Below are 72,089 nucleotides of genomic sequence, written 5' to 3' on the forward strand. Positions count from 1 at the left end.
ACTCCGAAAATCGAACTAATCGATCGCGCGGTACGCGCTCAAATTCGAAAAATAGAGTTTCTTAGCGTTTTAATTTATTTTTCCTCACGTATATGATTAAAATTTTTACTCTAATCGTAACAGACTATTTTTAGGATTTTAACACTGATCGGGTGGTCACCGACGTTCGTTTTGTATTTTAAACGTTATGCGATAAGCGTTAGTTTTATCGTTGCCAACATAATTTCTACACACATCTAACTTTACCAACACATCAAATATCATACATTAGCTTCACTTTCAGTCACAATTAGTCATATTACATGTCTACTACTCAGATCACGATTGTCTGGTACGGCTTGAGAGGCCGGGTGTCACAATTATGGATGTTGTTCGACGTGGGAAAGGTGGTGTTTTTTTGTGTACAGTTACGGTGGTAAAGGTATGACCTTTATGTGAAAAACGTTAGTTGCTTCCATTAGATGCAATGGACATATTGTTATTAATGTGGCTTCAAGTGGGATTGCATCATTGTTGTTGTCACGAGGCCGTACTGCCCATTCACGATTTCATATTCTGATTAATCTTAATGAAGATTTAGTTTTCCATATTAAGCCTAATACTGAAATCGCTAATCTTCTAAAGGAAGCCATGTTGATTATTTGGGATGAAGCACCGATGGTACACAAACATGAATTTAAGGCTCTTGACCGTACATTGAAGGATGTTTTGAGTGTTGGTGATTCACGAAATTGTGAACTTCCATTTGGTGGAAAGGCTATTTTCTTTGGTGGTAACTTTAGACAAATCCTACCGGTTGTACAAAATGTAAGCATGCAAGACATCGTACACGCCTCTTTATGTTCATCCTACATGTGACACCTGTGTCACTTCAACCATCAAACAAATACCAAACCAATGAAATATTGTATTTCATACTTGGGATTTGTATAAACATGTGTATCATTTGCACATATCAACTCTTGTTCGATTTCGGGCTTTAGATCGCTTTCTAGAGGGTTATAAGCACACTGATGCGTAAATATAACCAGTTTAATGCAACAAACACTCCGGAATAGTGACATAGGCTTAACATACCTTAAATAACCTTTACATAACTTAGAAATAAGTTTTGGAAGGTTTGGTATGCCGAAATTAAGTTAATTCGCTTACAGGGACTAAAATTGACAAACTACGATAGTATGCCGATTTGAACTGTAACGAACATTCCGGAACATGCCCATAAGTTAAACACACCCTAAATATCCTTTACATAGCTTAGAAATAGGCTTTGAGGAGTTCGGTGTGCTAAAATAAACTTTTGGGTCATTCAGGGACTAAAAGCGTCAAAAAGTGCATAAGTTTGCATTTTCGCACATATCTTACGTTCTGAGTACATCCGGACATCCAAAAATTTATGTAAGCATCCTTATATTATGCCTTTGTTTTTGGCATGAGAAAAATCCATTCGTCGCGCAATTTGGACCGTTTTTGCGTTCGTTACGACTTCCGTCGTAATTAACCGAACAACGCAATCATACGGCCAAACGAACCGAGATCCGGAATATTTTTTAGCACATTTTAAGTTCCCTATACTTTAACTTCATTTTAGAGCTTTGAAATGGGGTTAACGGGGCTTAAACGTGTCAAAAATGAGCCGAAATGCAAGTTTTGCAAGTTCAGGGGCTAAATTGTCATTTTTGAAAGTTGCTGGTCTGCAGGTCCCTTACAGACCGTATGGACATGTGCTTACGGTCCGTAAGCACTCCCCAGATCAGCAGAATTTCAGAAACATTGAATCTGGCCTGTTCCAGCTATTTTGATGGTTTTAATCCCTTGTTTTCAATACCATTTGATGGTTTTCATGTTCCCATTGTATTCTAATACCTTGGGCCCAAGTGTAAGGTTGAGATTCAAGCTCGATTTTCGAGGAACGATCCTAACGGTTGTGGATTTCCTATAAATACCCACTTGCTTTCACTTGGTTTCCCCACATTTGATTTGATTCTTGCTCTCTAAGTGGAAGTAATTGCTTCCTACCTGAGAGTGAATCGGGTCAAAGCTTGCGGGGACCATTTGTAAGTATTCCTTCGTTCTTTTCGTTCGTCTCTATCGTTAAAGTCAAACTGTGTTTGACTTTCTGCTTTGACCAGTTTATGGTCAACGCGAAGTTCGTTTGAACTTCCTAACGTGAGCGTAATCACGATGGTTATAGTCCCTAGTGACTATACCTACTGATTACCACGTTATCTAGGCTCAATGACGAGTCGTAGTTTCGGCCCAAATGCGTTTTCTCGCGTATTTTGTAACCAAACTACTCTAGGGTATTAAAACCGCTTGTTTCAATACCAAACCTGTTTTCTAACTTTACTAAACATGTTCTAGCATTTTTAGCTCGTCGCTTTTAGATTTGTGCTTGTTTAGGGTCGTAAAGGTAAGCGATCTAATCACTCGCTTATACTTTCGAACCCGACCCATTTGGTCGATCATTAGGATCCGACCAAACACTTTAGGAGACCATAGTTGTATAAGGAATAACCTTCCGAGGTTATACCTTATGGTCACGTCGTTTAAGTAGTTGTATGATAAGTAGTTCTTATGCCTTAGGTAAATTACCAAAATGCCCTTTTTGCACCAAAATTTATTTAAAGCATATGTAACCTAAATTTTGACATCTAAACTAATTAGGTAACTATATTAGACATGTTAAGGCATATTTTACTTGTCATAGGACTAGTTAAGCGGTCCGAACGCGTTTTACGCGAACGACGCGTTAAAGTAGCATAAGCTACCTAAACGGGTCGTAATGGGTCGTAAGCACTTAGGTTAGGTTTCATTCAACTATGTGGGCTTTGATTAACCATATCATATGAGTTCCAATACTCATTTGGTTTACGAAACCTCATACTATCCAATCCCCCGATTTAGGTCCGGTTATTTATGTAGTTATCTATATAGGGTGCCGTTTGATTTCCGTGATCCCTCTAGCTTTGCTTGGTTGTTGTTCAAGACTTCTAAGCACCCTCAGGTGAGTACATAGTCCCCTCTTTTACTGTTTTCCAAACATTTTGGGGTGAAACACATGTGCCTACTTGTTACTTTCATGCTTTTCATGTTTTCATATCATATACTTGCTATTTTCATTAGTACACTATTAGTACACGATTTCATTATGTTTTGCTATGTATGTTTACTTAACATGCTAGCACATTGTTTTACATCACATTTCTTTTGCTATGTATGTTTACTTAACATGCTAGCACATTGTTTGACATCACATTTCTTTTGCTATGTATGTTTACTTAACATGCTAGCACATTGTTTTATATCACATTTCTTTTGCTATGTATGTTTACTTAACATGCTAGCACATTGTTTTCACTACTTTTTCTGCTATGTATGTTTACTGAGCATGCTAGCACATTGATTTACATGACTTTTCTACTTTGTATGTTTACTTAGCATACTTAGTACATTTGATTTACATTTACCTTTTTCATGCTATGTATGTTCATTTAGTCCATACTTAGTACATTCACATCACATCACATGCTTACATTCGGTAAAACATTTGGTTTGTTTAAACGGTTCTTTTACTACATTCATTAACATTAGCTACGCCGCTCTGTAGTAAGTAATGGTACCATAGGACTTGACAAATCCCGTTCCTGACATCCTAGGTTTGTTTGGGTGTAAGGAATGACTAAATCCGTGAACATTTTCACTTTGATAACCTTTACTCTAAGGTTATCCTGCTGTCTCAAGGCTTGAATGTATTGCGTTTAACATACCGCATAAGTGTTTATATCAGTATAGCATGCACATAACATAACATTGATTTAAACTGAGTTTTACTTCAATACTTTGTTTTGTGCATTTTCACCTATGGTTTAGTTGATACATATTTCACTTGCCATACATGACTTTTTGTTTACACATTTCATGAATACATTTGACATAGACATTTTTGACATGGTTTTTACTATGACATTTGACAAATGGTTTAGACATAGGCAATTTACATTGATGGTTTGTTTGGGTAAGTGATTTGAGTAACGAGACGTGTGTAATGTGATACAAGCATGGTGGATACGCCGCTGGTACTTCCTATATATAAGTGCTTGTATTATATTACATGTCGTAGCGTTATTTAAATCATTCAATTTGGACTTATACATTTTATACAAATAACATATTTTTCACAAGACATTGTTTTACAAAACAGTTTGATTTATACAAATTCATTTTACTGGGTTATTCATTTAACCTTACATTATTCTTTTAAATATACATATCTATCATCGCTTTTCAAATGATTTATAAAACAAAACATTTTACAAGGATCATGACTGACTTTTGTTAAACAACTTTTTCTAAACTTATAAGTCATGAATCCTAAATCAATAAAACCTATGTACTCGCCGGCATTTTTATGCTGATGTATTTTCACATGTGTTTCAGGTACTATATTTGATGATAATTTTGACGCATGCTCACATAGGATTGGACGAGGCCTTAGTGACATTAAAAGATGCAAGACTAGTTAAATTTTGTATTACTTCTTTGTTTGTTAAGACATTGTAACTCTTAAATCAATAAAACAGCGTTTCAATTTCCCATGTGTTATGAAACAATGATTCTGTTGCAACACTCCCCGATGATTCCGCCATGTTTTGTTGTTTTACGTGGTCGGGGTGTGACAGAAAAGTTGGTATCAGAGCTCATGGTTATAGGGAATTAGGTTATTAGTAATGCTTTGACCTAGTCTATAACCTTCCTAGGACCTTAACACGAGTTTACTTGCGTTTAGTCATAAAACAATACCGTCACTTATCCTTAGGTGACAACCAGAACAAGAACATAAATTTGATCCGCTTTGAAAACTAATCATCTGTTCTAGGATGATTGATTACTAGGTATTGAACCCTTTGTTATAAGGTTTTGAACCCTTCCAGTTTGACTCATATTTGGCTTAGTGCCTTTCGAGTTTTCAAAATCCCGTCAAAGTTTGGGTCTAAATGATGTGAACACGTGCAAACTGGAAGAGTGAATGCATGTACTCTGAGTTTTCTGTCTAAGGCTAGAGTGTTCTTACAAATCCGCAGTATCGGACCAGTCACTCTTACCTGGGAACTCTTGGGGTGAGTGTTCACTTATAGGCGAGCATGTCTTCAGCGATACATTATTATGACCCGCTTGCTTTGATTTGTCACTGTCTCATTTGTTTGCCTTAGGTAACAAACAAGTGATCGCAATTCGTACGCATTGCCTTTCTGTTTTGTTTATCCGATAAAATTTCATTTGTTTCTTCCTATATCTTTCATTTTCTTCTAGAATGTCTCTTTACCTCAGCAACGGTCAAATGACCGAGAAAACAGCCAAATTTGCCTAGCAAATAGGAGAGGTAATCCTGAAGTCTGTGGATTTAGGTATCGCCATGTCTCGTCTCAAAAATGGAGCCACTCAAGAGTCACCGCGGGAAGCAGAAGTCGAGCTTGCACCAAAATCAAAGAAGCGTAAAGCTTCAAGGAAACCCGTTGCTGTCACATCAAATCAAACGATACCTAGCCAAGTGGCGACACCACTAGCTAAGAAGCCCTACAACGGAACTGCACCGATATGCAACAAATGTAACGCACACCACTTAGCTCACCTACAGTGTCGTTTGTGTGCATCATGTGGGCGACTCGGTCACCTGGCAAATGCTTGTCGATTTACCCCAAAGCAAGGTGGTCCAAACCAACCTCAAGTAAATCCTGCACAAGCTCGTTCTTGCTACATCTGTGGCGAAATGGGCCATTTCCGAAGAGATTGCCCGAAGATTGTCAATGCAAATGCAACCCTTGGATGAGCATTTGACTGAGCAAAAGATATTGCTGTCTTATGCGTTTGTTTCTTCTGTTTTCTTGTATTGTGAAACAATCTGCCTTGTTCATAAATAAAAGTCGTTGTTCGCATTTCTAATATACAAATGTAGTTACATATGTGTATGGCATTTCCCTATGATATCTACATCAAGGAGCTATGCTCTTTACAAACTACTCTTGTGATTCTCCCTTTCAAGTGATCGCTCATGATTTCCTCAAAAATTTTAAGTACTCGTCCCATTCTAGGAGACGAAGTACATAAGATAATGTGACATTATGAGTAATCATGCTCTTGCACATCTGTGCCTTTGAATCCCTGGTTAGATAACTAAGGGTATTTTCAATTCTCATACTCGTTATGTTCTGACTTTTTTTCAACATGCATAACATAAGTTTTCAAAACAACCTTCATGACTTCAAAAACATTTTATATAGTTCAAAACCATTTTTTTAATATAGTGTATTTACTTAACATATCATATGCATAATTTCGAAAACATTGTCTATATTTTCAAAAACAACTTCCATGATTTCAAAAACATTGTCTATGTTTTCAAAAAAAAAACAACCTTCATGATTTCAAAATGTTATTAAGACAGTATAATTACTTATATCAAGTGCATGATTTCAAAAGCATCATTCATGTTTTCAAAAACCTTATACATAATTTCAAAATTCATCCCGCATAATTTTTAAACATTTTTATAAATCTACCTACCTAATACACCTACTTTATGATTTCAGAAGTATTATATATAAGGTTTCAAAAACATTGCACACATTTTTTTAGAACCCCATGCATAGTTTTCAAAAATATTTTTCCTCATACATTGACTTAACCTTCAAATTCCGCCTCATATGTCGCCTTGGCATATCTAGCATCTCAACTTCATCAGCATTTTTACTTCATGTTTTGACTTAAGCACACCCGGTGCAAGATTTCAAAACATCTTCAATTCCCAAAATCCATATGGATCCTTTATCTTCACGATTAGATCCTTGTGGATTATTGTCATTCAAATCAGGATCCTTAATTGGATTCCTTGTGTACCTTAATTTGAACATTTCGGTTCCTTACAATCGAAATCGAATTGCCTATTTAAGATCTTTCTATCTTCATAGTTAGATTCTTGATAATGTTTAAAGCACCAATCAAAATCCACTGATTGGATACCTGGTGTGCTTTAAATACATGTGCTCTGTTAGCAGAACAAATTAACAAAATCATGACAAGTTTAAAAATCAAGATAAACAATTTTGTGGTTATGTGACTATGTGTTTATGCATTTTGCGTTTTCTTTTATGCATATTTTGTGTTTTATACTCTGGATATTCGTTATCCAAATCCTCGTAGAACCTTTCATATCTTCATATGAGGGATTCGTAGTAGGATATTCATAGGGTACTACCTTAAATCCTGAATGGGCTTCTACGTAATCGTTAAGACCCTTGGATTATATAGTACCATTCCATAGTTCAAAGAGACCCCTTTTAGTGGTCTAGTCAAAAGATTGATTCAGAATCTGGTTAAGAATGACATATGGTGATATAGCTGAACAGACTCTTGGTAGTCTATTTAAATCATTCGTTGATTTAATTAAAGGACCCCAGTATGGTCTAATCACAATCATCACCGGCTCGTTCAGTGTTTCCTTCACCTACACATTATAAGATGCACTACGTGACTATGCAAGTAATTACATAATTATGGATGCATACATAATTATGAAGTTCAGTGCACGGAAACCGCGGTAAGACTTATTATGTAAGAACCAATAGTGGCAACCATAACAAAATGTGAATAATGTAATAGAGGTACGGTGGACGCACCAATAACACTTTATATACTTGTATATAAGTGACCCTCTCACATTGCAAGCATGATGTTATTTAAAGTTACTAGAAGTTCAGGACTCTACCCAGTGCTGTTCGATCTTTTCAACTTCATGTTTCAAGCTCTCGCAAGTTTCCTCTAAATAAATTTCGGGACGAAATTTCCTGAAGTAGGGGAGACTGTGACACCTGTGTCACTTCAACCATCAAACAAATACCAAACCAATGAAATATTTTATTTCATACTTGGGATTTGTAGAAACATGTGTATCATTTGCACATATCAACTCTTGTTCGATTTCGGGCTTTAGATCGCTTTCTGGAGGGTTATAAGCACACTGATGCGTAAATATAACCAGTTTAATGCAACAAACACTCCGGAATAGTGACATAGGCTTAACATACCTTAAATAACCTTTACATAACTTAGAAATAAGTTTTGGAAGGTTTGGTATGCCGAAATTAAGTTAATTCGCTTACAGGGACTAAAATTGACAAACTACGAAAGTATGCCGATTTGAACTGTAACGAACATTCCGGAACATGCCCATAAGTTAAACACACCCTAAATATCCTTTACATAGCTTAGAAATAGGCTTTGAGGGGTTCGGTGTGCTAAAATAAACTTTTGGGTCATTCAGGGACTAAAAGCGTCAAAAAGTGCATAAGTTTGCATTTTCGCACATATCTTACGTTCTGAATACATCCGGACATCCAAAAATTTATGTAAGCATCCTTAAATTATGACTTTGTGTTTGGCATGAGAAAAATCCATTCGTCGCGCAATTTGGACCGTTTTTGCGTTCGTTACGACTTCCGTCGTAATTAACCGAACAACGCAATCATACGGTCAAACGAACCGACATCCGGAATATTTTTGAGCACATTTTAAGTTCCCTATACTTTAACTTCATTTTAGAGCTTTGAAATGGGGTTCACGGGGCTTAAACGTGTCAAAAATGAGCCGAAATGCAAGTTTTGCAAGTTCAGGGGCTAAATTGTCATTTTTGAAAGTTGATGGTCTGCAGGTCCCTTACGGACCGTATGGACATGTGCTTACGGTCCATAAGCAGTCCCCAGATCAGCAGAATTTCAGAAACATTGAATCTGGCCTGTTCTAGCTATTTTGATGGTTTTAATCCCTTGTTTTCAATACCATTTGATGGTTTTCATGTTCCCATTGTATTCTAATACCTTGGGCCCAAGTGTAAGGTTGAGATTCAAGCTCGATTTTCGAGGAACGATCCTAACGGTTGTGGATTTCCTATAAATACCCACTTGCTTTCACTTGGTTTCCCCACATTTGATCTGATTCTTGCTCTCTAAGTGGAAGTAATTGCTTCCTACCTGAGAGTGAATCGGGTCAAAGCTTGCGGGGACCATTTGTAAGTATTCCTTCGTCTCTATCGTTAAAGTCAAACTGTGTTTGACTTTCTGCTTTGACCAGTTTATGGTCAACGCGAAGTTCGTTTGAACTTCCTAACGTGAGCGTAATCACGATGGTTATAGTCCCTAGTGACTATACCTACTGATTACCACGTTATCTAGGCTCAGTGACTAGTCGTAGTTTCGGCCAAAATGCGTTTTCTTGCGTATTTTGTAACCAAACTACTCTAGGGTATTAAAACCGTTTGTTTTAATACCAAACCTGTTTTCTAACTTTACTAAACATGTTCTAGCATGTTTAGCTCGTCGCTTTTAGATTTGTGCTTGTTTAGGGTCGTAAAGGTAAGCGATCTAATCAATCGCTTATACTTTCGAACCCGACCCATTTGGTCGATCATTAGGATCCGACCAAACACTTTAGGAGACCATAGTTGTATAAGGAATAACCTTCCGAGGTTATACCTTATGGTCACGTCATTTAAGTAGTTGTATGATAAGTAGTTCTTATGCCTTAGGTAAATTACCAAAATGCCCTTTTTGCACCAAAATTTATTTAAAGCATATTTAACCTAAATTTTGACATCTAAACTAATTAGGTAACTATATTAGACATGTTAAGGCATATTTTACTTGTCATAGGACTAGTTAAGCGGTCCGAACGCGTTTTACGCGAACGACGCGTTAAAGTAGCATAAGCTACCTAAACGGGTCGTAATGGGTCGTAAGCACTTAGGTTAGGTTTCATTCTAGTATGTGGGCTTTGATTAACCATATCATATGAGTTCCAATACTCATTTGGTTTACAAAACCTCATACTATCCAATCCCTCGATTTAGGTCCGGTTATTTATGTAGTTATCTATATAGGGTGCCGTTTGATTTCCGTGATCCCTCTAGCTTTGCTTGGTTGTTGTTCAAGACTTCTAAGCACCCTCAGGTGAGTACATAGTCCCCTCTTTTACTGTTTTCCAAACATTTTGGGGTGAAACACATGTGCCTACTTGTTACTTTCATGCTTTTCATGTTTTCATATCATATACTTGCTATTTTCATTAGTACACTATTAGTACACGATTTCATTATGTTTTGCTATGTATGTTTACTTAACATGCTAGCACATTGTTTTACATCACATTTCTTTTGCTATGTATGTTTACTTAACATGCTAGCACATTGTTTTACATCACATTTCTTTTGCTATGTATGTTTACTTAACATGCTAGCACATTGTTTTACATCACATTTCTTTTGCTATGTATGTTTACTTAACATGCTAGCACATTGTTTTCACTACTTTTTCTGCTATGTATGTTTACTGAGCATGCTAGCACATTGATTTACATAACTTTTCTACTTTGTATGTTTACTTAGCATACTTAGTACATTTGATTTACATTTACCTTTTTCATGCTATGTATGTTCATTTAGTCCATACTTAGTACATTCACATCACATCACATGCTTACATTCGGTAAAACATTTGGTTTGTTTAAACGGTTCTTTTACTACATTCATTAACATTAGCTACGCCGCTCGGTAGTAAGTAATGGTACCATAGGACTTGACAAATCCCGTTCCTAACATCCTAGGTTTGTTTGGGTGTAAGGAATGACTGAATCCGTGAACATTTTCACTTTGATAACCTTTACTCTAAGGTAATCCTGCTGTCTCAAGGCTTGAATGTATTGCTTTTAACATACCGCATAAGTGTTTATATCAGTATAGCATGCACATAACATAACATTGATTTAAACTGAGTTTTACTTCAATACTTTGTTTTGTGCATTTTCACCTATGGTTTAGTTGATACATATTTCACTTGCCATACATGACTTTTTGTTTACACATTTCATGATTACATTTGACATAGAAATTTTTGACATGGTTTTTACTATGACATTTGACAAATGGTTTAGACATAGGCAATTTACATTGATGGTTTGTTTGGGTAAGTGATTTCAGTAACGAGACGTGTGTAATGTGATACAAGCATGGTGGATACGCCGCTGGTACTTCCTATATATAAGTGCTTGTATTATATTACATGTCGTAGCGTTATTTAAATCATTCAATTTGGACTTATACATTTTATACAAATAACATATTTTTTACAAGACATTGTTTTACAAAACAGTTTGATTTATACAAATTCATTTTACTGGGTTATTCATTTAACCTTACATTATTCTTTTAAATATACATATCTATCATCGCTTTTCAAATGATTTATAAAACAAAACATTTTACAAGGATCATGACTGACTTTTGTTAAACAACTTTTTCTAAACTTATAAGTCATGAATCCTAAATCAATAAAACCTATGTACTCGCCGGCATTTTTATGCTGATGTATTTTCACATGTGTTTCAGGTACTATATTTGATGATAATTTTGACGCATGCTCACATAGGATTGGACGAGGCCTTAGTGACATTAAAAGATGCAAGACTAGTTAAATTTTGTATTACTTCTTTGTTTGTTAAGACATTGTAACTCTTAAATCAATAAAACAGCATTTCAATTTCCCATGTGTTATGAAACAATGATTCTGTTACAACACTCCCCGATGATTCCGCCATGTTTTGTTGTTTTACGTGGTCGGGGTGTGACACTACATTTGGTCGACTTGCAAGGTTTTAAAGTTGACAAGGAACATGCACTTATCTGCTGGAGCCAGCAGTGCAAACATCGAGGAGATAAACGAATTTGCTAAATGGCTTCTTGAAATTGGCGAAGGCAATGTTGGTGATGGTAGCGATGGCGAGTTAACTATAGAGATACCAAACAGATCTTTTAATAACGGATTCATCTGATCCAATTCAAATTTTGATTGACTTTGTATATCCTTCAATTCTTGACCGTTTTAAAGATCGTGACTACTTTTCTGAGAGAGCCATACTCGCACGTAAGAATGAAGTTGTTCATGGTATCAATGATCGTTTGCTTGCATTGTTTCCTGTTGAAGAAGTAGAGTATCTTAGCTCCGATATTATATGCCCAACTTAGAAAATTAATGATCCATTACACCAAGATTTATATAATCCTGAGGTGTTAAATAGTGTCAATGTTTCAGGATTACCAAATCATAGATTGGTATTAAAGTTGGGTGTTCTAGTGATGCTTTTGAGGAATATTGATCAACAAAACGGTTTATGTAATGGTACGCGTCTTCAAATTACACGTCTTGGTAGACATGTTATCGAGGATGAAATATTATCGGGAGGTAATGTTGGTTCAAGAACTTACATTCCACGAATTAGCCTGATACTCTCGGACAAGAAAATACCCTTCAAGTTTCAACGAAGGCAGTTTCCAATAACCGTATGCTTCGCGATTACTATTAACAAAAGTCAAGGACAATCTCTATCAAGAGTCGGTCTATCCTTGAGAGACCCGTGTTTTCACATGGTCAGTTGTATGTTGCACTGTCGAGAGTAAAGACTAAAGATGGCGTCAAGCTTTTAATATTTGACAAGGATGGGAGGCCGACAAATAAAACTACAAACATTGTTTACAAAGAAATCTTTGGGAATTTGTAGTTTAACATTTCGAGTTCTTTTAGAACTTCAAAGTTTTTTAGCGTTCTTTATATTACCTTCATTGGATTTGCGATTTTGTTTTGTTATAATTTCATTTGAACTTCATGGATTTGTAGTGTTTTTTGTATTTATCCTGACTTTCTTTATTGTTTATAAATATTAAGATGTTTGGTAATACTTATTTTGATAAGTAATATTTCACATATTTAAAAGATTCATATAATTATGGAAATGCATTGTGTGAAGTTAATTATAATATTGTATATGATTTTTTATAAAATAGTAGTAAAAATATATATTCTAAATATATGTGACCATGCTTAATTCATGGGAAAACAACATATAAACAATATTAATTTTTTTAACAATGATTCATGATACATAAAATAATAAAAATGTTATCAAAAAATAAGAACTAATCAATTTATGGCTACTCTTAAATACATTTAAAATCCAAGTTGTATAATTTAATTTCTTTATAAATAACACGATTTATGTTTGATTATAAACTTGTATGAGTATGTTTGGTAATACTGATTTTGATAAGTAATATTTCACATATTTAAAAGATTCATATAATTATGGAAATGCATTGTGTGAAGTTAATAATATTGTATATGATTTTTTATAAAATAGTAGTAAAAGTATATATTCTAAATATATGTGACCATGCTTAATTCATGGGAAAACAACATATAAACAATATTAATTTTTTTTAAAAAGATTCATGATACATAAAATAATACAAATGTTATCAAAAAATAAGAACTAATCAATTTATGGCTACTCTTAAATACATTTAAAATCCAAGTTGTATAATTTAATTTCTTTATAAATAACACGATTTATGTTTGATTATAAACTTGTATGAGTATTTTTGGAAACTGTTTTTTATTAACAATATTATGGAAAGTATTAAATAGATAGTCAATTTATATTTATTTAGCTAATAAAACTGTTTCTAAATATACAATATAATCAATTTATAGAAAGTATTAAGTACATTTAATAACAAATTTGTAAATTATTTTTCTGTTAATAAACAATCGAAAAAAACAATCCAAAAAATATTTTATAATTTATAAATATACGTATAATACATAATTTTGTGAATAAAGGTATTGTTATAAACCAGACATTTTAGGCCCAACCCATTACTTATGGGCTTTAGGGTTTATGGTTATGTTTATCTCTATATATTGTAATGTTGAATATTGTGAAGGATTGAATTCAGTTTATCTCTTTTTCCCTTTGGTTTTTATCACGTTATCAGGCACGTAGACTCTAACCAACTGAGATTACCGGCAATCTGAAATCATCCACAAGTCGCTATCATTCAAAACATTCTCCAGTTCATCAAATCCGGGTACACTATCAATATCTCGTACTTTATTGAATATATATTTTTTTATTATTGCGAACAACATTCAAAATACTTATTCTCCTATCAATATCTCGTACTGATCTGAGGAGAATATATTATGAACAAATACACTATCAATATCTCGTGTACTTTAGAACAACTAGGATTTTCTTTTGATTTGTATATACAGAGATGTATATTATGAACCGATACAACAACTAATGAATCGATATACAATAAAATTAGATTTTTTCCTCTCAAACACACGACGGTTCCTACTGTCATACATAACAATCATACCCGAAAATTTTTTTTCCCGGCGATTGTCCTTAACCGCCAATCACAATCCGGCCCGGCACATTCACCGGCAGCGACGATGCGGTTTCTCCGATCTCCGGCTGCCTAACCTTCGCTGGCCGGCCTTGCCATCGCCGATGGCCCGAAACTCACTGTTTTGAAGACTAGAGCGTCAATCGCCGCCACGGACGGCGGCCAGAAGGTTAATTGTGCATCAGCGGTTGACGGTTTTGAGAGGTTAGGTTGAGTTGCGAGTTTTGAAGAGGATACTGTGGATTTATTCAGCATTGTTTTGGAGGTTTTTGATTGATTTTATGATCGGTGTGAAGGTTTTCCGGTGACTGTGAAGGTAGGTTTTCTATTCCGGCCGGGTGATGTTTATAAATAAAGCACATGGATCACTCCAGTTAAAACATCTTTTTTCTTCTCTCTCTTAATTGCACATAAAATGGCATACAGCTGTAATATAGTATGTTAATGATATATTATATAACATATGATATTACATAAATATGATTTGTATTTAATATGATGAAAGGATATGGAGTACAGCTTTTGACGAAAGTTTTAATATATTTCAATATATTCATATTTTAATCAAATTAGATTTAATGTGACGAACTTGCACAGTTGGATACCACATCCCAAAGCATTCATATCAAAATTAACAAAATAAATAAATAAATAAAACGCTTTAATATATACTTTAATAATTTTGATTCACAAAAGTTTCATATATTTTATTATATATTCAATAACTTATCAAAACTTGAATTCGCCGCACTTGACATCTAGGGTAACAACTACCTCCCCATGGACTTTTTATGCTAAAATTCATTTGACGGCAAATAATTTGGGGGAGACAATTATTGATGGTAATCAAACTTCACCTCAAGATAAAGCGAACGCTATGATATTCCTCCGCCATCATCTTCACGAAGATCTAAAGCGGGAATATCTAACTGTTGAGGACCCCCTTGAATTATGGACAAACATCAAAGAACGTTTTGACCACCAGAAGTTGGTCTTACTCCCCAAAGCCCCCTATTAAGGCTTCATTTACGACTACAGGATTTTAAGACTGTCAGTGAATAGAATTCTGCCTTGTTCCGCATTATCTCTGAAATTATGTGGTGAAAAAATAACCGATGAAGACATGCTTGAAAAAAAACTTTCTCAACGTTCCATGCCTCAAACATGCTCCTGTCGCAGCAATACCAGGAACGTAAATTTACTAAATATTCTGAATTGATATCATGTCTTCTAGTCGCGGAGCAAAACAACAAGCTCCTACTACAAAATCATCAATCGCGACCCGCCAGTGCAAGCCCATTCCCTGAAGCGAATGTGGCAAATTATCAAAGCGGACGAGGTAGAGGCAGAGACTGCGGCCCTAGCAGAGGTCGTGGTCGTGGTCGAGGACGAGGATATACATGGCATCGAGAGTCCCAGAACACTAAAAATAGTGGTGGTGAATCGAGTCGACATAATACGGGGCGACCTTCAAAAGGGAAAAATAGCGGGAACCAAAACAACATTTGTTATAAATGTGGGATGCCAAATCATTGGTCCCGCACATGTCGCACTCCTAAACACCTCATTGAGGCATCTCAACGCATAATGAGAAAAAAAGGAAAGAATACAGAAACTAATCTGATTGAGGATAATGTACCTTTTATGCTTTACTTTTCATCCTGTGACCTTTGTATTTTGAAATTCTTGCAATGTTTCATTTTACTTCTTTGCATTAACTTTTATTTATTTTTATTTCCTGAAGAAATATGTATACTAGCTCCATTAAAGCTATTATTGGTGATGAATGTCTAGTAGATAGAGGTAGTACTAACACTATTCTCAAAGATATGAAATTTTTCTCTGAGTTGTCTCCGGCAGAAACACCGATTAGTACTATATCTGGCGTTAGTAACCTTATCGAAGGCTCCGGTAGAGCACACATAACATTAACTTCGGGTACCAAATTAACTATTGATAATGCATTATATTCTAGTAAATCCAGAAGAAATTTACGTAGCTTTAAAGATATTCGAAAAAACGGTTACCACCTAAAAACAATATCTGAAAATAAAATTGAATATCTTCATATTACTTCAAACAAAAATGTCCAAGAAACAATTGTTGAACAATTAGAAGCCTTATCCTCTGGATTATGTTGTACTAATATCAATCCTATCGAATCATACATGGTGAGTAACCAAAAGCTATTAGATAAAGACACATTCAATATATGGCATGACCGTCTAGGTCACCCTGGTAGCATAACGATGAGACGAATAATCAAAAGTGCAACTGGGCACCCTCTCAAAAACTTAAAAGTTTTGCTACCACAAGACTTATCATGTGCAGCATGCTCTCTGGGCAAACTTATAACTCGGCCCTCACAAACTAAATTGATACATGAAACCCCATCATTTTTAGAAAGAATCCAAGGGGATATTTGGGGGCCTATTCATCCTCCGTGTGGACCATTCCGCTATTTCTTGGTCTTAATAGACGCATCCTCAAGGTGGCCACATGTGAGCCTTTTAGCTACTTGAAATGTAGCATTTGCCCGACTTTTAGCTCAAATCCTACAATTGAGAGCCAATTTCCCTGATAATTAAATTAAAAACATCTGAATGGATAATGCGGGAGAGTTCACATCTCAAGCTTTTAATGACTATTGTATGTCAATTGGGATCAATGTTTAACATTCAGTACATCATGTTCACACACAAAACGGTTTAGCTGAATCTCTGATTAAACGATTACAAATAATCGCTAGACCACTCTTAATGAGATGTAAACTACCATCTTCTGCATGGGGTCATGCTATTTTGCATGCCGCTGCACTGATTAGATTGAGACCAACTGCTGATCATGAATACTCCCCATTGCAACTGGTCTCCGGACGAGAACCAAGTTTGTCCCACCTTAGAATTATTGGTTCTGCGGTATACGTACCAATACCGCCACCACAACATACTACAATGGGACCCCAAAGAAGACTGGGTATCTATATTGGTTTTAGCTCCCCGTCCATAATTAAATATATAGAACCAATGATGGGAGACATGTTTACAGCACGTTATGTTGACTGTCGTTTTGATGAAACAATGTTCCCAGTCTTAGGGGGAGACAAGGACAAAGAAAGACTGGTAACACAAGAAATAACGTGGAATGCATCATCGCTATCAAATCTCGACCCCCAAAGTTGTGACAACTCGTCCTTTACCGACCCTTGTATTACGTGTAACTGTTGATGAACTTATGTGATGCTATTAACTGATTGAATGTTACGTGATTACTTGTGTTTACGAATACGTTACTTGAACCGAATGCCTAACCGAACACAAGCCCATTCGGGCCACACACTAGACTCGAAACCTCGGCCCAAGTGAGGTTTCGGCCCACACTCCTTATGCGTACATGATACATATACCATTAGGGTTAGTTTTTCACAAGCTTTGCAAACAAGAACTCACGCATACAAACTCTCTCTCCCCCTCGTTGCTTGGAAACCGACGGCACAAGAACCAACTTCTCATTCGGATCACACTCCTTTACTTGTAATCGGTTAGTATGATTGATTATGTTCTTGTACGATGTATGTGGTTTAGTTTGTGTTCTTGCAAATCGTTTGTTCACCATATGATTGTAATCGGATGAGTTATGTTATCGAGCTAAACTAATTAAGTGACATAGGTTATCATAACCAATCTGCTTGTATGTAAATCGGCTCCTACGTATGTTCACACAAACCGGATTGTATGATAGAAGCCTAACAGTGATTTGTGATGTTGATTGTAAATCGGTTGCATGTATGTGTTAATCGGTTAGGATGCATGATAGGGTTGCAAGATTTAAAACCAACCGATTGCTATGTGTTTGATTATGAACCGATTGTGTATTCTTGATACTGTTATGCATTTGTTTAAAGATGAACATGTTGAATATGATATAGAAATCTGCTAATTACTAGGTTTGATCTGAATTGTGAAACTGCTTAGTTGTTTGCATAAATTACGGAATGATTGTTGCGTATGATTATGGAAACCAGTTACACACACGGTTGCGACTCGGTATCACTGATTGCGAGTCGGCACCCCCACTCGAGACCACACAACGACATCAGTCGGAACCATGGTTGCGAGTCCCGTTGCGACTCGTAACCGGACCATGATGAGCCGAAATCACCATTGCGACTCGCAACCCCCTGTTGCGACTCGTAAACTCCTGCTGTGACTCGTAACTCTCGGTTGCGACTCGAGACCTGACTCGAGACCACCTAGTCTCGAAGGATATGCATCTGTCGAGATCTCCCTTGTTGCGACTCGAGATCTCTAGTCTCGAGTCGAGACCATGCACGTGCACATAATTGGACTTGCACACTGACACGAGCCCAACTAATTGGGCCGGATAATTGGACTTGTTTACATCTCTGCTAGTTGGACTGCTTATCTGGTTGGACTGATATGTTGTTATGGGCTATTATTGTCATTGGGCCGGGTTATGATTGGGCCGAACACTTAGATTGTTTATCGGATTGCTGATACGTGTACGTGTTTGCCATGATTATACGTGATTCAATATACGTGCTATATACGAACCTGACTTATGTGATAACCCTGTTAGGACGTGGTTGACCACTGTTAGTTCAAGAACTCTCTCTCTTTGTGTATCTGCCGAGCAACCCAAGGTGAGTTCACACAGCCAAGGCATGGGGTTCCCAGGGTGGGAATGGGGTTGAATGAAATATACGTACATACTTAGTTAACGGAACTTAATGATATGAGTCCTCAGGGTGAGGATGGTGAATGATAAGATACGGCTAGACTAGTATACCTACTTGAACAGATCTTCGCACACACGCCAAGGGTTGGCTGCGATAATTATAACTGATCTTCGCACACATGCCTCGGGAAGGCTGCGAACTATACATATTAGAACTTCGCACACATGCCAGGGTGGCCAGCGATACAAATATACATAGTCTAGGATATTTGGGAGTATTAACCCAAATCTTCGCATACATGCCGAAAGGGCCCGCGATACGAACCAATACTATACGCGAACAATGAACGAACTAATACGATGCATGATTAGATGAACGAACGCAATGCTTGCTATACTATTCTATTACTGAACTTACTTTCTGTGAACTCGCTCAACTAGTTGTTGACTCTCTGCTGCATGCCTTGCAGGACCTTAGGTACATTATGGAGCTTGCACAGGGAGGAGCAGGTCGTTGTGGGCAAAGGATCGTGAATGCTATTTCAACACTTATGATGATTCATACATTAATATCTATGTTTGGGTTACTTAAATGCTTCCGCTATACTTAACTATATTACACGTTCAATATGATTGGTGGTTAAGATCCTGGTCAGTCACGCTCCCAAGCGGTGGTACTCCGCATGTGGATTTTGGGGGTGTGACAGATTGGTATCAGAGCCATTGGTTATAGAGAACTTGGTTTTAATATGGGAAAACGTTTTTATTAAAACCGGACTATAACCAGAACAGTGCTCTCAACGATCCACAACGACGCCTCGCTCCACGTGCAAGACTCGACATCCTAGGTAATAAGGTTTATGTTTATTGCCTGTTTGCTAGAACTGCTTAGAACCTTGCTCGCATTACGCTTAGATACACATGACTTTGTTACATGAGAACACCTACGTGCTTACACTTTTCTGTCATCGCCCTACTCGCGAACTACTCTCGCTTACATTACTTTTACTATGAAGATCATGTCTGTACGAATTAACATGACTCAAGCCCAGCTAGAGGCTCTCGTTCAAGCTCAAGTTGCTGCGGCACTTGCAGCTGCTCAAGCAGGTCAACCAGCGCAGCAAGTTTGCACCTTTAAGAACTTCATGGACTGTCGTCCAAGTACTTTCGGCGGCACAGAGGGGGCAGTGGGACTCCTCCACTGGTTTGAGAAGCTAGAGTCAGTCTTCGAAATGTGTGAATGCCCTGAGGCTCGCAGGGTGAAATACGCCACTGGCACGCTAGAAGGAATAGCACTAACTTGGTGGAACGCCCAAGTTCAAATCTTAGGGTTGGCAGCTGCTAACGCCACACCCTGGAACGACTTCAAGGAACTCATTAAGAGGGAATATTGTACGCGTGAAGATATTCACAAGCTGGAAGACGAGTTGTATAATCTGAAAATGGTTGGATCAGAGATCGAAGCGTATACTAAACGGTCGAACGAGCTGGCCGTTCTGTGTCCAACTATGGTGGACCCTCCATACAAGCGCATTGAGATGTATCTCAAGGGATTGGCGCCAGAGATCCAGAGCCATGTTACTTCGGCTAATCTTGACAACATCCAGGAAATTCAGCGCCTCGCTCATCGCATCACCGACCAGGCAGTGGATCAGAATAAACTACCTAAGCGCGTCAGCACTACTGCTACAGTCACTCCAGCTGCTACTTCTGCTACACCCAACGACAACAAACGGAAATGGGATGGGGATTCCAGCAGGGGATCAGTTCCCGATCAGTCTCAAGCACAGCAGCGCAGGACGAATGACTACCAGAATCCGAGTCAGCAATCATCTGGCAGTCAGGAGCAGGGTGGATACAGGGGAGTACACCCACTATGTAACAAGTGTAACAGGCACCACAGTGGAAGGTGTCGCAAAGAACGTTGCCAGAGATGTCTCAAGATAGGGCACGAAGCCAAAGATTGCAGAAGCTCACGGCCAACTAACCAGAATCAGCAACTTCCACCACCAGCTCCTCAGAACCCACAGCAGCAGCAGCCACAGCGTGGAAATCGGGGATGTTTCCAGTGTGGGGCAGAAGGCCATTACAAGCGCGATTGCCCGCAGTTGAACCAGAATCAGAACCACAACAATAACCAGGGCAACGGGAACAACAATAACAACAATGGCAACGAGGCTAGAGGTCGAGCTTTCGTGTTGGGACGAGGAGACGCAATGAACGATATTTGAACTTATAACTCGTTTTGGGATTTTCTTTATTATGTCTCTGTTACTCAAACAAAGTTTGGTTTGAACATAAATCGTACTGGGTTTTATGGATTATTTTAACTACTATACTTTATGTTTGATATGACGGATGGTTTGATATAGTTGAACGCACCTGCCGTATTTAAGGACCTTATGAACAGGGTGTGCAAACCCTACCTAGACAAGTTCGTCATAGTGTTCGTGAAGTCCACTTCTTAGGCCACGTAGTGAACAAGGATGGGATCCGTGTCGATCCATCCAAGGTAGATTCGATCAGAAACTGGCCTGCACCACGTACTACAGACGGTTTACCAAGGATTTCTCGGGGTTTGCTCAGCCGCTTACGCTACTGACACATAAGGGTGTCACCTATCGCTGGGGAGATCCCCAGGAGACTGCTTTTCAGCACCTAAAGGATAGACTTCGCAGTGCACCTATCCTCTCTCTGCCAGAGGGCACAGATGACTTCGTGGGTTATTGTGATGCATCCATTCGGGGACTTGGATGTGTGTTAATGCAGCGCGACAAGGTTATTGCTTACGCTTCACGTCAACTTAAGATTCATGAACGGAACTACACGACGCACGATTTAGAGCTGGGAGCTGTTGTTTTCGTGCTTAAGATATGGCGACACTACCTGTACGGTACCAGGTGCACGATTTACACCGATCACAGGAGTCTCGAGCATATTCTTAAGCAGAAGGATTGAACATGCGTCAACGACGATGGGTTGAACTACTGAACGATTATGAATGCGCTATCAAGTACCATCCAGGCAAAGCCAATGTTGTGGCTGACGCTCTTAGTCGAAAGGACACTTTACCTCGGCGCGTGCGAGCGCTACAGCTTACGATTCAGTCTAGCTTTCCTGCACAGATACGAGATGCTCAGGTAGAAGCATTGAAACCAGAAAACGTCAAGGTTAAAGCCTTACGCGACTCACGACAACGATTAGAACAGAAGGCAGACGGCGCCTACTATGTAACGGGGCGTATTTGGGTCCCACTCTATGGCGGTCTACGCGAACTTGTGATGGACGAAGCACACAAGTCTCGCTACTCGGTACATCCAGGGTCGGACAAAATGTACCACAGCATTAGCACTACTTATTGGTGGCCTAGCATGAAGGCCCACATCGCTACGTACGTTGGAAAATGCTTGACCTGTGCGAGAGTCAAGGTTGAATATCAGAAACCAGCTGGCCTACTTCAGCAGCCTAAGATACCTCAATGGAAGGGAAGAAATTTCCATGGATTTTGTCACAGGCCTACCTAGATCCCAGCGTGGGAATGATACCATATGGGTGATCGTGGATCGACTCACCAAGTCTGCACACTTCCTGGCTATAAAGGAAACGGACAAGTTCTCCACTCTCGCAGACGTATATCTTAAAGAAGTTGTTTTGAGGCATGGGGTGCCCACATCCATCATTTCGGATCGCGATGCACGATTCACGTCAGAGCTTTGGCAAGCGATGCACAAATCTTTCGGCTCACGATTAAACATGAGCACAGCAGCATACAAGCCGCTCCATTCGAGGCATTGTACGGGCGTAAATGCCGGTCACCTCTCTGTTGGGCAGAGGTGGGGGATAGTCAGATCACGGGTCCAGAGATTGTAGTGGACGCCACAGAAAAGATTGCACAAATACGACAACGCATGGCGGCAGCACGCGACCGTCAGAAAGCCTACGCGGACAAGCGTAGAAAGCCTTTGGAATTTCAGGTCGGGGACCGGGCTTTACTAAAAGTTTCACCCTGGAAGGGTGTAGTTCGTCTTGGCAAACGGGGCAAGATGAATCCGCGGTATGTCGGACCAATCGAGATTATAGAACGCATAGGCAGGGTAGCCTATAGATTGAACCTACCAACTGAACTCGGGGCAGTTCACAATGTCTTTCATGTATCGAACTTAAAGAAGTGCCTATCAGATGAAAATCTCATCGTTCCTTTTAAGGAACTCACTATCGACGAGCGGTTGCAGTTCGTCGCGGAACCAGTAGAAATCACGGACCGGGATGTGAAGGTCCTCAAACACAAGAGAATCCCTCTTGTTCGAGTTCGTTGGAACTCCAAACGTGGCCCAGAGTACACCTGGGAACGCGAAGACAGGATGACAGAAAAGTACCCCCAGTTATTCGAAACCAATGCTACCACTACTGAGGCTGAAGCTACTACTTCGGAATTTCGGGACGAAATTCCAGATCAACGGGGGGAGGATGTGACACCCCAGGAAAACCAGTGAACAATACAGTTTACCTAGCTTCCTCAGTGAGTGCATACCAAATTTCGGGACGAAATTTCCAATTAGTTGGGGATAATGTGACAACTCGTACTTTACCGACCCTTGTATTACGTGTAACTGTTGATGAACTTATGTGATGCTATTAACTGATTGAATGTTACGTGATTACTTGTGTTTACGAATACGTTACTTGAACCGAATGCCCAACCGAACACAAGCCCATTCGGGCCACACACTAGACTCGAAACCTCGGCCCAAGTGAGGTTTCGGCCCACACTCCTTATGCGTACATGATACATATACCATTAGGGTTAGTTTTTCACAAGCTTTGCAAACAAGAACTCACGCACACAAACTCTCTCTCCCTCTCGTTGCTTGGAAACCGACGGCACAAGAACCAACTTCTCATTCGGATCACACTCCTTTACTTGTAACCGGTTAGTATGATTGATTATGTTCTTGTACGATGTATGTGGTTTAGTTTGTGTTCTTGCAAATCGTTTGTTCACCATATGATTGTAATCGGATGAGTTATGTTATCGAGCTAAACTAATTAAGTGACATAGGTTATCATAACCAATCTGCTTGTATGTAAATCGGCTCCTACGTATGTTCACACAAACCGGATTGTATGATAGAAGCCTAACAGTGATTTGTGATGTTGATTGTAAATCGGTTGCATGTATGTGTTAATCGGTTAGGATGCATGATAGGGTTGCAAGATTTAAAACCAACCGATTGCTATGTGTTTGATTATGATCCGATTGTGTATTCTTGATACTGTTATGCATTTGTTTAAAGATGAACATGTTGAATATGATATAGAAATCTGCTAATTACTAGGTTTGATCTGAATTGTGAAACTGCTTAGTTGTTTGCATAAATTACGGAATGATTGTTGCGTATGATTATGGAAACCAGTTACACACACGGTTGCGACTCGGTATCACTGATTGCGAGTCGGCACCCCCACTCGAGACCACACAACGACATCAGCCGGAACCATGGTTGCGAGTCCCGTTGCGACTCGTAACCGGACCATGATGAGCCGAAATCACCATTGCGACTCGCAACCCCCTGTTGCGACTCGTAAACTCCTGCTGTGACTCGTAACTCTCGGTTGCGACTCGAGACCTGACTCGAGACCACCTAGTCTCGAAGGATATGCATCTGTCGAGATCTCCCTTGTTGCGACTCGAGATCTCTAGTCTCGAGTCGAGACCATGCACGTGCACATAATTGGACTTGCACACTGACACGAGCCCAACTAATTGGGCCGGATAATTGGACTTGTTTACATCTCTGCTAGTTGGACTGCTTATCTGGTTGGACTGATATGTTGTTATGGGCTATTATTGTCATTGGGCCGGGTTATGATTGGGCCGAACACTTAGATTGTTTATCGGATTGCTGATACGTGTACGTGTTTGCCATGATTATACGTGATTCAATATACGTGCTATATACGAACCTGACTTATGTGATAACCCTGTTAGGACGTGGTTGACCACTGTTAGTTCAAGAACTCTCTCTCTTTGTGTATCTGCCGAGCAACCCAAGGTGAGTTCACACAGCCAAGGCATGGGGTTCCCAGGGTGGGAATGGGGTTGAATGAAATATACGTACATACTTAGTTAACGGAACTTAATGATATGAGTCCTCAGGGTGAGGATGGTGAATGATAAGATACGGCTAGACTAGTATACCTACTTGAACAGATCTTCGCACACACGCCAAGGGTTGGCTGCGATAATTATAACTGATCTTCGCACACATGCCTCGGGAAGGCTGCGAACTATACATATTAGAACTTCGCACACATGCCAGGGTGGCCAGCGATACAAATATACATAGTCTAGGATATTTGGGAGTATTAACCCAAATCTTCGCATACATGCCGAAAGGGCCCGCGATACGAACCAATACTATACGCGAACAATGAACGAACTAATACGATGCATGATTAGATGAACGAACGCAATGCTTGCTATACTATTCTATTACTGAACTTACTTTCTGTGAACTCGCTCAACTAGTTGTTGACTCTCTGCTGCATGCCTTGCAGGACCTTAGGTACATTATGGAGCTTGCACAGGGAGGAGCAGGTCGTTGTGGGCAAAGGATCGTGAATGCTATTTCAACACTTATGATGATTCATACATTAATATCTATGTTTGGGTTACTTAAATGCTTCCGCTATACTTAACTATATTACACGTTCAATATGATTGGTGGTTAAGATCCTGGTCAGTCACGCTCCCAAGCGGTGGTACTCCGCATGTGGATTTTGGGGGTGTGACAAAAGTGGTCAATGTGAATATGAAGTCCAAAAGATTATACATTTGCAAAGAATAGCGAATGAATTACCAGATGCATTCACAGACACGAATAGAGTGACAAAGTTACATGTACCAGTATCAAATGTACCTATTCGAATTGAAGTAATCCCAGAAGCGATTACTATACAACGAAAGCGTGGGAGACCAATCGGTTCCAAAGACAAAAACCCACGGAAACGAAAAGAGCAAACTAACGCAGTTGGTGAAAACTCACAAAAGATTATAAGTGAAACCCTGGTAGTGGTAAATGTCCCAGAAGAGACAACTATGAATCCAAAGGAAAATAAAGTTTCAGAAGAAACACCGGTACCGAAAGAAAATGAGATCTCTATTAATTATGTACAAGATAGTACAATGTGGAACCGGAATAAAACACGTGTTGATGATATATTCGCATATGCTATAGCAACGGATGTAATCAATGAAAATGATTACGTACAAAAAACTTTAGAAGAGTGCATGCATAGAAATGATAGGCCAAGATGGCAAGAAGCCATAAACGCCGAATTGAATTCGGTTGAAAAGCGACATGTTTTCGGACCTGTAGTCCGAACGCCCATAGACGTCAAACCAGTAGGTTATAAATGGGTGTTTGCAATAAATAGAAATGAAAAGAATGAGATTGTACGATATAAGGCTCGACTTGTAGCACAAGGGTTTTCCCAAATCCCAGGAGTTGATTATGAGGAAACGTATTCCCCTGTAGTGGATGCGATAACCCTTAGCTTCCTAATCGGCCTCACAATCTCTGAAGAACTTCATATGAGACTAATGGATGTCGTCACCGCATACTTATTCGGGACACTTGAAAATGACATCTACATGAAAGTTCCTAAAGGGTCAAAATTGCCTGAAGCATTAAAATCAACACCTCGAGATATGTGTTCTATAAAGCTCTAGAGATCTTTATATGATCTCAAACAATCTGGTCGTATGTGGTACAATCGACTTACTGAATATCTCGAAAAGGAAGGATACAAGTCTGATGTAATCAGTCCATGTGTCTTTATAAAACGATCACTATCAAATTTCACTATAATAGCAGTCTATGTTGATGATATCAACATCATCGGATCTCCTAAAGAGATAGAGAAAGCTGCTCAGTTGTTAAAGAAGGAATTTGAAATGAAATAAGATCTTGGTATGACGAAATTATGCATCGGACTACAATTTGAGTATCTGTGTAATGGCACATTTGTCCATCAATCAAACTACATCCAGATGATGTTAGCACGGTTCAATATGGATAAAGCACATCCGTTTAGCGTACCTATGATTGTCCAACCGCTAGATCCTTGTGGTTGCGCTCTCTGTGGCGTTGCGTCGGGCTGGCTGGGGTGTGCTCGCTGTGGCGTTGCGGATGCGCTCGCTGCGCCAATGTTATATTGCCTTTTCTTGTCCTCAATTGCAAGTGCAGCCAAAGCTTTGTCCTGCAACCAAATACACCCAAGGTTTAAAAGAACGGAAATGAGTTTTGAGGCGTTTTCCCTTCGCCTCACAAGGCGTAAGCCTCGAGGCGAAACGAGGCGTAAGGCCGAAGCGGTATTAATAAATAAATATAAAAATTATATATATTATAAAAATTATAATACTAACTGTTGGGATTGAACCCTAACAGAGGAACAGATAATGTAAAGCCAAAACCGGATCTCATCAGTGGACCATCAATAAGCAGCAGTTTATCCTATGCTCTCCCCTTGACAGTGGTTTTCTAACAGCTGATGAATCTTAAGTGCTGCTCAACTACAACAACTGACAAACCAAACCCTGACGATTACTTAACAACTGCTGAAGACAAACTCTGCTGCTCTATCTACTGCTGTTTCCTAAGTACTGCTGAAGACTCAAGCACTGCCCTCCCAAAGACTGATCACCTTTGAAGAAAGCACTGAAGACTCAACATCTGTGCTAAGGCTATAACAGTGGAATGTGAAGCAGTAGTTTCCTTAGCTTTACATTTTATTACTTATCAAATGGTACATGTCAGTAGTTTGTATAGAATAGTATTTGTAGTTTGTTAGGTCGTTAGATGTCACTATCATGGTGACGTCAGCTGAGGTAGATCAGTAGTTTGGTTTGCCTATAAATATGACAGTATTCTGTACTGTTATACTTGATCGTTTTGAGTGAGTTCTTCTCCTCAATTCATCCTTTCATCTTGTGCAACCAACTCTGGTGTATCAGGCTGAGGGGGAGTTTAGATTGTAAGCTTGCTGTAATCATTTGCTTTCTATTGTAAATCTTTTGACTCAATGAAATAGCAATTGTTTATCAATCTATACTTTCTTTTGATTATGTTTACAAAGTTTGCTACTCATTTCCACTGCACTTATTCGTTTTATGCAAACAAACACAATCATAATGGCCTTAGATCCCAACAATTGGTATCAGAGCTTGGACAGTCAAATTCGATCTAACAATCAACTTGACATAACAGTTCAGCTCAAAAGTTATTGATACTAAAGGTTGGTTGCATTCAGTTGAAAAACAGAGTAACGAGTAAATCATGGTCAAAGTGGTTATTTAGAAACTCTGTAAATCAACCAAGATGTCATATGACACACAAATCTCACACAACAAGTGTTTTCATGCATATGTCACTCATAGTTTTCAGATCCGTAAAATATGTGACAAATTGTGGGATTGTTCGATATTTTCAAAATTGATTTCAAATTGTTGTTTCGACATTTGTGATGTTTTCAATAAACAATAAAGTATGTACCTCTGTTCAGCAAAACTTGTGTTCATCCAAAACACTAGAATACTGCTGACATAGAAAAGGGGGAAATAAAACTTTAGGCAAAATCTCTCATGTACTCAAAGACAAGTTGAGTATCCTTTAAAAGGACCAAATCAACTTTGCCCAAAACACATTGAGAAAATAAGGTGTCAAAACTGTCCTAATCATAGGTAAATGTGAGATCTAAGCATGATCAAACAATGGTCAGATCTCTCAAAACATTGCTTCAAAGTGATTATGGACAAAGTATGTTCAAAATATGATCTCCTAGTGAGCATTTCTGAACATATGAATAAAAAGGGTAAAAAGGGAAAAGAAAAATGAACAGATCTAAAAAATGTAGCTATCTCAAAAACTTTTGAAATAAAAAACAAAAGAGTATAAGCATAAAACACTTTTGAGATTTAAAAGTTAGATCATCAGTGGTCATCATCACGCAACTGTGTGCATTCATCAATGCAGAAATTGTTCTGGTAAAAATGGCATCTCCAGTGATTATGCTTAAAAAGAAATTTTCAATCAATTGACAAGTAAATGACCCCAAAACAATGGTCAAAATAACTTGAGAATAATATGATCATGAATTTACTGGAAAATCGTCAGATCCTTTTGATTATTTTCAAAACTTCCTTTAATTTTTCTTAAGGTGTCTTTCTCTTAATAAAGCCAGATATATTTCATTTTTATAAGATATATTCTGTACTTTTACTCATTTTTGATAGTAAAAGTTCATTTCTGGTCAGGATGTAATTTCCTTATTTTTTTTGTTTGTGAAATTACTATCCTTAAATCTGGTCAAAAGGAAATGACACACATATCAAGGTCATGTTAAGCTCAAGTTTGATTTTCACAGATCATAAATTGATTGCAAATTGATTTAGACTACTGAGATACTCATGATCTAGGTCATGTAATTAGACACAAAATGAGCAGCTCATGTAGAAATGTCTTCATCATCTGGAATGCTAAACCACGGTCTAGAAAATAGACAGATGGCAAAACCTTGAATAAAGTTTCTGAAGATAACTGCTGACAATTTAATCTTGATATTATACATCTAAAATGTATTTTGTTAAGAATACCATTTCTGGTACTCAACAGATGATAGACAAGAGATTGTGCTTCTACAAGAACAAATCATTTTCTACATCTGAACAAGCAGATGCTAACATTGTTTGTCAAAAGTTGAGATACTGCTGCACTATCAGTTGTTTGAACAAATTTATCTTCTACCACTGTTGTTTCTAAAGTGCTGTTGTGCCTTAACATCTGCTCACTAAAGTCTGTCCACTACTAAAGTGTCAACCTCTGTTCTCCAAAACACTGATGTTTAAAATCTTTGTTACATCCACTGTTTCATTTTATTACCGTTGTAACTACTGATACTTGATCCATCAGTAGTTGTCAAAACAATTGTCCTCCATTATTTACCTTTCCATCAGATGTTTGACACGTGGTCAGTTTTTAGCCTTCAGATAAAAAATAAACGCTGCCACATCAGCAATCACTTTTTCCCTAAATAAAACCCTGATTAAATCCAAACAGGGTTTTACTGTCGAATTGAATTCCAAAAGTTCTCTTCTCATAGCAGTTTCCTTCTCATAACTCCAAAAACTTCTTCGATCTTCTTCATCCAAAATGACGAAACCAAAATCGAAATCAAAATCAAAACCATCATCTTCCTCCACAACAGCAGATGCCACTCAAATGGCCGCTGAAACACCGGAGATTCACTACAAAGCTCCACACAACTATGTAGGTATACTCACAAAACCTACCAATAACCACACTTTCGACTCCATCCTTGACATCCTTTCTGCATCAAAGTACAAAACTTTGATAACAGCAGACGCTCCTATTTACCTTGATACCCAGAGAGAGTTCTGGAAAAATTCCACCCTTGAAAAACAAGGAGATATCATCGCCGCCATCAACTCCTCGATACAGGGTAAGAAGGTAAACATCTCACCAAAATCCATCTCTGAAACCTTTAAACTCGATGATTTAAACGGAAAAACCTCATTTACAAAAGATGAGTTGGTAAAGGATTTCATGGACAGGGGATATGCAGAACAACCAAATAGGGATACCTTACAAAAGGGTTACTTCCCTTCTGCACCCAGATTTTTATTCCACACACTGCTCATGTGTGTTTCTAATAAAACAAGGTCTTTTAATGAGATACCAACGAAAATCCAAAGCCTGGGGTATGCAATTTTAAATGATAAAAACTATAACTACTCCCAGGAAATATTTGATGATTTGGTAAAGAACGTTGATAATAAAGCATTTCTGCTCTTTCCAAGATTTCTAAGCTATTATTTTGAACAAAAATTTGTTGAGAAAGATGCAGAATTGCCCAAACAAGGTGTCTCATTCAAAATAAACTGTTTAACAATTGAAACATTTTCGAGAATGATGGCACCAATAAAATAAAAAACAATGGAGGCTGAGCAGGTTTTAGAAACTGCTACTGATCCTCAAGCAAACACTGCTGAGCCCACTGCTCCAGGTGATCAAAGTAGCACACCCACTGCTTTGAAACCAAAACCTGCCACCAAAAAGACCAAAAGAAAAACATCCAGAAAACCCACCAAACCCACACCAAAGGCAACTCTGGAAGATGAGATCCTAGAGTCAATGCAAGTGACAACACAAAAGTCACAAGAAACCACTGCTGCTACTTCCTCACAGCAGATGGAAGAAAGATCTCAACCCCAGCCTAAAACTCCTCTTGCATCCTCACAAAAGGATCAGGTTGTAAGCACAGGGACACCAAATTATGAAGCCCTGTATCCACTCGGATCCATCTTCCACAGTCCTGATCCCAAGGACATGTCTCTTTCAACACCCATACCCTCACCAATCATATTACCACAATCAATAATACCCCTGTTGCATGCAGTTGATATAGCACGGACACAAACCAGTTCCTCTCTGTCACCTATTACTGAGAGCATACCTCCACAAGTGACTGGGTCTGATGTTCATGCCTCTGCTAACCCAGCAACAGCTAAGGAGGTTACAGCACCTGAGTTACAAGTAACTCTCGGTGGTAGTTCAAGTGGAGCAGCAACTACAACTGATGAATCAACAGATCTCCAGTTGGACAGTTGTTACATAACTAAGACTCCCTTGAAGGCAATTTCTTCCATGACAACATCGGTAACCACCAGTGAGTTATCTTTAACTGCTGGTAACATCAAAGGATTATCGAGTGCTGAAGAAAGAAGTCCCCAGTACCAAGAAAAAGGGGCATCAATGGATGACTTTTGGGCTACAGCTCCTAAGTCACACATTGATACAACCACTGCTGGTGGGGATTCAGATGATCCTGTTAATTCAGGTGATGATTCAAAATACAATGAATTGACGGCCAGAGTTGAAAATCTAGAATCTTCTGTTGCCGAAATAAAAGATATGGTGCAGCAGCTGTCAGAAGCTCAAAAAGCCCAATCAACTGTTCCTCCTGCTCAAGCACCTGCTCCACAAGCATTTGCTGCAAATGAGCTTTGGAATATCTTCCAACCCATGCTTGAACAACAGCAACAAATGGCTGTTAAAAAGCATGCTAATCAAGTACAAATGCTGACCAACATGGTGGAATCTCGGTTCAAAGACACTCAAGCAGACATCAAGGCTATAAAAGCTAGCATACAAAAGACAGCTCAGAGTGAGAAAGGTCCATCTACCATTTTCTTCATGATACACCCCTGGCAGATAATGCCAAAAAGGGGGAGAAAACCAAGCTGAAAAAGAAAGGTATAAAAGATGGGATATACATTGAACCAGAAAAACCCAAAACTTCATCAGCTGATACAACAGTAGTTACAAAAACTGCTGTCATTAGCCAAACAGCTGCCCTCTCATCAACACACACACCTCCAACACACACCACCTCAACACAAATCACCACAACTACTGTTCCACCATCATCACCTGTGTCTACAACACAAAAACCACCACTACCATCACAAACAGCCAAACCTTCATTGCCTCCTGCCATAAAGCAACAAGCCATCGTCAATTTTTTGGATAAAAAAATGCAGATTTGACCATCAAAGTCAAAACAAAAGTACATTTGACTATAGAAACAGTAATAAACATTACCTCAACTAATGCACTATATCGTGACGTGGCGCGCATGTCACCAACTTCTTCAATACTTCTACCACAAGTGCATACGCATTATCCGAAAAACTAAAAAAACAATCAGTGTTAGCACAACACAAATTTAAAAGAAAAGAGACTTTTCACTGAAAATAAAACGAAACCATTCACGTGCGAGCAGTGAGCAGAGAAGACGTAGTTCTGCTTGGGGCAAGTTTAGCAAAATAGTGTGAGAGTCAAATTCTGTAATACCACCAGAAGATGCGGGCTTAGAGGTGCTTTCGGCTTTGGGTGATTTGGAACCAGATGATTCTTCAGTTTCGGATGCACCGTGGTCAACCAGAGCTTGCTTGCTTTCAGCGTTATCATTGACGACATCTAGCAAGTTCAGCACAACTGTAGAAAAAGGGAAGATCACGTTCAGTGTTACAACATTGAACATTTAACGTATTTGGAAAAAATAAATATTTACTACCTGCTCAAGATGTGCAATACTCCTAAAATAAAGTGGTTGATTCAGAAGACTTCACAGCATTGTGATCGCTAAGAAATCATCCGCTTGTTGGTTTTCTGTTTTATTTTCTTCGACAACTATGATAGCTTTTCCCCTTGACTTATCAAGATTCTCGGACTCCAATGGAGGTAACCTGAACTGAAGCAATAGTTTCGCAACAAACGTATGATTCCTAGCCAAATATGTCAACGTTTCTAGAACACACCGTGACACCAACGGAGGTACACCTAAAACAAAACAATTAGTTCTAACTTCAGAATTAATTAATAAACCAGGTTATCACTAAAAAAGAATTAATTAATAAACCAGGTTATCACTAACATATGGATGTTTGAATTAACTTGAAAATAAAATGAAATTCAATACCTTTGATGGTCTTCTCAGTGCCCTGCCCCACGCACTTTGACGGCGAAGTGAATGGTTCAAAATACTCGGTAGGTGAAACCTGATGGATTAGTACCTTCACAAACACCAAAACAAACCGCATATTAACATTAAATTAAACTCAATTTAAAAGGCCAACTTATTTCTAACATTCTATAGAGAACTTATCTAAATAGTGAAAAAAACAATTATATTCGATAGACTGTTATTACTCTCCGATTTAGATATGTGACATGCATTCCACTACATCAAGCACTCTATTACTAAGCATATTTCACAAAGAGTATGCTATTTGATCCTTAACTTCATACCTCAACTCATCTAACTCCATGAATTACTTTTGGATTTCCAACAAATTTATAGTGCCAGCCATCATCAGGTTCTATCATGGGATTATAACTCTGTCATGAGATGTAACCCAGTTAGCATTAAGATGAACAACAAAATCACATTGAAAAAAATGTTTGTGCACATTTGCTATATCTTATCGACGTCATTAGTAAGTAAACCATTTATTTTTTTATTTTAACCATTTGACCCCGCATTCACCCGAACATGGGCATACCTACACATGGTCTTGGTGGGCGTTCACCCGAACCTGGAGTCATTAAGCAAAATTTAAGCCCGTCATCTGCAACAATAGATGAACAAAAAGATTCTTCGAAAACAAACCCTAGGAGAGAGAAACAATCAAGTAGATCTGAAGTGGAACCAGCAGAACCATCGCTACTAAAGAGTACTGGTAAAGCACTGAAAAAGGGTAATTTACCTGCTGGACTTCGTGTTGTTTGTAAGCATTTCGGAAAAACTTGGTCTGCATCAACAGCAATTGCCGCCGCGGCTCCAGGTTTACCACCGTCAAACCGTCGAGACGATACGTTACTACAACAAGAGGACGGTGGTTTATCATCCGATTCGCCGGAACCCTATTCTCCTCCATAGGAGCTCACCTTCCAGATCTGAGAGAAGAGAGAAAGAGAGGAGATAGGCGAGATTTGAGTTTCAAAACTCTTGATCTAGTAAAATCTTTTTGTTCCTGAATCGCGAGAGAGAGAGAGAGAGAGAGAGAGAGAGAGAGAGAGAGAGAGAGAGAGAGAGAGAGAGAGGGGAGCATGGAAGAAGCGGCGGAATATGAAAATTTTTGAAATGAATGTGAAACCCTAATCCATTTGTGTACCCGTGTGTTTTTTGAGTGAAGGGTATAATTGAGATTGTAAATTATATTGTGCTTTAAAGGGTTGTACATCATGCTTTAAGGGTGTTTCAAAGAAATTTCAATGACCTTATGAAGTCCTTCTAATATGCTTATTAATATAGTATATATATATATATATATATATATATATATATATATATATATGTTTGATCTTTAGTAAAATAGATTCACAGCCCGTGAGTATTCACGGGTGATAACCTAGTATATTTCTATACACGTTCATGGTATAAGTTATTGTTTGAACCAAATAGAGGCTGTTAAAACTAAAATTATACCATATAGATCCTGCCTCTTAACATTATTTAATACTTGATTATACAAATTAAATTATACTAAGTTAGTTGCTATTACTAATAAGTAGTTCATTCTAGTAAAGTATTCTTACAAGTCCATATATACATATCTCCAGCCGACGGCTAACTGTCATCGTAATCGGCAGCAGTCCAGCAAGTCGCTCAGTGGCAGAGTCCAGCAAGATCCTCTGCAACTCTCTCTCTCTCTCTAACACCACCGAACCCAAATCAGGTCTTGACTTTTAAAAAATAGGAGATTTTGATTTGTGGTGTTTGGTTTTAGATGAGAGAAATAAATATAAAACATAATAGGTGGCTAGATTGTGGTGTTTGACTTTAGATAAGAGAAAGAGATATAGAACGAGAACGAGAAGGATAAGGAGAAAGAGATATATAAGGAGAAAGAGATATATATTATATATTTATATATATTATAAGTTTTTAGTGTTGTTTCTGTTTTATTTATAATATATTTGAATTAGGTTGGTAAAAAGACGAAACTGCCCTTATATGAATAGACTTAACTGAAACTTTTCACTTGGTTACTGCTAAAGAACCTAGGATGTAATAGTTTAAGCAAATAAAAAACTATGACTGTAATTATTAAAATTAAAAGGTATATATTGTAATCCGATAAAAATATAAAAAGCGAAAAGTGTAATTTACCCTAATATTTTCCCTGATTTAAAGGAAGAGCCTTTCCAACATAATTACTAGTTCTGGTAGTACTCTCTATCTCTCTACACGTTGTAACCAGGTCTTTCCCTCCATGAACTCATTTTGTAATTAAAATCCTCGTGTGAAAATGAAAAGGTTTAATGTTTCATATATTGGGTTGAAATGTATTTATATACACGTTTATGGGATAACTTGTTATTGTTTAAACCAAATATAGGCTGTTAAAACTGTAACTATACTGAATAGAGCCTGCCTCTAAATTTTTTTAATATTTGATTATATAAATTAAATTATGCTAAGTTAGTTACTATTACTAATAAGCAGTTCATTCTAGTAAAGTATTCTTACAAGTCCATATATACATATCTCCAGCCGACGGCTAACTGTCGTCGTAATCGGCAGCACTCCAGCAAGACCCTCAGTGGCAGAGTCCAGCAAGATCCTCTACAACTCTCTCTCTCTCTCTCTCTAACACCACCAAACCCAAATCAGGTCTTGACTTTTAAAAAATAGGAGATTTTGATTTTGATTTTGCTTTTGATTTGTGGTGTTTGGTTTTAGATGAGAGAAATAAATATAAAACATAATAGGTGGCTGGATTGTGGTGTTTGACTTTAGATAATTAAGAGAGAGATATAGAACCAGAACGAGAAGGATAAGAAGAAAGAGATATATATTATATCTATTATATATAATAAATGTGTTAATTTTTGCTGATGTGTCAAGCTAGGAGGCCCTCTAAATTTTGCTTTTTGGCGGGAAAATCCCGTCCCTTTTTTCTTTACGAAATGGATCTCCCGAAATCAAAAACCGACCCGTATGTTCGGATCTTATAAAAGGATTCTAATTAGACATTCTTCTCCTTCACCGCTTCATAATTGAAACCCTAATTCTCTCATTCGTTTCCTTCCACCTCCTACGCTCTAGCTGTATCTTCCCTTTGATTCATTGTTAGGACAACATCGTGGTTTCTCTCCATTGATTAATCTCCAATCGTTCCATTTCACCATCGCAATCATCATTCAAATCTCTAAATCCTCTGCAATATAAAGAAATCATCTGTTCGTCATGACTAAAAGGGTTCTCATTTCATCCTTTTACAAAGTTAAATCAATGAAAGGTTTCAGCGATAGGATACTGATGATGTTAAGATCAGGGCTACAAAGGAACACTCCACAATGCCTTATTTTCTATCAGTCAACGCCGCCGTGCACCGTCGCTGCCGGTATCCATTGATTTGAAAACGCTTCATTTCTCCATCGAGTTCAAAAGGTAAGGTTTTTTTTTTTTTTTATAAGGAATGTTTTGGGTTTTTCAATCATTCATCAAGAGTTTAGTTTAGGTATTGTTCTTTTTTTTTTCTCAAATCTGAACATTGCACGCAAGATCTGTAGTTCTGTTTTCATTTGATTGTTATGGACGTTTTTTGTTATTACGATTGGAAGGAATGCATCTACAACATTTTCAATTAATCTAAATTGAAATTAATTTTTGAAGAGAAATTCTCCCAATTGTTAGTGTAAATATGGATTGTAATTACACACATTTGAGCAAATGTATCCTTGAGGTTCAAGCTTCATCTTAAACAAGCTTTTTTCTGTTGTTTTGTATGATCTGGTGGATCTAAAGTTTTAGTTGATTTTGTTTCTTTGATTTTTGTCTACAGTCAGGGTTCTTACTTTTACTCTTAATCGTTAACCATTTATAATATGAAGTAACAAATAATTGCTTGAAGGAACAATATTTACTTTCTAAGCTATGATACAATGAACAATGTTTGTTGTTATCTACAGATTGTGAGAGTTATACTTTGGCTTATGAGATAATAAATACTTTGAATTGGAAAGCTAATGTAACCAGACGAGCTCTATAGCAGCTTCTCATGTTCAATATGAGACCATTCAGGCCAAATCCAAGGTATCCATTTAGTTGGACATGAACTTTTTGACCATTCTTTTTTGTTTTTAAGGATATTCATTTGGTCGAATCACAGGGATTAACTTTGCTTCCAAACTAGAGAGAAAGGGAACAACTCCACCAATTGGTACCATTTTTTACCCTATCTATCATTTTTGTTTGTTAAATTTTATATCTTGTATGTTTTTTTAAATATCTTTTTAAGATCGGTTATAATACTTTAATGTTTTGTGAATGGATCTGGAAATGTGAATACAGTTGAAGATGACGGAAATATGCCACATTCAAGATCCGACTTTCCAGACTTGGCAAATTATGAAACAAAAACATTGAAGAAAGATGATACGCTAGGAGAATGAACATGTGAAAGAGAGAACACTGCGGCTTGGTTCAAGAACCTTCAAATTCGGCCTTACCATCGTCCTTTTTCAGGTTTCTACATATACAAAATTCACCACATCTAATAAGTTATTTACACCAGATTCTTTATTTTTTTTATTTTTTCTAAAAAGTCTAGGCCCTAACGATGTTCAAGTCCAAGTCAAGGCTCTGGTTTGCGATAGCTATGTTCATCACAATAAGGTAAAATCCTACATGTATATATTCTTTTTTTTGTATTACTAAAATTAATTGAAAATAAAACCGGGTTTAATGGTGAGCGTATTATCTGTTATTTGTTTATGAGAATATTCTATACGGGACGTATACCCCTATACGACCCGTATAGATGGTGTGAAAATAAGAGTTAAGGGTGTGGCTTTATTAACACCCATAATTTATTGTTGGAAGAATGACCATATTGACATCAATTTGACCTAATTAAGAAATTCTCTGATGCAGAATTCATAGTTTGATACAACAGGTGTCATAGCAAGGGTGAAAGAGTTGTTTAAAGGTCACAATAATCTAATTTTTGGGTTCAACACTTTCTTGCCAAAGGGCTTTGAAATAAATGTCATCGAGGATGAAGATGCCCTACCAAAGAGATCCGTGGAGTTTGAAGAGGCGATAAATTTCGTAAACAAAATAAAGTGGAGCTGATTTGAAAGAAACAATAGTAATTTGAATTTTTAAATATAATTATCCTACCCCTTCGGTTGCAGAAACGCTTTCAAAATGATGATCATGTTTACAAATCGTTTTTGGACATATTGAACATGTACAGAAAGGACCTCAAGGGTATTAATGAAGTATACAGAAAGGTAAGTTTGTTTAAGGTTTTATAATTGTTGTTTAGTGGTATATACGGTTATGTTTTATTTCACAGCTTGCAATCTGTGCAGGTTGCCTCACTTTTCGATGATCATCATGATCTTCTTGAGAATTTCACAAGGTTGTTGCCAGCTGCTTCAGCCGCTGCTCCTGCACACCATGCTTCCTTACGAAATTCTTATCAACGTTATGATGGAACAGAGCTCAGTCGTGGTCCCGCTTCGACCGGGACAACATGATAAGGTATTCTGGATTTTATTATGTTCGGTATTTCTTTTTATTAAAAGGTTATGTTATTGTAAAAATAAAATAAAATAAATAAAAAATATATTTAGATTGACGATATACATATACGCAGCATGCGAACGCTCACATATGTGTGTGTATATATATCCATATACTTTATGATGTACGTATATATAACCCCTCGATCTACATATATTTTTCTAATTTTATTTTATTTGGGTAAAGATTAGTAACACATAAAGATTAGTTTATGATGTACGTATATATGATCCCTGATAAATAGTTGTCAATCTGTTTCAATATTTGCAGGATATTGCAAACATTGAACTTGCCCCACATTCCCAATTCGCCTCGGTCTTGCTCTCAATTTATCTGTCTTTTACTATGAAATTTTGAACTCTCCAGACCGCGCTTGCAGCCTTGCAAAACAGGTATGAACATCAAAATATCCGAAGAAATTTGGACCTATGGTTTGTTCCGGTTTCTTTCCATCTAAACTGACATGATTGCGTGTTTGTTTTCTTCTTTCTAGGCTTTTGATGAAGCAATTGCAGAGCTAGATACTTTAGGTGAGGAGTCTTACAAAGATAGCACCTTGATCATGCAAGTCCTTCATGACAACCTCACTCTATGGACCTCTAATATGCAGGTATGGATTTCGTTTGTCTATGTTTCTAAATTCGACCCGTTTACTTATTAATAAGTTGTTATATCTCTAACGGGTTAAATAAAAAAAAAACCGAGGCGTAGTAAAAGCTCTAATAGAGCCAGTCTTAACCAAGCTTGAGTAGATACTAGAGTTCAGTTAACGAATTCAGTTCCAACATCATATATGCGCTTGGAGACTGCTACAATTAATCAGCGTAAAGTCATGGTGCGTTACTACACATATGCCCTTTTATGTCATTGTTGATGAGCTGAAATACAAAATATGAGGAAAATTGATATATTATTGAATAATCATGAAACAAACATGTGTATCAGGAAGATATTTCAGACATATTTCAAAAGGCAGACAAGGAAAAATCAGGAACACTTACGGTGAAAGAGTTTCAAGAAGCACTGGACGACATATGTGATAGGTATCCTCAGGTGAAACTATATCTGAACAATAAGCAAATGAGCAGCTTGGTCGATCTACTTAGGAATCCAAAGGAGATGTTTCAAAAGAAGCGATTGAACTGAACGTTGAAGAATTTAAATCGGCACTTTCTCAAGTGGATTCACAGATGAAGAATCTTCCCGCGACAGCTCAGGTATGACATCATTAAATTAAGAGTAAAATGCCATTTTCATGACCAGTTTTGCGACTTTCGTCCAAAGGTTTATTTTTCTGCATATGGATACAAAAGGTTTAAAATCTTGCCATTTTCATCCGGTTCGTTAACTCTATCCATTTTTCTCCATTAAATCATGGGTATTTCCATTTTTTTTGTTAACTTAAAGGGCAATTCAGTCTTTTTCAGGGGTATTCGGTCTTTTTGCATAAAGTGAAAAAGACCGAATTGCCCTTTAAGTTAACAAAAAGACGGAAATACCATTGACTTAACGGAGAAAAATGGATGGAGTTAACGACCCGAATGAAAATGGCAAGATTTCAAACCTTTTGGATTCGGAGAAACAAACCATTGGACAAAAGTTGCAAAACTGGCCAAACCTCAGGGATGAAAATGGCCTTTTACTCTTAAATTAATCACTAAGCTATAGTTCTCCTTTTGCTAATGCGGTTTAGTGATGGTTTCACAGGTTGCAGCTCAGCAAGGTTCCTATCTTGCTGATTGTTTCAACCGCATGGAAGAATGCACGAAAAATCCCGAAGGTCCTATTTGTTCTAGAGAGTCTGGCAGGCATAGATTCCGTCCCTTCAGGTTTGATCTCGACATCTTTGACTATTGAAAGTCATTATGAAGTCTTGACTTTGGGATCGAACACTTAACACCTCATGATTTATTATACAGGTACAAGCATCTTGGTCAATTTGCTCTGTTAGGAGGAGAGCAAACAGCAACACAACTCCCCAGTCATTGGTTATCTATTGGTCATAGCTCTCAGTGGCTTTAGTACTCTGTGTATGCAAGGTAACCCCCCCCCCCACACACACACACCTGAGTAACCTGACACCATTGAATAATAAAAACTGAGTTGACCTAAGATAGTAGTTTGAATTTGTTTACTTTTGTTTGACCTGACATATGCAGCAAGCAAGTCAGTTGGCGTACAAGGTCGTTGGTGGTGTCAGACTGGATGAGGCGTTTCATCTTTGGGAGGGATTCGAGTCAAATATGAGTTGACTTCAACAGATGCGATATATGAATAATGATAAGTCCCTAATTTTCTGGTTGTCATAAAAGCAAGTTTTGGTGCATGATCCATACATTTTACCCGATTCATTTTTGTTTTGTAAACATATGTTGTTCTCTGTTTTTTTGTTATGTTTTTTGTTAATACGAAGCAATATCATAAATCGTAAATCAGATTCAGACAAGAGTTGCTAACAATATGCATGGCGGAATTGTAGGTTTCGTTTCGATTTTGTTGTCTTGATGTTCTTTAATATTTTTTACAAATCTTTTTATATTACATGTCGACACGGATGCAAATGGGTTTGCTCTAAGTTGTGGTGATATTTGTTACTGTTTGCAGTTGAGATTGTACCTTGCCACTAAAAGCCTCACACAAAATGTGTTCTTAGGACAAAGATCTCGCGAGTATTCTTAACATAAAAGTTCATGTGTGAATGAAATTTCTAGAGCAATACACATCATCAAGGTGTGTTATTTATTTTGTCCTGTCCTTTTTTTATGTGTCATTGCAAAATTCTTTTGGTGGCAAATATGTGTGTGCCTTGGCGTTCCGGTTCTAACTCATTTTGATTCCCTCCAACAGTTCCTAGAATATCCTCCCGGTTCAGGGCTTTCGAATATTAGAAAGGAAGGCATTTATGCTATTTTTTTGTTAATGGCGTGGAGACTTTAAGTTGCTTGAAACGACAAGAATTTTAAAGAGCGCAATACCTCACAATTCAGAATAAAAAATGACATAAAAGAACTTCCTTTTGGTGGACGTTGAAAAGATCGAAGGTTACTGGTAGTAATCTCGCAAACTGGAACGGGTTTGCAAGTATTGATTTCCAGCTAGCTGTGTTTTTTTTTCTTTCTAATGGTGTATGCTGGAGTGGTTTGCTCAGTGAGGCAGTGGTTGTATTTTTTTGTTTGTAGCTGTGTAGATGGATGTTTGTTTGTTTTTCTTTCTTTGCAGCGTCTGTTGTTGGGTTGTTTGGCTTAGCTGCTTGCAAAGCTAAGTTTTGTTTTGGTAGTAAGAATAATCTTCTTTTGTTAAAAAAAATATATTATCGCAACAAGCTATCTGTTTTTGCAGGGTCATTTTGTTTTTTTCCGTATGATTTATTTATAACTTTTTAGTCATAAAATGGGTTCTAATATTAAAACCATGTATTCTATGTTTGACGCTTTATATTTATTAAAAAATATAATATAATTTAAAATCAGTCATAGTATGTTTGATGAATTTTACGTTATATTATATTTAAAATAATTTATTAATTTAGCCATAAAATCGTTTCTAAGATTATAACCAATTTATTATATGGTTAACTAATAACCCTTAAATTTCTTTTACAAACAGTTAAAGTTGCTAAAAATGTATGGTGAAGTCTTTTTATTTCTTTATTTTTTCACGTTACATAAGGATTTTCATTTTTCAAAATATTAAAGTCTGTATGAATTGAATCATTCCCTTATTTTAGGGGCTGTTTGGTAGGCTCTTAATTACCATTCAGATGCTACATCTTAATGGTTTAAACCTCTGAATGAATAAGAGGTAACCTCAAGTCTGAATTGTTAATGGTTCCATTAAGAGGTAAACCTCTTAATGACCATTCAGAGGCTACCAAACAGTCCCTTAGTGTACTGATATTAAGTTATAAGGAACTGATTCAAATTTTTAACATTAAACGTTTATTATTATTTTTTTGTCAAAACCACAAAAACATATCATTTTTTTTTAAATTGCGAAGTTCGTGGTATTACCACCGGTAAATTTTAACTAAGTTAATGTAAAACACAAGTGGGCTAAAGCCCATTTTCACATTTATTTATCATTATAGTAAGTCAGCCCGTTAAACGTGAGTCATCTAAATTCCAAAAGTAGACATTCTATTATATTATAATATAACTTAAAAGACAAAGTCGGAGGAAACCCCACCGACTTTGCCTCCCTCTACCCCTATACTTTTACGATTTTGCAATTTTAGACTCTTGACTTTAGTACCTTCAAAGTTTCATAAGCTACTACTCTATTTTACAAATCGTTTGCTTTAGACACCCCAACTTTGTCGTAGTTTTCTTTTCAGTCTCAACTTTGTTATAGTTTCCTTTTTACCCTAAAACTTTATCAAATTAATCTTTACTCTTTCTTAGCCCTTAAGTTTAGGAAATGCAAATTTTAACTACTTAAATTTTTATGAACTTTCTAAATGCCACTTTGACCCCCTCGAGAGTTTTTGGCTTGACGATATAAATTCGAGTTAGTCGGTCGCGTATAATACGTTATGATTGTACGATATAAATTCGATTTACGTTATGTTTTGATCCAATCACAATGCAGCTATATGATACACTGAGTTCAATCGGATACATCAAAACGTGCGTTTTCATATGGTTAACACATCACATATCATTGAATCCGTGACGATCTCGAAACCTGCAATTTCGCTACTATTAATTTATACTCAATTTGTTATTGCTTTAATCGAATGAATATTTGCAATAACTTTGAACAAGTATTTCAATGGATTAATTGATTCTATTAAATAGCAATAACCATTTCAATCGATGGATATGGGCTAAATTGAATTTATGTTTCAAGCCTATTTTCATTTTACTTTTATAAATTAGGTTATTAATCTATATGTTATACTCAGTAACACATTTATATGTTTCATTCGTTCATACAATGCTTTATATTTTTTTTGAAATGCTACTCTTTGAGATTTTAACCAACCTAAATGCTATATCAATTCATCGCTTCAAATGTGTATCCAGAGAATGGCGAGACGAGCTATCATCCTTTTATCTTGGTCTGAATCATTCTACATACGTAGAAAATTATCTGGTAATATTTTGAAAATTATATGGTAATTGTTCCCATTGATAAATTGCATTGTTTGCATATATTATTATATACGATTCACATTGAATCATTGTATAAATATCCTTACAAATTTTATAAAAAAAACCCTTGTAATAAAATTAAAAAAAATATTAATATCCTTAAAATAGAGCGACCCGTGGGTACCACGGGTTATAACCTAGTATTTATATATATATTATAAGTTTTTTATTTTGTTTCTGTTTTATTTATAAAATATTTGAATTAGGTTGATAAAAAGACGAAACTGCACTTTTATGAATAGACTTAACTGAAACTTTTAACTTGGTTACTGCTAAAGGAGCTAGGATGTAATAGTTTAAGCAAATAAAAAACTATGACTGTAATTATTAAAATTAAAAGGTATATATTGCAATCCGATAAAAATATAAAAAGAGAAAAGTGTAATTTACCCTAATTTAATGGAAGAGCCTTTCCAACATAATTACTAGTTCTCGTAGCACTCTCTATCTCTCTACACGTTGTAACCAGGTCTTTCGCTTCATGAACTCATTTTGTAATTAAAATCCTGGTGTGAAAATGAAAAGGTTTAATGTTACATATATTGGGTTGAAATGTATTTATATACACGTTTATGGCATTTCTTGTTATTGTTTAAACCAAATATAGGCTGTTAAAACTATAACTATACTGAATAGAGCCTGCCTCTAAAATTTTTTAATACTTGATTATACAAATTAAATTATGCTAAGTTAGTTACTATTACTAATAAGCAGTTCATTCGAGTAAAGTATTCTTACAAGTCCATATATACATACATATGCAGCGATGGATTTATTGTTGTTTACTTTATTGTCGCCAAATAACATACAAATAACCTCGTCTAAATTCACCAAAATTTTCTCAAAACATCATTCATTTGCTTGTTACTCAATGTGGACCCAAATACCAGAGCTAGGTACACCGAGGCGACTTACAAACAAAATGTAGTACCCGGGAGGAGCCAGCATTCCGCTTCCAGGTGCAACCGCGGTGATCACATTATTCTCAATGTTTGTTATAGCCGGAATGAGCATCCTCTGGCTCTGGGAGAAACCATGTGTGGTGAATGGTGGGTACAACAAAGTTACCTTAATCTCACCCAACACCAACCGAGGACGAATAGTAGTAATCTTAAATGGTTTCCCATACTTCAACACCTTATCAGTAGCCTTGGGGCAGATAGCTGGTCTTGCGCAATCAAGGGCAGGGTCACAGTACGGTGGAGCAAATCTCTCCACCCTTAATTCGGTTGGATAGTCGCCAGTATATGTGTAGAACTGGTGCATGTTGCTTCCAGCAACCAACACTCTGGTGTCAGGTAACAATGCTGAGCAGGAATGATACATTCTGGCTATTGTTGTTGGAGCTAATTCTTTAAACCTCTTACCCATAGGCTTGTATGGTGTATATAAAAGCGGAACAAAATTAGGATCCCTGGCATCTTCCCAACCTGATGTGCCGCCTTTCGCACCATTAAGCATCAAAAGATCACCATTGGCAAGGTGTATCAAGTCTCCCATGGTCCTTGGTGATGGCATCTTTTGTTCTTCTACCCAAGTTGCATCTTTATTTAATGGCTGAATTCTATGACAGTCTTGGAGTGCCGTCATGAACTGCTTGTCGTGAACATGTCTTGCGTCCACGACCTCGTATGCCTTTGGGTCATTACCACCACAGATTACAATCTCGGTATTGAGAGGTTTATGATCGGCTGTGAGTTTTAAAGGGAAAAGCGCAGACATGCCTGAAGGGGGATAGTTGCGTGATCCGCCTTTTAACTCTGGGTACTCACGGACAACTTGGCCCGTTTGTGGAGTGAAGCTGATGGCGCGATTGTTGGCGAAGAGGAATAAGTTACCATCGGGTAGTAGGTAAAGAAATGGATAGAGATTGTTTTCAACAGGCCTTCCAGGTCCTAAAGGGGGTGTTGTTGTTTGTTGGAGGAAAGGGAGATCGAATTTCCGATGTTTGAATTCCATTTGGGGAGGTACAATCTCGTAGCTGTACGAGTCTCTGCCTCCCACGACGGCAGCACTCCCGTCGGGCAAAACCTGGTTAGACGAGTACCTGTAACGGATTTGAAAGTAATTTCACTGTAAAATAAAGGAGTATCACTAACGGAAATATCCTACATTAATCCGTAGGTGATTGTGGTTACCAACAGGATTACCGACCAAAAGGGTTGTTGTGTTCTTGCTAGTGGGTAGTCTCGTTTGTGACAGATTAGTTACTCATATTACTTGAGAGATCACTGAAAGTCATTGTTTCCTCCAAAAATGACAAAGCTGTTTATCCCTTTTTCGTTGGAAAATGTTGGTTTAAAACCACATGCAGAAGGTTTGTCAGTAATTGGTCGGTGATTACCAACACATTCCTGAATATTTAACTTAATTTACATATATTTTTTTTGGTTTATTTGCTATCCGTCAAAGGTCACTCTATAGCTACCTTCGGATGTTGTCCGTCGGTAATGTTCCGTTGGTGATACTCATTATTCTAGTGTTGTTTATCACATTGCCGAAAAGTAATAAAAAAAAAGAATATGCGAAAAATATTTCTTTTGAATCCACCATACCATCTAACAGCAGCAAGAACACCTATTCTGGTATCAAAGTCTGCTTTAGGATCATCGTTAGCGAGCACTCGGATAGCCCTATCACCGGACAAGGTCCCCCCGGTAGCCATTAGGTTTCCATTTGGCCACAAGTTTCCGGACGAGCACCATGCATCACCCTTCAACTGTTGTAAACATATATATTAGTTGACAATTACATTACTATTATGATCTAGTTTTTTTTTTTTTTTTTCAATGAAGATAAACATAATTATATGGAGCATGGCAGTGTGGCCCAAGAATTTTATCTATTGGTGTCGCTAATAATATGTGCTCAGGTGTATATCAATTTGATTGCATTATATTTTAGTTTGGGTAGGTCAGGTCGATCAGACTAGTTTGGAAACTTAAAACTCTTATTATACAAATTCAAGATCCTAATCAATTAATGGTTCTATGGCTTGAGCTCTATAAGTTTAATTCATAGTTTTATAACGTTTTTGGACAACACTTCTTTATTTGGTCTCGTATATGTTTGAGGCATTTTACATAAAAGCATGTCATTTTTTAAAACACAAAAAACATTTTTATAGGACATAATATACTTAACAAATCATGTAGTAAGTGGAAATCTCCGATGTTTATAATACAGGGAGAGTATATAAGCAAAGGAAAATTAAGTTGATTATTGAAATTAGTAAGTTAATTAAATAATAAAAACTAATATTATATTAAAATATATTTAGAAAGAACTTTGTTTTATTTTCTGCTAATTCTTTGATAAACGTCACTTAGAACCTAGAGTTTAAAAATCTAGAGTTTCGGTTCTATATTCGACACATAAACCTTTTTTTCGTGTGTTTCGGTTCACATCCTACGGTTCTATATAGGTCTGCCCCTGCTAGTGAACCAATGTTGAGTTGAAAATATACTTAAAACATATGAACAAACCGTAAGCGTTCTGTACTTTGTGGTCTTCCAGTCGTAAGCGATGGCATGTGCGTAGCAATCAGGCTCGTTCTTTGTATCTGGATTTGACGGGCAAAGAACTCCTTCAGGCAGTTTCAGCCCAGACGGCCCAAGCGATGTGGTATCAAACCAGACGACCTTATCGTTAGGCATCAACTGTAGTTGCATGGCTGCCACACCTGCATTTGGATTATCGATTATCCAATTGCCCATGAACTGGGTCTCGACCTCTGGCTTTGCATAGTCAGATCCGCCATCCGCGAGTCCGCCACGGTCTTGAGTGAGAAGGCCGACTATATCAGGGGCAGCAAGGACAGAAGATGCAAACAATATATGAAGGAGGAAAATGAGGTATGTTTGGATTACTAAAGGCATTGGAGCAAGTTTATTTGAAAGTTTATTACGTCACAATAAAATTCCTTTTATACTTTAATCTCCTATAATATCGATGGTGTAGCTTAAATTGAATAATATTCTTACACGTACTGTTTCTAATTATAGTCTGCATCACAAGACTCGGGCTCATGTCAATATGTATCAATGTTTGACCTTTTTCGTGTCAAATTAACTTGACATTTGTGTGCGCTCACTGATACGTATCATTCATGTATATATTTTATTACACAATTACACAACTTCTACACTTCAATAGTTAACTTTTGACTTGAATTCGGTATATAATTTTCTTCGTACGTTTATACCAAGATATTACCCTTTGATGCATATGTTTTTCCCTTTACAACAACAAAAACTTTTCAATCTCTACAAATGCAAATTGTATATATAAATTATCAACTAATAGGGTGCTCATGGATGACCTGTGATGAACACTGATGCTTATGACATCCTTTTACATTCCTCATAATTGTCATTGACTCTCTTTATGTTTCCAAAGGATATGCACTCCCAACTCACAATGCTTTTATTAAATTTTAGAGGAATGTGAAATTAAACCCTTTACTAACTCATCATCCATTCTATCTCTGGAGTGGATGGATGTTACAATGGTTATGTACTTGTTTTAATGACATGTTTACAGTTCTATTCAGTTAACCAAGGCAGTAACTCGCCAGAGAAAACGTAGCCATTTTCAAGGAACTGGATTTTAGCTAAATGGGTTTGATTTCCGGTTAATAGTCGATTATCTAAACTAAACCCAAAAGCAATCAATCAGCTATAAGGGACGGGGCACCCATCACATTCCATCACCCAATCACCATTTAACACCTCATTCCATCATATTTCACTCATCATGTAGGATCGTTGTTGAACCCGAATGAGTCAATCAGAAGAGTTGTGAATCCGATTCAAAGGCGGAATCAGTGAAACGGACGCTCAAACTAATTATAATGCTTCTTTAATTGATTTAACAACGTTTACAACCTGAAAGCAATTCGGCAGCACTTCGTTACAAGTTCCGGATCCGTTGCCAAATGAGCAACAAGTGCACTATATATAGTTGGATTGTTTCGCTTATATGGACTGTCCATATGAGCGAAACCTTTAGCTTGTGGTTTCGCTTTTATGGACAATGTCCATATAAGCGGAACCTTTTGCTAAATCACCAACTTTCGTTTCTTGAACCTCGTGCACTGGATATCCTATTCTATTACATGATACAAGACGAAGTCAATAGATGTAATGCACTAACAGACTCCCCCTCGGATATTGACGAAGTCTTCAGTGACTATTCTCTGTTATGACACCTCTTCAGTCTTGATCAATTTGCCATCTCATTCAGATTGTAACAATGTAAGCATCTTTCAATCTTTGTCTTTGATCAACTTCAAACTTTTGAATGTTATACCAGGATCTCATCACTGGCTTTATCATCAACAACTTCATTATCAGCAGGCTCCCCCTTTATTCAAGCTTCCGTGCTTTTAGGGATCGACACCTAGCTTTTCAGCTACAAGCTCTTTCTAATTTCCAGCTTGTCTTCAGACTCCCCCTTAGACTCTGCTTTCGGGATCGTAGTCTGGACTATCTTATCCTGCAATCACTCAAACACTATATAAGTAACAACATTTTAAAACCATCAATCAAATTCTCTAATCCACTCCCCCTATCAACCAACTTTACAGATATGGCAGCGTTAAAGAATCCAACTCCCTCACAGTTTATCATCCAAGTCCAATTTAATGACCTTGGAGATATCACAAACTGTTTTTTGAAATTTTTGATTTTAATTCAAGTATCAAATTAATGAACTTGTTTTATTTTCAGAAACACAATCAGCTTATTAGATTTTGAAACTCAGCAACTCAGACATCGGTTGTCGAAAATAAAGCAGAAATCAAAATCTTTTTGTATTTTCTGAAAATATAAAGCAGTAAAGAAATATGTACAAACATATTTACAGACAATATTTTTGTTTGAGTATGCGACAGAGAATCATATCAGTTTTTTTGACAAGTTACGAGTACCATTGAGCTAAGTTACACGTTAAGAATTAAACAATTCACTTAGATTGTCGATATACTGATCCACTTAAATTTTCACACAAATTTCAACTGGTTCAGGATACGAATTAGATTTTTTTAAAAAACTTAACTCATTCATGTGTCCCACCTCTTGAATATACTCCTGTATCCAGAATCCCAGATATTCAGTCTTACACGTGAGTATACCACAAATGATATCTGTAAGGGGTTAAATGCGAGGGCCGTGAGAGCTCAGGTCGATACTTCCGTATACGCAGAGAGATGACGGCTTCGACTTTCTGGTGTGTCCCCTTTAGAGGATCTTTTAATTACAATAGCAGCGACTATCAATTTTATTGTTTCATCAGCTTGCTGAGGGCGATGCTGTGTTTCAAGCATTTGCAGAAAGTATTATTCGGGGACTAGGTCAGTACTTCTATACAGCAGAAGTCCTAGAATAATACCCCAGATATCACTGAGTATAAAGACCTAGTATCTCAGAATATGGGACCTTTCAAACAAGATTTCAGGGGTTACCTATATATTCAAGTACTGTTCCCCACGAAATAAGCAAGTGTTTGAATTTAGATTTATATCCCGAAAAAGTTTACTAAGTGTATAAAAACCTATCGACATATCATCAGTGAGACTGTTTATCGCTTATTAATTCTATACAAATCTTTAGCATACCGTAAGTGTCTACTGATGTACTATCATTTCCTCTTTTTACGCAAAAACTCAAATTTTGAATTTTATCATGTTTTTGACTTTTTCAAATTTTCTAATGTTTTTGTATTTTCTAATGACAATTTTTCTCCCCCTAAAATGCAAAATCATTAAAAATTTTACAACACGATACTGATAGCTTTGTCTTGCCATCCATATTTTGCATCTTGTGAACTGAATTACAATAAAAACAGTAATTACCCCCATGATTTACAACACATTGATTTTTACAGTTTGAAAACCGTTTTTCAATCTGATGAATGTAATCATGTTTGTTCAGCCGTGAGGGTTTCGGCGTATTCAATCAACATTTATTCTAACAAAAACTAAAACTTAACATATTTTTGGTTTTTAATTTTTTTTCAAGTTTTTAAGGTTTTGAAAATATTGTTTATTTATGTACAAACAAACACTCAAACTAAACTCCCTGTTCAACCAAACCAGGGTCCTGCAACCTCTTCCTGTGCCAAGCTGCTCCTGTTTTGATTCTCACAGTCTTTGATTCCGATAAGCACCTGCACATTTCAACAATTTTGATTATTTGAACAATTTGGCCCAGGTCTGTTGGACCTTAGGCATTTCAACACAATAATTTTCATTCAATTTTGGAAATTCTTTGTCATTTAAAACTTTTTCAGCTTTGATTTCAACTTTTTCATCTTTTACCGACAACACTTGTTTCTTAGCACTCCACACTTGACCTTTCGGAGTACCTCTTTTGTAAAATTTTTTCTCTTTTGAACCTTTTGATTTTGAACAACTTTTTTAGATTTCCAAAACTCTTGAGGTTTTGTCATATCAACAGATGTTCTCCAACTTTGTGTTGTTCTGAATCTGGGTGTGTGAGAATTCCAGGTCTGTTTTGAATCAAACTTGTTTGAACTTGATTTCCATTTTTGATTGGAAGAAAACTTGTTCGTATTGTATTGCCAAGTTTGTTTCGAATCAAATCTGGTTGACCTTTGTTTCACACTCTCAGATTTCTGTTTTTCAACATCAGCAGGCTTTGCATTTGGACACTTTCGTGCAACATGTCCAATTTGATCACATTTAAAACACACTTTCTTTGAAACATCCTTGACCTGTTGTTGTTTCTTTTTCATAGCATCAAACTCCTCATTAGACTGATGTCCAAATTTGAGTTTTTCCTCTTCTTTCAAGCTTTTTCCTTGAACAAAATTCATCTTTTGTTGCAAATTTTGTTTTTTACTTTTTTTCCAATTCTGTTTCCTTTTATAACCCAAACCAGCCTTCATGTTTTTCTTCTTAGAACCAGTTTTGTTATAAAAAGTTTTATGACCTTTACCAGCAAACATTGGAATCTCAGACTTTTCAATCTCAACCATTTTGAAAACTTTATCAACCTTTTCTGAAATCACATTCTGAATCGGGAATACAACATCTAAGAATAATTTGTCCGATTCAATAATGGTATAAACCAATCCCTTTGAATCATCATTCAAATTTTTCTCGGATTTTGTGTTTTCCAGATATCCATCATAAAGATTTCCTTCATCTTCATCCTGTGATTCAGACTTACCTTTTGTAGACTCATCTTTCAAAACACTATCAACCACCTTACTTACCACCTCTGAATCATCAGCATCATCAGATTTGGTGTAAGTCACATCGATACTTTCTGGTAATTGGTCAGCTATGTTCAAACCCTTTGCCACCTTTTCCTCATCATAAAAAGTATAATTGTTTCTCAATGGTGGTGGTACCTGATGAAATTCTGAACCAATACCCTTTTTACAATTATCAGTATCTTTGTCATCTGGTGTGATGTTGAAAATGCGTTCAAGAATGTACGAAGAGCTATGATAACTTTGAAGTTTTGTAACAATCTTTTCTTTTTCAGCCAAGACTTGTTTAAGATTAGCAATTTCATCAACACACTTGTTCAATTCAATTTTCTTTTCTTTAAACTTTCTTTCATACATTTCTTTAGTGACTAAAGTTTCAGACAATCTTTGATCAAAACTTTTGACTTGGCTCTTCAAAGTATCATAAGCTTCTTGTACCCTCTGACTCGACCACTTTAAAGAATCATACTGTTTTTGTAAACCTTGAAATGTAGATTCTTTTTCAACACAATTAACACATTTTGCTGTACACAGTTGTCGATAAACCTCATTATTCTTTTCAAGTCCTTGACATTTCTGTGTTAATTTTTCAACTTTTAATTTTAAATTTTCTTCTGTATCAATCTACTTTACATTTTGTTGTGAAAACATTTTCAAGTCTAACAATGTCATTGTCTTTTGTTTTTATGATGTCATCTTTTTCAGTACAGGCTTTGCACATTTCTATGCAATTCCTGCACTTGTTTTCCTTTTCATCAACCAATTTGAAATTTGATGAGTCAGAAGATTTTCTTACCTCAGTCTCTTTCAGAACCAATTCTTCTGTCTCAGTTTTCTGAACTTCCTCTTTCTTCTCCTCTTTTCCTTCTTTAGGTGCTTCCTCAATCTTCTGTTCTTCTTCGGCTTTCTCTTTCTCTTCAGTTTTATGTTCCTCTTCAGCAGCAATTTTCGCAACAGCTTTTACCTCTTCAATCATCTTCTTCAATTCTTCTTCTTTCCTCTTTTTCAGCTCTATCACCTTCGGTAGACTTGCTTCACAAACCTCTCTTATCTTCTTCTCCAAATCAGGCAAATACTCTTTATCAGATAATCTTCGTGTGTTGAAAGTAGCTTGCCTTGGAAGCAAATTTGTTACAGCTTTGAAATCCACTTTTGATGGGTCAGCAACTGGATTACCCCGTGGATCCATGTAACATTCCAATTCTTCATTCCATCGTTTGGCTCTCTGGGCTTCTTTGAAAGGTTCGTTTAACTTTCCAATTTCCCATCTTGCATAATCTGCTTTCCACCATCTATCAGGATCAGCATCAGCATCAGCAACAAATGCATACCCAACAGCATCTTTTTCAGGGCAAACTTGACTCCAGTCGTAACCTTCATCGTCATATATAACTGCTAGAGCCCTTGACTTTTCTTCAGGCTGTTTCAATCTTGGTGGTTCAGACTTGTTCTGATGGTAAATCGCTTTCTTGTAATAATCTTCGTTGAACGGGTTTTCAGATTCATCAGCAGCATACGCATTTCTGCACTCGCGCTTGAAGTGACCTTTTTGTTTGCATTTGAAGCATGTCACTTTGGATCTATCAAATCCCAGTTTGGTAGATGGTCCACCAATTGACTTCCTCCCCGTGATCTCCATGAACCGCTGTGCTCGACGAACCGCACTGGCCATGCACCATCTTATATCCATTAGTTCCATCTCCTCGGGGTCTAATTGATCATAATCTTCTTTCGTCAAGTTGGTATTGCCAATCTTCCCTGCAACGAGGCTTTCATACGATTCAAGTGCAGATGCCAAGAAAACCATTTGTTGTTTCGCCGACTCTTCGCTGAAATTCTGCCCATTCTTCAAATAAACTGCGATATTACACTGGAATAGATTCTTTGAAGTAGATTGATCTGAAGTGTTTGAAGAAGATCCACTGTGAAAACCACTGTGAAGACTTTCATTGTTCACTGAGCTTGAACTTTCTGCAGAAAACGCTGTTCTTGGAGACCCAGCCTGTGGTGAACTTCCTCTGTAGTAAAGTTCCACATTCTGCTGATAAGCTGGACTGTTTACTTTGGATCTTTTTATTTCCAACTCATGGCTTTCAAGCCTTTCAATCAGCAAATCCACTTTTAAATCATCAGGCTTGATTGTATTTTTCAGCACTAGAGCGAAATATTGCCAATCTTGATCATTGGGCAATGAATCAAACAATTTATCCACCATCGTCTCTTCAGAATATTTGATTTCCTGTCTGGCCAGCTCCATTTTCAGATGTCCAAATCTCTCGATCATTTTACAAACAGATTCATTTTTCATACAACAGAATAAATCAAACTCTTGACGCAACAATTTCTTTTTGTTTTTGACAATTTCATTACTTCCTACACACTTTTTCCCTAACGCTTCCCACAAACTCTTTGAAGTTTTCTCTTGTTCACGTAACGAGATAATATCCTCTCTCACAGACTGTTTGATTAATGTAATCATTTTATGTTCAGCAACAACATTTTTTATGTCTATGTCTGTGAAATCTTTTGGATTGATTAACTCTCCTCCCTCTTTCACTAGTTCAATGTATCCATTTGTCAATTTTAACCAACTTTCAGGAGCGAAAGCTTTTACCCAACCCTCAAATCTGTTTTTCCACCAGTTATAGTCTTCAACTTTCATTAGCTTTGGTGGCTTCTGCTGACTTCCGTACATGTTCTCAAACTTCAAATTTTCCGAAATCTCTCTTGAATATTCTTTCAACTCAGATCTTCTATCAGTCGATTCGGAAGTGAACGCGTTGTAAAAAGTGTTGTAGAACTCTTCACCGTTGTTTGACATCTTTAATCACCTGAAAGCAAACAGACAAACTCAATCAGTTTAAACAATATCAAGTAATCTGAAATACACTGATACTTGGTTGTCGTGAAATGATCTTGACGCGAAAATGTTCACTTTCAAATGAAATATGACATACAGGCGAAATCAGATCGAACGTATGAGCGAAACCCAAGTTGACATATGAGCGAACCCCTATTGGACTGATAACAGATCACCTATTGGACTGAATGAGCGAACCCTTGTTGGGCCGAATAAGCGGAACCTTTGATGTCAAATAAGTGAACTTGACTATGTCCGAATAAGCGCACCTATCAATTGTCCGTTCGAGCGAAACTACTTTGTTTGTTCGAGCGGATCTACAAAGTTCGAATAAGCGAAAGTAATATGTTTGTTCGAGCGGAACTCAAATTGTCCGGATGAGCGGAACTACACAGTTCAGATAAGCGGAACTAGACAGTTTCAAGCGAACCTTATGAGCGAACCTATGATTTTTTAGCGGAACTATCAATGTCCGTAAAAGCGGAACTACATCCGAAGGTTATTTTATCCATTTTTAGGTCGATTTTTGATATGAAACTTTCAAGGGTTTGTTATTATCCACTAATACACATCCTGTGAAAAAATTGGCCGATTTTAACCGTGGAAACTTGTTCAGATTGAAAAAGAAGGTGTAGAAGTCAGAAAACAGATCCATTTGAGCTAAACTCTTCCTCCTGTGCTCTGATACCACTTGTAGGATCGTTGTTGAACCCGAATGAGTCAATCAGAAGAGTTGTGAATCCGATTCAAAGGCGGAATCAGTGAAACGGACGCTCAAACTAATTATAATGCTTCTTTGATTGATTTAACAACGTTTACAACCTGAAAGCAATTTGGCAGCACTTCGTTACAAGTTCTGGATCCGTTGCCAAATGAACAACAAGTGCACTATATATAGTTGGATAGTTTCGCTTATATGGACTGTCCATATGAGCGAAACCTTTAGCTTGTGGTTTCGCTTTTATGGACAATGTCCATATAAGCGGAACCTTTTGCTAAATCACCAACTTTCGTTTCTCGAACCTCGTGCACTGGATATCCTATTCTATTACATGATACAAGACAAAGTCAATAGACGTAATGCACTAACACATCACACATGCAACACCCATCCCATCCCACACCACATTCGATCTTGAACAACAATGATTTCTTGTTATAAATGTAATAACAAGTAAGGAATCCAAGTTAGAGCATCAAACCAAGCAATAGATAATCAGTAACACAAGGATATTCTCAATAAACTTTCCTATATTGATTTGACAGAGTTTTGTTACAGTATACATACCCAAAGCTCCCAATACTCTATCTAAAAACATCTGAAATGACAACTGTTGTACTTATATACAATACAACAGTGTAAACAACATGGTCATAAAACTAAAAACCATGCAATGTCGTTTGGCGTGTACCAAAATGAAAGCATCATATCGTTTGCTTATTGCCAAACGACATCAACAACAATTATTGTTGTTTACAATCCAGTATATCATTTGTAACAGACTTCCAAAGTCAAACGATAGGAGGCTGTCGTTTGACTTTGGTCAACAAACACAAAATCAAACTATACACAAACTTAAACGTTTAAATGAAGAGAAAAAGATATACATTTTGAATAATTACAAGCTATAGAGAAATGTGTATCAACAAACTCACTCTTGGATACAACTTGTGACTCTTTGGTCTTCTGGGTCATCTATGTATTGTTGATGAGCAGATGTCCACTTGCTTCCTAAATTGATCTCGTAATTGTCGAATATTCGAACAACCTTCTGAATCTTTAATGCTTGAACTACATCGTTGTCTTCATAAAAAATATGGTTGTTGAACAGTGTCTAATGTCCTTTTTCAACATATTTACGGTCCGCATACAATCAAGGATCCAAACATTTGGTGTATCAACAGGAAATACAATCAAAGCTTCGCCTGTCTCTGAGTGATAACACCACAACTTCATGTTCCTGCATAAATCTTGAGGCGTCTTCATTAACGAAATCTTCTTCATCACTCGAGGAGCCTTTTACCTTAGCTTCTAATGGCCAGTATTCGTTTTTGGATCCAGAGTTTAGCGAATTTGAATCCGTTCTAGGAACTGAGGCTTGTATAGCTCATTCTTCCAACCATTCCACTTTCCAAATCTAATCTTCTTCTCAAATAGGTTCACCCCAAAATCATTATTATGGTTAATGACTCTGATTTTAGCAAGGGCAGTTACGCATAATGTGGTAGTGAAAGGATGCTTAGCAATGAATTGAAGTATTGAATTCCATGCTCTCTTTTGATAGCTACACATCTCAACTCCTTCACATACATGCAACTCATAATATTTCCCTTCGACTATCTTTCTCTAGCTCCATATACATAGCCTATTTGGGATGAAGTGGTGGTTTAGGATGGCTTTTGATAAACGCCGCCATCTGTTCTTTGTGCTAATTTTTCCTTTTCAGCCTGAGATAAAGAATCATCCGTGGGCGTATCCAAATCCTTGAGTTTTTCTTATAAAATCCTATTGAACTAGATTTGCCGTTATATCATCAAGTGGGTCTATCTCTTCACCACAATCTCTAACATTGCTCTTTAGATTGTAGCCAAGCTCTTCTCAAATTCAATCTTATCAACATTATCCAACTCTAAAATCTCACTATCAACATGAGCAGCCTCTATGTCTACTTCATCAATGCCATTCATCTTGTACAACTCAGTTAATTGTTCCTCTATCAACTCATGAACAATCTCCCCTTCTTCTAATGGTTCTTTCATTTCAGAATGTGTCTCATACACTAAATGCATAGACGTAGTTGCATGAACATCCAACTCATCTAACACCATCTTTCCAACATCACCCGATTCATCAGATTCAGTTGATTTAGTGGATTCATAACCTGGTGCCGGAGGATTATCATCATCATCGGAGTCGTCGGCTTTATCAACACCACCATCACCTCCTTCTTCATAATCTTTAATTACTTTCCCCTATCTCATCATCACCTTTGTCATCACCACCTTCATCCCAAATCACAACTACTTTACCCTTTTGTTTCTTCTTGCTACCACCCTCTTCTTACTCTTTTCTTTTCTTTTCATATAATGCATCAAGGGCTTGTTCTTCATTATCAGATTCACTCTTAGCATGTCTCCGCTTATCATCCGCTAGAGCCACATACTCTAAGCTGCCAAGAAAACCATTCATCTTTCGTGGAACAGGCCCTTCATTGAACTTGTTCTTCGTCTTCATAATCTTCAACATATCTTCCTTCATCATACTAACCTTCAAGATATCCTTTTCATGTTTCAAAAAATTTGGCATCTATGCTTCTGGAATCATCTGCACGAAGCTTGGATACATCCAGAATTTATTTGCATTTCATGTCTTCTTTCCAAGGTTCTCCTTCATGATCTCTAGAATCAATTTTGAATAGTTGAAATTCTTGTTCAACGATAAAACAGCCATCACACACAACAGAGTGTCTTTTACCATATCATACCTAGCTTTTCTCATTCCCAAATAATGTATTAGCACGTACAAGAAGTACTTGTATTGAAGAGACAAGTATGTCTTGTTCAACTATCCAGCAAGTACGTCTCCTATGCATTTCATTCTTAGCAAACAACACTGATAACAATGTGTAGAGATAGTATGTGGATCTTCATGCCTATAGCGGAACTTCAATATTGATCAGATTGTTTCCTCGGATACTAGTACATTGTTGTAACACCCCGTGTTACGGAAGTCAAAGTCAAAGGAAGAAAAGATTGCTAATTGCGATCTGTCACTCCTTGCTTAACTACTGATTTGATTTACTTGACTTGTAATTGAATCTTTTATTTTAATTGCTTTTGTTGTATTATGTGGAGTGTCTGTGAATAATCGAGGTTTTATCGCATGTTTTATCGCTTTATCGCTAATCGCATCGCATTCGCAACTCGAATTATGCATTCTGGATATTGTTTTACGTGTGTGTGCTATTTATGTGTTACTTGTGCATGTTTATTTGTGTTTATGTTTTGTGGTGATTAATCGAAACGCAATCGCAACTCTACCGCAATCTAATCGCAAACGCTAAATGCAAGTTAATTATGATGATTGTATGTTAGATATAGTATTTGTGTGGTTATTATTAATTTATCGCATCGCATAATCGATACTCGCTTAACCGCATCGCATAATCGATACTCTCTTAAACGCATCGCAAAACCGAATGCGCGAAACGAAACGCCGAAACTCAACTCGTCGGACCACCTCAGTCGAATGGCCAATCGATTGAATGGCCACCCGATCGGATTGCCATTAGATCTAAATGCCATCTGATCGGCGTGCAATCCGACAATTGCACTCCTTTCCCTTTTTAGCAACCTATAAATACCCCCTGTCACATCACACTCCCTCACTCGACCAGCAACATTCCAGACCTCTTTTCTCTCGATTTCTCGCGATTCTTGTAAGTTTTCAACTCAAATCTTGTTCTTCTATGATCTACACGCACTTCTTCATTTTTTTTCTCCTTTGAATCTTAACTTTTATCCTCGAAATCAGCGGATTTGAGGTGTTCTAGGGTGATGTCATCATGGAGTTCTTATGAACTTCAAGTTTTGACCTCATTCCACCAAGAATATCTCAGATCTGAAGGATTTCCACATGATTTCACAACCATTTCGCATAGATCTAAACATTTCAAGGTTAAAAGGATTGAAAGATGCTTTTCCAACTTTCTTTCAACTCTTTTACACTCAATGCACTCAAAACCGATAGAATCGGAGCTCATTCAGGTCTTCTACTCAATTCCTAGTGAAGTGTTGGTCAAAAATCTGATCTCTATCAAAGAGACAACCGATTTCGGGTTAAACATGAACAACCGTCACAAACCAGTAGAATGATCGGATTTAGGTGAATCCTTTTCGATAGGATGACTTGGGACTTGACGAGGTTCCGTTATTTAGTACATTGTCATACCGTCTCAAGCAAACCGCAAACTTTCAAAATAATCAAGTTCAAGACGATCAGACCGTTGGGACGGATTGCCGTCCGATCGGATTGCCATCCGATCGAACGACAATCCGACCGGATTGCACTTGAGCTTTCACACTTAACATTTTCAAATTTTCAAAACATCTAAATGTCGAACGGATTGCCGTCCGATTGGAGAGCCATCCGATCGAACGACAATCTGATCGGTTAACAATTGGAGCTCCAACACTTAATCATTTTCATAATTTTCAAAGATCACCAGTTTCTAACGGATTGCCATCCGATCGGAAGACCATCCGATCGAATGACCATCCTGCTATGAACTTGTTCTCAACTGAAAGGTCTCGCCAATCGGATCGCTATCCGATCGAACAGCCGTTCGATCGATCGACCTGAAAGGCAGAGATACTTCTCTGTTTTTAAAATGCTACAATGAAAACTTCAAAGCCATCATACACAAACACATCCTTCCCAAACGAATGTCAATCCGACCGAATGGCCATCCGATCGGATTACCATTCGAACGGATTGACATCCGATCGAATGAACATCTGATCGGATTACCACTCGACACTTGTTCACTTCGCAGCGTTTAACGCGCCGTTCTTCATTTATGCTATCGTTAACTGTTCAGGCTAATCTCTCAGCGCTCCCTTGAATCCCGGAGAGTGTTTACTTGTTAAACGCTATCTGTGAGTATACTCGATCCCTTTTTGCTTTATGCACTTTTGGGTGTTACATACGTTACTTATTCAAATCACGATCGACACACAACGTAAACACTTTTTATACGCTGACCGTTATTGCATGTTACGTGTTATTCAGTGAATGCTTGTATGTTATGTTAACACGGTAATCTTTGCCTGACACCTTAGCAACGATAGTACTATAATTTGGACTCAGCACCTATCGTGGACAGGGGTTGTTAAGGGCTTTACTTCACGTGTCCCAGTGGGGATATGTGTTGCGCATTCTACAACTCGCGGTCACGTCTGTGTATATTTCTCTGTCGATAACCTACTAGCCTTCACTTTGTTACATGTTACATGCTGGTTATGCGTAAACGATTTCGAAACTATTAAACTTGTATGCTCACCTTTACACTATGTGTATTGACCTCTATTTTAACGTATGTGACAGGTGTGTGAATGATTAGGATGCTTTGCTTGCTATTTGTTGGAACCGAGTAGGAGAGTCTAGCAATTTATTTATTTAAATCTGAGTTGTCGGAACATGTTATTTGTCTTTGAGATATCTACGTCTGTAATAATTGTTTTACTTGATAGGTTATGGTATGGGACATAATATTAACTATCCGGTAATTTAGTTGTTATGGATTTTCTCTTAGACAATCTGTTTCGCTAAGTGCTGTGCCCCGATTATTCCGCCATCAGTTGGGGTGTGACAGATTGGTATCAGAGCCATAACTATAGGGAATTAGGTAAGACTCGACCTAGTTCGGGTCGATGTCTTAGAAACGACCTAGTCTATAGTCTAAGTACCAATAGACCGACTTGTGCATACCCTGTAGGGGTTTTGTACAAGATTACTTGCTATTCTTGCTCGCACTCGCTACACACTATCACACTGCCTTTCCTAAGGCAGTCGCACTGCACTATTTTCAAAAATGAACGAGTGATTAGATCGAGATTAGGTGTGAAAACCGCAAACTCTCGATTAAATTGCTTGTTCGACCTGTATTTTTACTATAAACAAGGGAATTTGCATTGAATCAGGAGTGAAATTCGTACTTCAATGAAAATTCCTGATTAATAGAGAATGGAACACCCCCAGCTCTATACTATTACTTTCACCAGACAAATAGGAGTGTAGTCGCTAAGTTAGGGGTGAAACCTGAACCTTGACGACTTGCTTCGATCTCTATTTAGGTTTTACGAAACTCTCACCAAAGTTTCGATGGATTCCAATGACAAGAGTTGCGTTAATAACCGAAAGGATGCGTGCCATTCACCGTATGTCGGTGATAGAGCACAGTCTATTAGGCCAAAACGTATACTTGAAGTCCTTGAGAATAGTCAAATCACTTTGGCTAGACGATGTCTATCAAGCCTTAGACAATCTATTTTTGATTTCAAGATCACAAATCGCTGATTTTATGTGTTTCGATTTTGAGCCTGCAACTGCTGACTCTGATATTTGTCGCTTTTATGTGGATTTATGTGTTTTAAGTGATTTTACCTGTTTATGTGCCTTGATTTATGGTGGTTTATATGATTTTCGTCGTTCGCTTTGATCGACACACACAACTCGCACTGCACGTCTATCTCAACACTGTCACGACCCTTAGCCCCGGTTTGACCTGGTCAAGAGCCGCGGGACAGGAATCCCGTGGTATTTAATTTAGGCGACAGCGGAAGTCTTTAATACAGGATCTTAAAAATGCCCGTTTATTTTATTACATAATTTAGGGATAAAACCCTGTAATTTACAATAAAGTGATTTCACTGAGAAATCTTTATTTTACAAAACATGTTTCTTTATTTATTTATATTGAGCCACTTCCTTAAGCTAGTAGTGCTTCACGGCACTTTTCCTGGATCACAACAAATCACCTGAAACATGTTGGAAAAAGGTTTTGTCAGCGGGGTAATTCTGAGTGAATCATTCATTTTGTCTAAAACGATATTTTTGTTATAATTTACAATATTAAGAGCGATTACAATGTTTCTACATGTCAACCATATACCCACGGTATTTGTCACTCGACCACCCATTGGCTATCTCGTTGTCCAATGGTGTCTGTGACTATGGTCATATCACCCCTTGGCTATCTCGTTGTCCAATGGTGATGGATTAACAAGTAATGTATACAAAACCCCACATATCGGCTGTAATGAAGACTACAAAGACTTAATCCTTGTAATTATAACTTTGAAAACAAACATGATTTTGAAAGCAAGTTTGGTAAAAAGAGAATGACTCACATTGCAGATTTATGCGGGCGGAGTTTAGTCTACTGATTAGCCTGTTTAACCTAATTTAAATAACAATGCACACGAAACTAGGTTAGTAACTAATACAACATTTACGACAATTCACGAGATTAAACCCTCACAACAAATGACAAAGTGCGATACTTAAACATCCATCGAATTAACGACGAATGACAAAGTATAAACCCAATTTGAGCAGCACTTAAACATTCGTTGGATAGTTTCAATCGATCAGACGTTGAATCGTAATAGCGATCGAGTTATTACCCTGTTTATCGCGGCAACGTTTAGTGATTCGTGTGTGTTTGTAGTAATCTACGTATATCTCAGTGTAGGAAACGAAATTTTACGTCGAAACAAGCAATCTGATCAAGTCCCAGGCCAGAGGCTTTATAGCCAAAATTGGAGCCTCCCGCGTGTCGCGACAGGATCCTCCGCACCTGTCGCGTATCGCGGGGGAGGTCCAAGTAGAGTAGGCTTGCTTGATCACCAGCCTAGGCCTGCTGAGTTGATAGTTCGTGAATTTTCAAATTAGACAACGAATCGTGATGATAATCGTCAATTAGGGTTTACCCTTGAGTTTTAGGGGCCCTGATTCTAATTCTGATTGTTCTGAAAATTTTAGGGTTTATGCAGGATTACTTGGGTTTCTCAATTAGGGTTTTCTATTGGACAATTAACATAATAAGTAATTATTTTAGTGAGAGTTGTTACATCCTCCACACCTTAATAAAAATCTCGTCCTTGAGATTTACTAGAATAGATGAGGATATTTCCGCTTCATTTCTGATTCCAGCTCCCAAGTGTATTCTCGTCCTCTTTTTGAATCCCACTTGACTTTGACTAGTACTAGTCGTTTGTGCTTGAGAAACTTAATTTTTCTGTCTTCTATCTGTAGTGGTTTTTCTACAAATTTCAGCTTTTCATTTACCTCTATATGTTGAAGAGGTACTACCAGGGATTCGTCAGATAAACATTTCTTGAGGTTGGATACATGAAACACATCATCTATTCGAGCTAATTCTTCTGGTAGTTGTAAACGATAGGAAACTGGTCCTATTCGTTTGATTACTTGGAATGGTCCTATGTATCTTGGACTCAGCTTTCCTTTCTTACCGAACCGTACTACTCCTTTCCAAGGAGAAACTTTCAAAAGTACCTTGTCTCCGACTTGAAACTCTAGTGGCTTGTGGCGATTATCTGTATAGCTTTTCTGACGATCTCGAGCTGTCTTTAGTCTTTCTTTGATTTGAGTAATCTTGTCAGTAGTTTCTTATACAATTTCAGGACCTGATAATTGACTTTCTACTATTTTTGCCCAACAAACTGGAGTTCTACACTTACGTCCATATAGTGCTTCAAATGGGGCAGCTTCAATGCTTGAATGATAACTATTGTTATAGGAGAATTCAATTAAGGGTAGGTGGTTATCCCAGTTACCACCAAAATCAATTACACATGCTCTGAGCATGTCTTCCAGGGTTTGTATCGTCCTTTCACTTTGTCCGTCTGTTTGTGGATGATAGGCAGTACTTAAATTTAGTCGGGTTCCTATTGCTTCCTGGAAACTAGTCCAGAAATGGGAAGTGAAACGACTATCCCTATCCGATACAATGGAGAGTGGGACTCCATGTAAAGATACTACTTCGTCTACGTACAACTTGGCTAACCTTTCCATGCTAAAGGTTTCTTTCATGGGTAGAAAATGAGCTGATTTGGTTAATCGATCTACGATTACCCAAATTGCATCATTACCTTTTCTGGTTTTGGGTAACTTAGTAACAAAATCCATTGTTATGAGTTCCCATTTCCATACAGGCATTTCTAACTGTTGTAGTTGTCCCGAAGGTTTCTGATGTTCTGCTTTTACTTGCGAACAAGTAAGACATTTAGATACATATTCAGCTATATCCTTTTTCATTCCTATCCACCAAAAATTGTTTCTTAAATCTTGGTACATCTTATTGTTTCCTGGATGCATGGTATATCTAGATTTATGAGCTTCTTCTAGAATCTTATTTCTTAATTCTCCCTGCTTAGGTACCCAGATTCTTTTCTGGTGGAATCTCCAAATTCCATCATTTCCTTGCTCTATCTCTTTTATTCGTCCTTTCATTCCTTCACCATCGTCTTCGATTGCTGTGTCTTGAACTTTCTTCAATTGTTCCATTAAATCAAATTGCAAATTTAATATGAGAGCACGAACTTTCTTTTGCTTTTCATGATACTTACGACTTAGAGCATCAGCGACTATGTTTGCTTTTCCTTTGTGATATTGAATATCACAGTCGTAGTCACTCAGGATTTCCATCCATCTTCTTTGTCTCATATTCAACTCTTTCTGCCCAAATATATACCTTAGACTTTTATGATCTATATAAACAGTAAACTTACTTCCATACAGATAATGTCTCCAGATCTTATGGGCAAAAATTATAGCTCCTAATTCTAAGTCATGAGTCGTATAATTTTCCTCGTGCTTCTTCAATTGCTTGGAGGCATACGTAATTACTTTCTTGTGTTGCATTAGCACACATCCTAATCCTAATTTTGAAGCATCACAATATACTTCAAAATCTTCAGTTCCTTCTGGTAGGGCTAAAATTGGAGCATTTGTCAATCTTTGCTTTAATATCTTAAAAGCTTCTTCTTGTCTAGGTCCCCATTCAAACTTAACTGCTTTACAGGTTAGCTTAGTCAAAGGTACATCTATCTTAGAAAAATCCTTAATAAAGCATCTATAGTATCCAGCTAAGCCTAGAAAGCTTCTAATTTCCATAGCTGTTTGCGGAACCTTCCATTTGGTAATTGCTTCTATTTTAGAAGGATCTACGTGAATACCTTCGTGATTTACCATATGTCCTAAAAATTGCACTTCTTGCAGCCAGAATTCACACTTCGAGAATTTGGCGCAAAGTTTTTCCTTTCTTAACAAAGTTAAGAGTGCATGGAGGTGCTCACAATGTTCTTCCTGACTTTTGGAATAAATAAGTATATCATCGATGAAGACAATTACGAATTTATCCAAGTATGGTTTAGAAATCCGATTCATTATGTCCATGAATGTTGCAGGAGCATTTGTTAATCCGAAGGGCATGACTGTAAACTCATAATGACCATACCTAGTTCTGAAAGCAGTTTTAGGTATGTCTTCCTCTTGTACTTTCAACTGATGGTATCCGGAGCGTAAGTCTATCTTAGAAAAATACCTAGCTCCCTGGAGTTGATCAAAAAGATCGTCAATCCTAGGTAATGGGTATCGATTCTTAATTGTAACCTTATTCAGTTCCCTATAATCGATACACATTCTCATCAACCCATCTTTCTTTTTCACAAACAACACTGGTGCTCCCCAAGGGGATGAACTAGGTTGTATAAATCCTTTGCTTAGTAATTCATCTAACTTCTTTTTCAATTCCAGCATTTCAGTGGGTGCTAGCCGGTAAGGTGCTTTGGCTATTGGCGTAGTTCCAGGAATTAAATGAATCCTAAACTCTACTTCTCTATCGGGTGGTAACCTAGGTAATTCTTCTGGAAAGACATCTGGGTATTCTGATACTATTGGTATATCCTTAAGTTCCTTACTTTTTGTGTTAATGATTACTGAAACATATACACTACTTCTTGTTTTCTTGAATAACTAGCCAACTTTATTACTGAAATAAATTTCAGTGGCTTTCGAGGTTTATCTCCTGTGATTTAAATTACTTCTCCTGTAGGTGTCTGGATTTCTACGGAATTTTTATCACAGAAAATTCTAGCATGGTTGGCTACTAACCAATCCATTCCTAATACCACATCGAACCCGGCTAACTTCATAGGTAACAGGTTCGTAGAAAACTTATGGCCTAAGAGTTCTATTTTTCCTTCTTGCAATACCTTATCTATTTTAACAGAATTTCCATATGCCGTTTTGACTGTAAAAATCTGCCTAAGATTGGTCAATGATAAATTAAGAGCTTGGCAGAATGAGGTATTAATAAAACTTTGGTTTGCACCAGAGTCGAATAATACTTTTGCAAACACGTCGTGAACTAAGAACGTACCAGCTATCACATCGGGAATGAGTTCTGCTTCTTGAGTGGTCAACTGGAATGCTCTGGCATTCTTTTTAGTAGTTCCGTCGGTTGTCTTAGCTTTTGTAGGATCGTGCGACTGACCCAAATGAGTCGTTCAGAGGAGTTTTACTTCGTTTCAGGTGCGGAAAACAAGAAACAAAGGTAGAAACAACTTGCAATTCACTTAAATCACTGATTGTATTGATTTGACGTTGTTTACAATCAAACCTCACACCGGCAGCACTTCGGCATGGAATACAAGGCTCTGGATACTGATTTCGCTCTAAAGTAACCTATATATAGGCTCGTGATTCCGCCCGAAACCTAACAAATCATTTGGAGCGGAATCAGACTCTTGTGATTCCGCCCGAAATCAACCAAATGACATTAGTAGCGGAATTAGGCCTAGGAGAAAAATCAGACTTTACAACTCCCTAAACATGCTACTTTCTCGTAAAACGTGCCCTGATCTATACAATGTAATCTAAGACTCGATACAAGACGAAGTCGACAGATGTAGGCACCAACAGACTCCCCCTCAGATGTTGACGAGTCTTACGTGTGGAGTCTTCTCAAACTTCAGTCTTGATTAGTCTATGGGCTTCACTCTCTCTTCTCATATTCACATGTCTTCAGACTCCCCTTTGCGATATGCTGGCATTCCTTTAGTTCTTCAGCATCATCTGCTTCAGGATCGTTGTCTGGCTTTCACAGATACATGATCGTTAGCCTGGCTCAAACTTTGCCACTGAATCGAAACCTAGCTCAGGCTCTATCCACAGAATCTAAGGTATCTGAATCTGGCTCTCATAAGCTTCTCAGAATCTAATGACCTGGCTCTTCAAAAGATTGTTTCAAGATCGAAACTTAGCTCTAGATCTGCTCAGGATCGATAATCCAGCTCATACTTAACCTGCATAAACTCTACCTCAAAGTAAGTTTTACACATTTAAAATTTAAAATATATGCACTAACATTTACTCTTCCTCGAAAGAAACTATCCTCTATGATGAACCATTTGTTGATTTAAAAGCACATTTGATGATCAAAACACACTCCCCTTAGAACAATGTCATCATGTTTAGCACTTGAGACTTTGAAAATCAGTTTTCCAACATCAGTTGTCGAAAATCTGTTTGAATTTTTCAAAAGTTTATGCTAAAACACACCTAAAATCTTTTTGGATTTTTGAAATGTAAAGAAAATAAAAACACTAATTGTAGAAATAAAGAAATGCAGAAATGAAATATTTACAAACAATATTTTTGTGAGTTTGTGTAAGAGGATCATATCAGTATATGAGACGAGTCACTAACACCATTAAGCTTCATTTCATTTTAAGTTCTAAACAATTCACCTAGATTGTCAGTAAATTTATCCACTTAAATTTTCACACAAAGTTCAATTGCTTCGGGATATACTCCCGTATCCAGATCCCAATATTCAATCTTACAGGTGAGTATACCACAGATGATATCTGTCAGGGATTAATTGCGAGGACGTGAGAGCTCAGGTCGATACTTCCGTATACGCAAAGAGATGACGGCTTCGACTTTTTGGTGTGTCCCCTTAAGTGGATCTTTTGTTACAACAGCAATGACTATCAATTTTGTTGTATCATCAATTTGCTGAGGGCGAGCTTATATTTCAAAGCATTTGCAGAAAGTATTATCCGGGGACTAGGTCGGTATTTCCATACAGCAGAAGTCCCGGGATAATACCCCAGATATCACTGAGCATAAAGACTGTAGGACCGTGTTTCGACCAGAACGAGTCGTTCAGAGGAGTTTTGATTAGATACAGGTGCGGAAAACAAGTATCTGACTTAGAAACAGCTAGCAAATCACTTTTAACACCTTTCTGTATTGATATATGAGAAATTACATCCAAATCTCAAACCGGCAGCACCCCGGTATGAGTTACAAGGACATGATACATGGTTTCGCTCATAAGTACCTATATATAGTGTTTGAGGTTTCGCTCCAATGTACATGTCACATGAGCGAAACCCTAATGACCACATAAGCGAACCTACATGTTGACACATAAGCGAAACCCAACTATATCCCTAAGAGCGAAACCCCTAGGTCCATATAAGCGAAATCCCTATCTAATCACATACATTTTCCAGTTTTCTCGTAAAACATGCCCTGATCTAACAATCTAAGACTAAGACTCGATACAAGACGAAGTCGACAGATGCATGCACCAACAGACTCCCCCTCAGATGTTGACGAGTCGACTATCGACTCATGACAATGCTGTGTCTTCAATTCTTCAGCCTTGATCAGTCTCTGGGCTTCTCTCTCTCTATCATCATCTCTTTCTCTTTTATCACCAACAGACTTCTTCTCTTAGATGTTGACATCTTTAAATTTATCATCATCAACATGCACTCCCCCTCAAATGCTGACTCTTCCTGCATAACACTCTACCACAAACATAAGTTTTATGATAAACATTTAAGCATATAGACACCATTTGAAACTTTCTCAAACAAATATCTCAAGTCATTTCTGATGAACCATTTGCAACTATATATTTTTCTTGTCAAAACAACACACTCTCCCAAACCATCTGTTCATCATGTTTAGCACTTGGAATTTTGAAAATCAGCTTTTCAATATCAGTCGTCGAAAATCTTTTTGAATTTTTCAAACTTTATGCTAAAACACACTAAAAATCTTTTTGAATTTTCTGAAAGAAAATAACTAACACCATATGTAAAGACAAAGACTAACACTAAGTGTAGAAACAACACAATGCAGAAATGAAAATATTTACAAACAATATTTTTTTTGTGAGTTCATGTAAGAGGATCATATCAGTTAATGAGACGTGTCACTAACACCGTTAAGCTTCATTTCATTTTAAGCTCTAAACAATTCACCTAGATTGTCAGTATACTGATCCACTTAAATTTTCACACAAAGTTCAACTGATCCGAGATACGATGTTAATGTCTTAAGCACTTAAACTTATCCATGTGTCCCACTACTTGAATATACTCCCGTATCCAGATCCCAATATTCAGTCTTACAGGTGAGTATACCACAGATGATATCTGTAAAGGGGTTATGTGTGAGGGCCGTGAGAGCTCAGGTCGATACTTCCGTATACGCAAAGAGATGACGACTTCGACTTTTCGGTGTGTCCCCTTTAGAGGATCTTTTGATTACAACAGCAGCGACTATCAATTTTATTGTTTCATCAGCTTGCTGAGGGCGATGCTATGTTTCAAGCACTTGCGGAAAGTATTATCCGGGGACTAGGTCAGTACTTCCATACAGCAGAAGTCCCGGGATAATACCCCAGATATCACTGAGCATAAAGACCTAGTATATCAGAATAAGGGACCTTTTAAACAAGATTTCAGGGGTTACCTATATATCCAAACAGTTTTGTTAACCCACAGAATAAGCTAGTTTGAATTTTAGGTTTATATCTCGTCACAATTTATTAAATGTGTAAAAACCTACCGACACATCCACAGTAAGATTGTTTATCACATTTTATCTTTACAATTCTTTAGCATGTTGTGGCAGTCCACTGATGTACTATCATTTCCTCTTTTCACAACAAAACTCATTTCTGATTTTGTCATGTTTTTGATTGTTTATCACATTTTATCTTTACAATTCTTTAGGATGTTGTGACAGTCCCTTGATGTACTATCATTTCCTCTTTTCACAACAAAACTCATTTTTGATTTTATCATGTTTTTGGCTTTTTCAAATTTTCTAATGTTTTTGGATTTTCTGAAATTTTCTACTCCCCCTAAAATGCAAACACATTTAAAAAAATTTGAAAACTATCTTAACTCTTGACCTACTTGACACAACAACTAAACAAACTGTACAAAAGTTGACAACCGATATCAAATCGCATCAAATCGCCATTCACTAGGCATTAACAATCAGAACTCCCCCTATTAACAAACTATTTTCCCATTTAGATTTCAAAACACTTAAGTTTGTTTTAATCAAAATGGTTTTTCCAGAAAATAAGTTTGATTGATTTTACCACTTGTAGGTTTATCAATTTGGGGATGTGGTTCATCATCTTGTCTTTCCACCACTTATAGGAAAATGCAAGTACAAATTAATGTCCTCGATTTACCATATGCAAGTATGCACAATCAAATCTCCTAACCACTTGTAAAACAAAGACAAACAAACCTCTTTACCGTTTGTATGATTGACATTACCGTAACCAATTTTTCAAGAAAGATGCCGATACCTGATCCACGATTACAAACTTGGGATATCCGGCAAGTTAGGTTTTTAGTTGAAGAAAATATCCACCCAAGCCTGACCAACCTTGGGTGTCACCGAGTCACCATCACTCGGTTTCTTACCTTTCCTTTTCTTCTCATAAAATTCTTTAACCCCTTTGACTTTTCGGTCAATCATCTTTCCAAAGATATGTTTTACCTTGGGGTTAAAGACCTTCTCAGCATCAAAATCTTGGTTGTCATTATAAAACTGGTTAGAAATTTCAACTTTACCAATTTTCTTTTTATAATTTTCAGCCCGAAGTGATGGAAAATCCTCATCATTCACAATCGGAACTGAGTTTTCATCTTTTGAAATATCTTCACTTTTTGAAACAATTTGTAGCTCATCTGACTTTGTGGAGTCAGATTCATCGCCAGAAGATAGCTCCTCTGATTTTGACATATCAGA

General features: G+C 37.4%; 1 protein-coding gene, 2 long non-coding RNA genes and 1 pseudogene across 4 annotated transcripts; 2 read left to right on the plus strand and 2 right to left on the minus strand.

Moving 5' to 3' along the window:
- Positions 1–27,126: 27,126 nt before the first annotated feature.
- LOC110906610 lies at positions 27,127–34,528 on the minus strand. 2 transcript variants are annotated; one of them, XR_002573863.2, is made up of 8 exons: positions 34,344–34,528; positions 34,140–34,205; positions 33,886–33,975; positions 33,557–33,650; positions 33,152–33,417; positions 32,841–33,072; positions 32,677–32,766; positions 27,127–27,256 (listed from the first exon to the last, which is right to left on the minus strand). It is a non-coding gene; the product is annotated as an uncharacterized LOC110906610 (long non-coding RNA). The 2 variants fall into 2 exon arrangements; XR_002573862.2 differs by lacking the exon at positions 34,140–34,205 and having other exon boundaries at positions 34,344–34,527.
- A 2,085-nt stretch (positions 34,529–36,613) lies between these two features.
- On the plus strand, positions 36,614–41,218 carry LOC118488192 (annotated as a pseudogene).
- A 3-nt stretch (positions 41,219–41,221) lies between these two features.
- On the plus strand, positions 41,222–42,349 carry LOC118488124. Its single transcript, XR_004883812.1, has 2 exons — positions 41,222–41,905; positions 42,023–42,349. It is a non-coding gene; the product is annotated as an uncharacterized LOC118488124 (long non-coding RNA).
- Positions 42,350–45,192: 2,843 nt separating this feature from the next.
- LOC110897952 (putative aldehyde oxidase Art an 7) lies at positions 45,193–48,206 on the minus strand. The gene is made up of 3 exons (XM_022144690.2): positions 47,814–48,206; positions 46,884–47,047; positions 45,193–46,375 (listed from the first exon to the last, which is right to left on the minus strand). Exons 1-3 carry the CDS (start codon positions 48,204–48,206, stop codon positions 45,193–45,195), a joined length of 1,740 nt encoding a protein of 579 aa, XP_022000382.1.
- Positions 48,207–72,089: the final 23,883 nt, after the last annotated feature.

The sequence above is a fragment of the Helianthus annuus genome, chromosome 16 (genome assembly GCF_002127325.2).
Source record: "Helianthus annuus cultivar XRQ/B chromosome 16, HanXRQr2.0-SUNRISE, whole genome shotgun sequence".
Classification (NCBI taxonomy): Eukaryota; Viridiplantae; Streptophyta; class Magnoliopsida; order Asterales; family Asteraceae; genus Helianthus; species Helianthus annuus.

Bases quoted from the DNA above. Each gene is read 5' to 3' on its own strand.
- LOC110897952 (XM_022144690.2), bottom strand. From the start codon at position 48,206: ATGCCTTTAGTAATCCAAACATACCTCATTTTCCTCCTTCATATATTG. The intron at 47,048-47,813 runs GTTTGTTCATAT...TGTTTACAACAG, and splicing joins CAAAGTACAGAACGCTTACG to TTGAAGGGTGATGCATGGTG. The intron at 46,376-46,883 runs GTATGGTGGATT...AATCCGTTACAG, and splicing joins GTTCTTGCTGCTGTTAGATG to GTACTCGTCTAACCAGGTTT.